Here is a 72089-nt window from a genome sequence, read left to right as displayed (position 1 = left end):
AGGAGTAACGGATTCGTGGATTTTTGGTTGTCCTTTTCCCTGGCGGTTTGTCCGCACATACTTCTGGTTTAAGTTAGTTAGCTTGTAGCCCCTGGCCTGGTTGCTTAGTCAGAGGGCCCCTTGTTATCACCCTGTCTCGGATTTCCCTTTGTCTCCCATTAAGACCTGAGGGGGCATCGGAGTTGGGCAGACATAATCCGCCCTTCAAACGCGGCTGCCATGGGCTCAAGCAACCATAGTCTCGCAGGGGATTTCTGATAACACGGGCGAGACAACGGAGTTAGGGCGCCAGGGGTTACTAGGCTTTCCTGCTCCCGTAACCAGCATTCCATTCCAGTACTCTGACCTCCGTCATAAGATCACCTCTGGTCAGACGTACTGGTATCATAACAAGAGGCGTCCAGGAGCCAGGCGGGGAGGCCAGCGGTGCGGCTGGGCTGGATTCTGGCGGCCATAGGGAAGAGAAAAACTACCTAAGAGGCACAGGGCACACAGGGTAGAATAGGAAAGGGGGAAAGAAAGCCAGGAGAAGTGAGGAATATAGAAAGGAAAAGAACAGAGGAGAGGGAGTGAAGAAGTGTAAAGGAAGTTTTAAGGAAGTAGGAGAGAGTATAAGGATAAATGTAATAAATGAGTACAGTACTTGCAGTCTCACGAGAAGAGCTGGAAGAGAGGCAGGAAGTACCCGGTCAGCAGACTATATGCATGACAGGCCAGCCCCTATACATGATCCAGCCAATCAGCCCCTCGGACCCTCTCTCTACGTTCCTCCCACCAAAAACATTAACCCCTTCCAAGCCAAGGTGATGCATAGAGCGGCGCTGCGGAAGCCCAGACGGTGCGTTTATGCTGCTATGGTCACATTATGTTCCCTACGCAGTCTTTCCAGGAAGATTATGGTAGTTAACAGAATGCACCAAATTTAGCGTGGCGTGCCATTCAGGGGGCGTGCCATGCTCTGCCAGAGGGCATGTCTAGTTCCACATGTGACGGTGTCCCGCAGTGTAATTTCCCCCTGAGCCCCCACTCTCCATGTCTCTCTGCACCTCCCATAGAAGTGTTATCAGACCCCAGAGTCCCCACTCTTAATCGCTCCCCACCCCGGTCATCCACCTCTTAAGCCTTAAGCCGGGTACACACTGGAATGACTAGCAATCAGGCTGATTTATGGGCCGATTGCCCCTGAGCCTGATTGGTGGTACACACTACACGAGTAAATGTAAGTCAGAACGCTATATAGTTCCATCTTTCATTAACAAACACCAGATCGCATGGCAAATTGACCAATAGCCCGTGCAGCATGGACGACTGGACAATGTTTCATATGACTGCGGGAGCGCACAAATCCCCCATACACACTTGGCAATATAGATGATTTGTCGCTGCGAAATGGCAAATCACCCCGATATCGCTCCATTGTGTATCTGGCTTTACCATGTTGCTGTCAGTGTGGCTGGGGCAGGTCCTGCAGCTGCTGCTCCATGGGCTCAGTGACTCCAGGCAGGAAGTCAAAGTAAACACACTTCCTGTCTAGGCCGAGAAGTGTGGCTGAGGGTGAAGGGTGGAGCTGCCTCCATCCTGGCTGAAATCTCCCAGGCTCGCAGTTCTCCCTCAAACAGGCCCTGCCCTGTTGCATCTGGACTCACGCATGTGCGGTATAGGTTACACACGGGTCAGGGGAAATCTAGGGGTGTTTTGGAGCTTAGCGGGGCAATACGAGACTCCATAGTGAACCGGGAGTCTCCTGCAGGATGCGGGAGGGTATTCATTGGCAACTATGTTATGCAGTGTTCCTTACTTTTGAAGGCATGAATCTAGTTGCTTTCCAAGGATGTCCCTCTAGAGTCATCCAATTTGGGTAAATAGGCAGGAGCCAGGTCGCCCGTGGTAACCCCTATAATGTGGAGGCTAGAGAGATGGCAGGCCCAGCCTGGGTGAAAAAAAAGTACAGTGACAGCACAACTGAAGGTATTTTTGGAGGTCACCTTGTCAGTGTGTGCACTGGGTGATGGCTCCGGTTGGACTGGTTGTAGAACAACAGGGATTGGCTGCAAGAAGAGTAAGCAGCCTCCATGGACTCTGCCACTTTATGCCTCTGCCAAAAGCATGTAAACATTTAATTAGTCAATACCATGTGGGTAGAGAACTAAAGAGCATGACCCAGCAGCCAGAATTCTGCATTAAAGTGATTGCAACAAAGACACTGGTGAGAGATTGGAGTGTGTAGAGTTTGCACTATTGGGAACCTCCTGGTATACTGGCATCACTAGGGGGGGGGGCACCTGGCTGTCCAATGGGTGGCACCACAATGCCAGCTCGTCCTCAGTGGCAGGGAGGCGGGAGCTGCACTGTGATATTAACACACTCCTGTCACTGAGGAGGAGTCGGAAGTTCAGGCAGAGCAAACCAGCATCTCCAGGAATACTGAGCACGCCCCAGAGTGAGGGAAATCGGCCTCCACATGCAGCCACACCCCTCCTGTTGAGACCACGCCCCTCCCAATGCCAGGACCAATTTACAGATGCGCAACCAGGGGTTTGTGCTGTGCACCAGGTGTCACAGACCCCAGAGACTGTACTGCCCTGGTACTGTCACATTTATTGCTATTGCCAACATTGTTATGGTCAGCACATTGTATTAGGTTGTGCACCCAGGGGAATGTAGAGTGGGGTACTCTGCATTTAGGGGTACATTTACTAAGCAGTGATAAGAGCGGAGAAGTGAGCCAGTGGAGATATTTCCCCATCAACCAATCAGCAGCTCTGTATCATTTTATAGTATGCAAATTATAGATGTTACTTCAGTGCTGATTGGTTGCCATGGGCAACTTCTCCACTGGCTCACTTCTCCGCTCTTATCACTGCTTAGTAAATGTACCCCTTAGTGGTGTGACTAGCACCACCCTGGGGAATATCTAGTGCTGTATTCATGTCCTCAACCCCCTCTCTCCACCCACCAATCCCCTCAACACCGTCACCTCATTTACCTATGACCATACAATGCCACACAGTACAGTGGCACGAATAGTGAGCTCCTTGTTTGATTCTTTATTTGATTTGCTTTTATGTCTGAATCAGGCCCTATGTGCACACCATAACCAGATTAAAGAGGTTGGGGGGCACAGGGGATACTGTACCCCGGGCCCCCCCTTGGTCAGGGGTACCTCTGGCTGGAGCACAGTGACATTATTAGCTCTCCCTCTTATGCAGCAGCAGAACACGGCAGCCAGAATGCGAGTAGGGCAGTTCAGGTTTCATGAGCTACCAAGGGAGCTTCCCGACCAGAGGAAAGATAGCCAGATAGGAGGGGGGAGAGAGATGTAAGGGACCCAGGGATCCCAGCTTCTCCTCCTCCCCATCTGGGTGTCTGGGTCCTGTGTAACCTGTTATCTAATGAGAGCATTTGTGTGTGAGAGAGAGAGACACACACACACAGAGTGTACTCCTAAGTCCTGTCCCAGTGTGTAAGTAGTACAGAGGCTGCTGCTATTCTTGCATGTGACAAGATAATTATAGATTTTATTTTTCTGGGTGTATTTTAAGGTTAAGTTGTCTTTGTTCCACTACAAGAAAACTTTATACAATACTGCAGTTGTCTCACAATTATGTGGAGCCTGTAAACAGTACCCAGGCATTATTAAACTTTTAGATTCAAGTTAATATACACCTGTGGTTTAAATTTAATATACACAATCCATACATTCCAGCATCTATTCCAAGAGGGACAAAATGCTCTCTACCTAGACTTCCCTCTTAATTTATGATTGCAATCACCTGTGGTGAAACACCTTTCTTATCAATTAATTAGTTTAAACACAGGTAACGCCAAATGTATATTAAGATTGAAGTCCAGGAAGAAATTATTATGTCCCTCCTGGAATGGGTCATATTGGGAGGTATGCACAATCTAATATACAACCCCCCTTCCCCTGCCCCCCCCCCCCCCCCCCCATTTTAAGTGCCCCAGGCCATCCAAGGCATAATCCGGCCCTGTGCACATGCCTAAATTGCCATACCCAGGGCTTGATTGAATAGCTTCCCGGAGCAATTCAATTCAGAACAATGTTATGCCGGAGTTGAGGATTTCTTCTCGCACCCCTCCTTGGGTGCCAGCAGAAATCCGACAAAACTCCTGGCCAGATGCTATTCTCTGCCCTTGGCGCACCAGAAACATCATCACTCCCGGCACTAAGTTAGAAAATTTTTGTTCTTGTGACTAAGGAGGACATTTAGTAAGCAGTGATAAGAGCGGAGAAGTGAGCCAGTGGAGAAGTGGCCCCATCAACCAATCAGCAGCCCTGTATCATTTTATAGTATGCAAATTATAGATGTTACTTCAGTGCTGATTGGTTACCATGGGCAACTAATCCACTGGCTCACTTCTCTGCTCTTATCACTGCTTAGTAAATGTTCCCCCTTAAAATCATGTTTAAGGCGCAAGAACTGGCATTTTTTCGACAGCGCTCTGAATTGAATAGCTCCAAAAGCTTCTTCCCGGCGCTGTTCATTTCACGTTGAATTGAATTAAGCCCCTTGTATCTTACACCTCTACTTACTGCTATTTGTGCTCCCCCACTCCCTGTAATCTATGCCCCAGTCAGGAGCATGAAGGGTCCACCAGGAGAATCAATGGTAGGGGCCCATTAAACAGAATAATGATGTTGCACTAATGGAGAGCACTGCAATTTGCTTTTCAATATATGATTAAATATGCTTTTTTCATGACATATTATTATACAGGAGTATGTTCATATTCTGATTTTTTATTGCTATTAATTCTTCTGTGTGTAATTTATACTTTGTATATGTTTTACTGTTTTTTTTACTGATGATTAACGTTATTGGCTGAGAGCATTAAAAAATGATATCACTACGTTGCAGTATTGAATTCATACTTTTCTGGCGACGCGCAAATCACCGGAAATGGCCCAAACCATAAATTATCTCTTACAACACCGATCATACCTCACAGTACTCATATCTAACCACTAATACTGACATATGAATAAACATTGTTTTGCATAATAGGTCAATTTTACAGTTTATTGACCCTGAAACCTTAAGTTTAATTATAGGGCATCACAGTTATCAGGGGCCTCCGTTCAGCCCCTTTCATGTTCGCCATGACCTAGGGACAAATTTACTAAGGTCGATTTTGGTCGATTTTGTTTTTCGATCGAGTTTTCACTGTATTTGCAAATTGGAGATTTACTCAAAAACCGACGGAAGATCAAACAATAGACTTTTAATTGACGTGTGTTTGACTTCTAAACAAGCTTCCTTTGGACAAAACGTCATTATTATGCCTATAAAAAGTAGGTATGAGCGGGTCCTGTTCCCTGAGAACCGAACCCACCGAACTTTACGCTCCGAGCATGGATCCGAGTCCGACTCGGGACTTCCCACCAGACTCGGAAACCAGAACGAGGCAAAACGTCATCATCCCGCTGTCGTATTCTCGCGGGATTTGGATTCCATATAAACAGACGCGCATCGCCGCCATTTTCACTCTGAACTTGAAGAGTGAGGGAGACAGACCTCTGTCTCTCTCTGTGGGTGGTGGCGTCGGGTGGGGTTAGTGTGTGCTCTGTAGGGGTGCTGCTGCAGTCACTGTGGTGTACCTGTGCTGTGTTAGGGGTGCTGTCCTGGCTGCCACTGGTGTTTCATGTGCTGTTACAGTTGGGTGCTTCAGCTGTACATGGGTGTTGCTGTCCTGGCTGTTACTGTGTTGTACAGGGTGCAGGGGCACTGTCCTCCTGTATGCTGTAAAATATAGTGGTGCTGCTTGCCCTGTATGCTAGAAAAAATTCAGGGGTGCAGTTGTTAAAAATTAAAAACACACTGCTCCTGTATGCTGTAAAATATAGGGGTGCTGCTGGCCCTGTATGTTGTAAAAATTCAGGGGTTCAGTTGTTAAAAATTAAAAGCACACTGCTCCTGTATGCTGTAAAATATTGGGGTGCTGCTGTTCAAATAACATTACACTGGCCCTGTATGCTATAAAATTTCAGGGGTGCAGTTGTTTAAATTTAAAAGCACACTGCTCTTGTATGCTGTAAAACAGGGATGGGGAACCTTCGGTCCTCCAGCTGTTGTTGAACTACACATCTTAGCATGCCCTGCAACAGTTTTAGCCTGGCCAAATAACAAAACTGTAGCAAGGCATGCTGGTATGTGTAGTTCAACAACAGCTGGAGGGCCAAAGGTTCCCCATCCCTGCATTAAAATATAGAGGTGCTGCTGTTCAAATAACATTACACTGGCCATGTATGTTGTAGAAATTCAGGGGTGCAGTTGTTAAATATTACAAGCACACTTCTCCTGTATGCTGTAAAATATAGGGGTGCTGCTGTTCAAATAACATTACACTAGCCCTGTATGTTGTAAAAATTCAGAGCTGCAGATGTTAAAAATTACAAGGACACTGCTCCTGTATGCTGTAAGAATACAGGGATCCTGTGAAAATAAAGGGGCACTGTTCTGTGTGCTGTAATAATAAAGGGGTGCTGTCCTATGAAATGGAGAACAACAATTTGGAGGAAAAAATAGTGGAAGATCAGGGACCACTTCCAGTTCCTAGTACTAGTGCTGAAGCTGCTGCTGCCACCAGTCACGAAGTGGCAAGGAAAAGCTACGGTCTTGGCCTATGTTCATGACTGATGGCTCAACTTTTCATGAGGATGGAAGCCCTCCTCACTCGCGAAAAATAAAAGAAAATAAGCTTTTTAAAGCACAGGAAAAAACAACTGTGCTTTTTGAGATATCACAAATCCCCAAGGTGAGTCCAAGTGTGTCCGCGGTTGCGACGTCTAGGCCTGAACTTCCCAAGACTGTATGGAAAGAGGAAGCTCCTACCACCATTTGCATGCCCCCTGCAATTGCTAGAAAGAGCACCACCAGTCCAGTTGCTGATATTGAGATTGAGGATGTCACTGTAGACATATACCTGGATGAGGAGGATATAGGTGTAGCTGGCGCTGAGTAGGAAGTTTACAATGAGGATTCTGATGATGATGTGTTTTGTTTGAATAAGACACCAGTGGAGACAGTTGTTGTCCATGGGATGAGAATGCCCATTGTCATGCCTGGGCAAAATACCAAAAAGCCACCTCTTCGGTGTGGAATTATTTCTCCACAAATCCGGACAACGGGTGTCAAGCCGTGTGTTGCTTTTGTCAATCCGTAATAAGCAGGGGTAAGGACGTTAACCACCTAGGAACATCCTCCCTTATACGTCACTTGCAGTGCATTTATCAGAAATCATTGTCAAGATCATAAACTTTGGGTAAAAGCATAAACAGTCCACTGACACCTAAATCCCTTCTTCCTCTTGTGCCCAAGCTCCTGCAAGCCATACCACCAACTCCCTCAACGTCAATTTCCTCCTCAGTCAGGAACGTCAGTAGTAGTGCAGGCCATGTCACTGGTATGACTGACAACTCCTCTCCTAACTGGTATTCCTCAGGAGGATTCTTGAGTGGTACGCCTATTGCTGCTGTTGTTGATGCTGGGAGTCGATCGGCATCCCAGAGGAGAAGTCGGAAGACCACTTGTACTTCTTCAACTAAGCAATTGACTGTCCAACAGTCCTTTGCGAGGAAGATGAAATATGACAGCAGTCACCCTGTTGCAAAGCGTATTACTGATGCCATAACAACTATGCTGGTGTTAGACGTGCGTCTGGTATCCGCCATTAGTGCAGTGGGATTTAGACAGTTGATGGACGTACTGTGTCCCCGGTACCAAATCCCGTCTAGATTCCACTTCACTAAGAAAGCGATTCATGGACTGTACAGGGACATTAAGAAAAGTGTCCTGAAAAATGCAGTTGTACCCACTGTCCACTTAATGACATGTGGACAAGTGGAGCAGAGCAAACTAAGGACTACATGACTGTGACAGCCCACTGGGTAGATTTATTGCCTCCCGCAGCAACAACAGCAGCAGCACCAGTAGCAGCATCTCACAAATGGCAACTCGTTTCTAGGCAGGCTATGCTTTGTATCACCGGTTTCCGTAAGAGGCACACAGCTGACAACCTCTTACGGAAATTGAGGAACATCATCGCAGAATGGCTTACCCCAAATGGACTCTCCTGGGGATTTGTGATATTGGACAACGCCACCAATATTGTGCGTGCATTACATCTGGGCAAATTCCAGCACGTCCCATGTTTTGCACATACAAATAATTTGGTGTTGCAGAATTTGTTGAAAAATGACAGGGGTGTACAGGAGATGCTGTCGGTGGCCCAAAAAATTGCGGGCCACTTTCGACATTCAGAAACTGCGTGCCGAAGACTGGAGCACCAGCAAACACTCCTAAACCTGCCCTGCCATCACCTGAAGCAAGAAGTGGTAACAAGATGGAATTCAACACTCTATATGCTTCAGTGGATGGAGGAGCAGCAAAAGGCCATTTAAGCCTATACATCCACCTACAATATAGGCAAAGAAGGGGGAATGCACCTGGCTCAAGCGCAGTGGAAAATGATTTCCGTCTTGTGCAAGGTTCTCCAACCCTTCGAGCTTGCCACACGTGAAGTCAGTTCAGACACTGCCAGCTTGAGTCAGGTCATTCCCCTCATCAGGCTTTTGCAGAAGCAGCTGGAGAAACTGAAGGAGGAGCTAAGACAGAGCAATTCCGCTAAGTATGTGGAACTTGTGGATGGAGCCCTTCATTCGCTTTGCCAGGATTCAAGGTTGGTCAATCTGTTGAAATCAGAGCACTACATTTTGGCCACCATGCTCGATCCTAGGTTTAAAGCCTACGTTGTATCTCTCTTTCTGGCAGACACAAATCTGCAGAGGTGCAAAGACCTGCTGGTAAGAAAATTGTCAACTCAAGCGAAAAGTGACTCATCAACAGCTCCTCTTTCATTTTCTCCCACAATTGGGGGGCGAGGAAAAGGATAAAATTTCCTAGCCCACCCACTGGCGGTGATGCAGGGCAGTCAGAAGCAAGTGTTAACATCTGGTCTGGACTGAAGGACCTGCCAACGATTACTGACATGTCTACTGTCACTGCATATGATGCTGTCACCATTGAAAGAATGGTGGAGGATTATGTCGGTGACAGCATCCAAGTAGGCTTGTCGGACAGTCTGTATGTTTACTGGCAGGATAAAGAGGCAATTTGGAGGCCCTTGCACAAACTGGCTTTATTTTACCTAAGTTGCCCCTCCCCTCCATTGTGTACTCCGAAAGAGTGTTTAGTGCAGCCAGTAACCTCGTCAGCAATTTGCGTAGGAGGTTACCTTCACAAAATGTGGAGAAGGTGATGTTCATCAACATTAATTATAAATTCCTCCAGGAAGACCTGTACCAGCAAGTGCCTCCAGAAAGTACACAGGGACCTGTGATGGTGGATTCCAGTGGGGACAAATTAATACTCTGTGTGGAGGAGGATGTACACACTGAAAGGGGCGAGGAATCGGAGGATGAGGACGACATCTTGCCTCTGTAGAGCCAGTTTGTGCAAGGAGAGATTGATTGCTTCTTATTTTATGAGGGCCCAAACAAACCAATCATTTCAACAAACAATATTGTGAGGTGTGAGGTATTCAGAATATACTGGAAATGAGTGGAAATTAATGTTATTGAGGTTAATAATACCGTAGTATCAAACTTACCCCCAAATTCTGTGATTTTAGGTGTTATTATGTTTTTTTCAAAAATCATCCAGATCCAAAACCCAAACCCGCAAGGGTGGTTTTGGCAAAACCAATCCAGATCCAAAACACGAGCGGGAATCCAGATCCAAAACCAAAACACAAAAAGTGCCCGCCGCACATCTGTAATAAAAAGGGACACAAGCATATGGCTGTAGTACTATGGCTTTAGAAGTCTGTGGTATGCTCTGCCCTTTCCTGAGGTATGTACATCACCAACTGACTGAGAGGACCCAGGTAACTGCAGAGTTACTGCAGAGCCTACACAGGCCTAGGTTCTTCCATGCATAGTTAAATATCATTGCATTGTCTGCTGGCAAGGTCATACAGATGCTCAAACTTAATTGTTCCAACATAATGATGCTATGGAGCGGAGCAAGATGTTATACAGTTCACCAGTCGATGATTGTATGTAGGTACCAGAGAGCAGTGCAGAATGCTGGAACAGCATACTGTATATATAGCAGGTAAACACAGGTCTCACCTAAGACTACTGTCTTCCACTGTGGTACTTCTCCCACAGTCTCAAGATGTCTTCCACAGATGCTTAGTAGCCTTTGTGGCCATCTTTGTACATGGAATGAAGCTTACTTTGAGAAGTAGCAAAATGGAGTCTGCACAGTAGCACACTCTACTTTTAATACAATAAAATGACGGTAAGTCCTGCGGCTAACTGAATCTGCCCCATAGACTTAACACAAAGTTGGACTCTTTTTGACTAACTGTAATCTCCTCATTTGTTGGTCCCAGTCTTGATTGCCTTCCATCAATATACAAAATTCCGCTTGAAGCTGTTTCAAACATTTCCCCATACTCTGTGATGCCCTGAACAGCGTGTTAGGCAGTGTATTACTTGAGTCCCACTGGCCAAAAATGACAGGTGCCATTTTATTGGAGCTCAACAGCCACCATCCCCTCATCATTTCCAAATGGGCCTGAAAAATAGATTTCATGCCAGATGAAGATGGCTACGGAAAGTTTAGGCTCGGCTGGTCCTCCTGGCTCTTTTTCAAAGACACACCAAGGTAGAAGATGCTTTTCAAGACTAATTAAGCGAAAGGCCTGACATGATAACCTATCCCTTTTGGCTGTTTATCTTAATAGTTTCTGCTACACAGTCAAAATCTTTAATTTCTCATTAAGCTCATGAACTCTTTGTGTACTGCCACGCTGCTGTGAATCCAAATCTCCCTTTGTCAATATTCCCCGCTAAATTCCGTTAATCCTTATTTGTCTATTGTCCCATACCTCATTCCCTTCAATACTGTATGCATCTACCCTTTAATCTCCCATACTTAAACTCTCCTTGGTATCTATAATGGATGTGCAGTGTCTGAGTCCAGGGGGAGCCACACTGCATCCATTTTTCAATACTTACCTCTCCAGGGTCCTGCGTTGGCAGCATCAGAATTGTACAAATCACTAGGAAAATGGCGGCTGTGACGTTTTCCCAGTGCTGTGTGCAGTGCTGGCGCAGCCGATGCGGGACTCTGGAGAGGTAAGTATTGAAGCTCCCTTTAAACTCCCTAACAATTGGTGGCATATCTATAATGGTTGCAGGGTGTGCGGTGCAAATGGGCACCCTGGTCCAAGGAGGCCCACATTGCACACCCTTCATTCATTTTTTTAATACTTAACTCTCCAGAGTGCCACGTCGCAGCATCAGCACCGCACAGATCACCAGGAAAATGGAACGGCGGCCATTTTCACCTGCATTTTGTGCATGCACGGTAGAAAATCCCCAGGAAATTGGCTACTGCACAAATTCCCTGGAGACCTGCACATGCGCAGTAGACTCTGTCACGGCGTCAGACTCTACTACCACTAAGCTATGCGCTGCTGGCTAGACAGAGGAGGCAGCCCTCACGTATACCCCCATGCTTACAGCATTCAAGGCTGCCATCAGAAATGGTGGGACCCGGGACTGACAAAATAGGAAGGCCCTCACCCCCATTGCCCCCCCCCCCCCCCTACCCCCGCAAAAAAAAAAAAAAAGTTAAATAGAAATACATTTATATTAAAAAAAAAAAAAAAAAAAAATTCTATGCAGACATGGAGCAACACCTGTTTATGCCCCGTGCACCATATTAAGTCCCGACAGTGATGCCCGTCACCATTTTATGCCCCACACAGCCCCCCTGACACCATATTATGGCCACACAATAATTATGTAAGTACCTGTTAGTTATCAGGGGTTCTGCTCATTGTCAGGGGATTCCTTACTTCCTTCGCCCATTGCTGCCGCTATCGGGAGGGCCCGGGATGCTCATGCCACTGCCTGCCCGTCTCCGTCCCCGCTGTTCTGCTACTGTCTTCCGTCCTCCTGCAGCTCTGTATTGAAAACGTCCTTCCCAAAATGGCTGCCGCCTCAGGGGAGACAGTTATTAAAGATACTAGAGGGCTCCTCTAGTACAGTATCTTGAATAACTGTCTCCTCTGTGGCGGCGGCCATTTTGGGAGGAATGTTTTCAATACAGAACTGCTGGAGGGTCGGAGGACAGCGGCAGAACAGCGGGGACGACAGTGGAACGGCGGGGAAGGCGGCAGGCGGCTGCATGCACATCCCGGGCCCTCCTCTCTCTGTCAGAGAGGCCAGGCCCGGGACAGCTGTGCCCACAGCACCCCCCTGATGGCGGCCCTGACAGCATTATTTTCCTGTTTGACAACATCCCCTTGTAAATGCCTTTGAGCATTGTCTACTGTTTTGTCATAAATGTCTCCATATAACTGATAAATGCTATGAATGCTAGAGAATATATAAAATAAAATGAATAACTATACACTATATAATTAAATAATTGGCTTCACTTAGCGGTAGATTTACTAAGGTGCATAAAATCAAATGTGGTTATGTTGCCCTTAGCAACCAATCATATACTTGCTATCATTTAATGTATGTATCCAAGAAAATGATGGAATCTAAGTGGCTGCTTCGGGTAACACCTTCACTGGTTTCATAAATCTACCTGTTAGATTTAGGAGCAATGCAGTGAAAGGGGTACAAATGGATTTATTTTGTTTCCATGTAGGTAAAATAACAGCGAACAAATCCTGGGCAGCCGTACTGTTACTCTACAATTTAGAGTTCAACATTGGCATCCCCCAACTCTAAGTTTGTGTGCGCAATTTAAATCTGCCCCGCCCCCATAGTGCAACATTATTGTTGCCAAATTGTGCTCCTTTGATTTCTTTTTTGTTTTTTCTTTTCCGCTAACACTAAGTGGCAGGTTTAAAGCACACTATTTGATACCATGCGCAGACTATAAGCTTGCATGACCTCCTAGGCCAATCAGAGCATCCCTGGGCTGCAGGTTTATGTATAGAGTTCAGTCAGCCATTGGAGAGGAGGTTATGCTAGTCTCAGATGAAATCCTAATATTTCACTGGTGTTATGCCATAATACATGGCTATAAGCCAAGCTGTTATATATTGTGATGCAAAATGTGAGAGAAACTGGCTGATACTTTAGTGATGGTCAACATGACAAATAGAAACTATCCATTCCAAAGCCTCGGTCCTATGACTGCTGACCTGTCTTCCTTGGCTTCCCCCAAGGCACTCGGATAGAAGTAATTAGTTGTTCTTCCAAAGTCTAAAATATTTGACCCAAGACAGCACCCATATCAAGGAAGAGCATAGAAGCCAGACATACTGTACGTTCCATGACTGTTGGCCAATTGTCCATGTGCCAGTGGTTGCGTCCTATAAAGCGTTGAGTATCTGTGAGAGTTTCTGAGCAAGGCTCATTTCAATCGTTTCTCACCAACAGAGTCACTGGCTGGCAACTGGGCGTTATGTAAGTAAATTGTTCCGTTGGCATGTAGTCAGAGTTGTGACCTACTCCGAGTTACACAAATTCCATTTTCAGTGGCATCTTCTGCATCAAGCATGAAGTGTTATGTAAGTGCCGTTGCCAGTGAAGACAGATTGTTTCATGGCCAGAGGTCTAGGGAGCCATGGCGTTGGATGGATACTGGTGGATATTCATATAAGAATACCCTTTGCTGGAGGGGCCTGGAATTGCGGCTTCATTACATGGGACTTGGAACCAGTCACATACTATACAAGGCATCTATGGACTCTGAACTGTCCTTTGTTCCCCATATTCAATCTGTCTCAAGATCATGTTACATACATCTAAGAAACATATCCAAAATACGACCATACCTTACACAAGACACAGCAAAAACTCTAATCCATGCTCTCATTATCTCCCGCATTGATTATTGTAATAGTCTCCTGACCGGTCTTCCCAAACATAAGCTCTCACCACTACAATCCATTTTTAATGCAGCTGCGAGGCTAATCTTCCTTGCTAGACTTTCGTCTGCAGATCCGCTCTGTCAGTCCCTCCATTGGTTACCGGTATTCTACCGTATTAAATATAAAATACTTTTACTCACATACAAGGCTATTAACCAAACTGCACCATCATACATCTCTTCACTCATCTCAAATATCTCCCTACCCGAGCTCTCCGCTCTGCACAAGATCTGCGTCTCTCATCCACACACATTACTTGTTCACACTCAAAATTACAGGACTTTATCCGGGCTTCACCCACTCTGTGGAATGCCCTCCCACCCACAATAAGACTCACCTCTAGTCTCCAAACCTTTAAATGTTCCCTGAAAACTCACCTCTTCAGACAAGCCTACCAAATTCCTGACCCACACACATAACCTTCAGTGCTTCCTATCTAATTACATCCTCTCTGTACAGTCCACATAACCTCACATATCTTGTCTTTCTTTACTCTCACACCCTCCTGACACTTGGCCAAAATAGCTGGGTGATCATATTATACAAACCATTAAGAACCTAGCAATCTGGTGGACCATTATGTAATAGATAGCATCTATCCTTGTTAGTGATGAGCGGGTTCGGTTTCCGAGAAACTGAACCCCCCCGAACTTCACCCTTTTTACACGGGTCCGAGCCATACTCGGATTCTCCCGTATGGCTCGGTTAACCCGAGCGCGCCCGAACTTCATCATCCCGCTGTCGGATTCTCGCGAGATTCGGATTCTATATAAGCAGCCGCGCGTCGCCGCCATTTTCACACGTGCATTGAGATTGATAGGGAGAGGACGTGGCTGGCGTCCTCTCCGTTTATAATTGTAGAAGAGACAGTTGATTGCTTGTTTTATTACTAATTGTGGGGAGGATTGGGGAGCAGCTGTTAGGACTCGGAGTAGAGTGCAGAGTTTTGCTGATAGTGATCACCAGTTTTTTTTTATCCGTTCTCTGCCTGAAAAAAACGCTCCATACCATATCTGTGCTCAGTGTGCTGCATGATATATCTGTGCTGAGTGCTCACACTGCTTAATTGTGGGGACTGGGGAGCAGCTATAGCAGGAGTACAGTGCACAGTTTTGCTGACAGTGACCACCAGTATACGTTTGTCTGCCTGAAAAACACTCCTGTGGTGGCTTTTTTTTTATACTAGTTTAGCAGTCTGCTGACAGTGTCCACCAGGTACATTATACTGTATATAGCAGTACGGTAGGCCACTGCTGTACCTACCTCTGTGTCGTCAGTCACTTGTCATCCATTAATAATAATAAGTATACTATCCATCCATCTACATTGTATATCTGTGGTGGCTTTTTATCTTTATACTAGTTTAGCAGTTTGCTGACAGTGTCCACCAGGTCCATTTATTATACTGTATATAGCAGTACGGTAGGCCACTGCTGTACCTACCTCTGTGTCGTCACTCGTCGTCCATAAGTATACTATCCATCCATCTACATTGTATACCTGTGGTGCCTTTTTTTCTTTATACTAGTTTAGCAGTTTGCTGACAGTGTCCACCAGGTCCATTTATTATACTGTATATAGCAGTACGGTAGGCCACTGCTGTACCTACCTCTGTGTCGTCACTCGTCGTCCATAAGTATACTATCCATCCATCTACATTGTATACCTGTGGTGCCTTTTTTTCTTTATACTAGTAGTACTAGTTTAGCAGTCTGCTGACAGTGTCCACCAGGTCCATTATACTGTATATAGCAGTACGGTAGAACACTGCTGTACCTACCTCTGTGTCGTCACTCGTCGTCCATAAGTATACTACCATCCATCTACATTGTATACCTGTGGTGGCTTTTTTTTTTATACTAGTAGTACTAGTTTAGCAGTCTGCTGACAGTGTCCACCAGGTCCATTATACTGTATATAGCAGTACGGTAGGCCACTGCTGTACCTACCTCTGTGTCGTCAGTCACTCGTCATCCATTAATAATAATAAGTATACTATCCATCCATCTACATTGTATACCTGTGGTGGCTTTTTTTCTTTATACTAGTTTAGCAGTTTGCTGACAGTGTCCACCAGGTCCATTTATTATACTGTATATAGCAGTACGGTAGGCCACTGCTGTACCTACCTCTGTGTCATCACTCGTCGTCCATAAGTATACTATCCATCCATCTACATTGTATACCTGTGGTGCCTTTTAGTTGTGCGCATTAAAATATGGAGAACAAAAATGTGGAGGTTAAAAAAATAGGGAAAGATCAAGATCCACTTCCACCTCGTGCTGAAGCTGCTGCCACTAGTCATGGCCGAGACGATGAAATGCCATCAACGTCGTCTGCCAAGGCCGATGCCCAATGTCATAGTAAAGAGCATGTAAAATCCAAAACACAAAAGATCAGTAAAATTACCCAAAAATCAAAATTAAAAGCGTCTGAGAAGCGTAAACTTGCCAATATGCCATTTACGACACGGAGTGGCAAGGAATGGCTGAGGCCCTGGCCTATGTTCATGGCTAGTGGTTCAGCTTCACATGAGGATGGAAGCACTCATCCTCTCGCTAGAAAAAAGAAAAGACTTAAGCTGGCAAAAGCACAGCAAAGAACTGTGCGTTCTTCGAAATCACAAATCCCCAAGGAGAGTCCAATTGTGTCGGTTGCGATGCCTGACCTTCCCAACACTGGACGGGAAGAGCTTGCGCCTTCCACCATTTGCACGCCCCCTGCAAGTGCTGGAAGGAGCACCCGCAGTCCAGTTCCTGATAGTCAAATTGAAGATGTCAGTGTTGAAGTACACCAGGATGAGGATATGGGTGTTGCTGGCGCTGGGGAGGAAATTGACAAGGAGGATTCTGATAGTGAGGTGGTTTGTTTAAGTCAGGCACCTGGGGAGACGCCTGTTGTCCATGGGAAGAATATGGCCATTGACATGCCTGGTCAAAATACAAAAAAAATCAGCTCTTCGGTGTGGAATTATTTCAACACAAATGCGGACAACAGGTGTCAAGCCGTGTGTTGCCTTTGTCAAGCTGTAATAAGTAGGGGTAAGGACGTTAACCACCTCGGAACATCCTCCCTTATACATCACCTGCAGCGCATTCATCATAAGTCAGTGACAAGTTCAAAAACTTTGGGCGACAGCGGAAGCAGTCCACTGACCAGTAAATCCCTTCCTCTTGTAACCAAGATCCTGCAAACCACACCACCAACTCCCTCAGTGTCAATTTCCTCCTTACCCAGGAAAGCCAATAGTCCTGCAGGCCATGTCACTGGCAAGTCTGACGAGTCCTCTCCTGCCTGGGATTCCTCCGATGCATCCTTGAGTGTAACGCCTACTGCTGCTGGCGCTGCTGTTGTTGCTGCTGGGAGTCGATCGTCATCCCAGAGGGGAAGTCGGAAGACCACTTGTACTACTTCCAGTAAGCAATTGACTGTACAACAGTCCTTTGCGAGGAAGATGAAATATCACAGCAGTCATCCTGCTGCAAAGCGGATAACTGAGGCCTTGGCAGCCTGGGCGGTGAGAAACGTGGTTCCGGTATCCATCGTTAATTCAGAGCCAACTATAGACTTGATTGAGGTACTGTGTCCCCGGTACCAAATACCATCTAGGTTCCATTTCTCTAGGCAGGCGATACCGAAAATGTACACAGACCTCAGAAAAAGACTCACCAGTGTCCTAAAAAATGCAGTTGTAACCAATGTCCACTTAACCACGGACATGTGGACAAGTGGAGCAGGGCAGACTCAGGACTATATGACTGTGACAGCCCACTGGGTAGATGTATTGCCTCCCGCTGCAAGAAAAGCAGCGGCGGCACCAGTAGCAGCATCTCGCAAACGCCAACTCGTTCCTAGGCAGGCTACGCTTTGTATCACCGCTTTCCAGAATACGCACAGAGCTGAAAACCTCTTACGGCAACTGAGGAAGATCATCGCAGAATGGCTTACCCCAATTGGACTCTCCTGGGGATTTGTGACATCGGACAACGCCAGCAATATTGTGCGTGCATTACATCTGGGCAAATTCCAGCACGTCCCATGTTTTGCACATACCTTGAATTTGGTTGTGCAGAATTATTTAAAAAACGACAGGGGCGTGCAAGAGATGCTGTCGGTGGCCCGAAGAATTGCGGGCCACTTTCGGCGTTCAGGCACCGCGTACAGAAGACTGGAGCACCACCAAAAATACCTGAACCTGCCCTGCCATCATCTGAAGCAAGAGGTGGTAACGAGGTGGAATTCAACCCTCTATATGCTTCAGAGGATGTAGGAGCAGCAAAAGGCCATTCAAGCCTATACATCTGGCCACGATATAGGCAAAGGAGGTGGAATGCACCTGTCTCAAGCGCAGTGGAGAATGATTTCAACGTTGTGCAAGGTTCTGCAACCCTTTGAACTTGCCACACTTGAAGTCAGTTCAGACACTGCCAGCCTGAGTCAGGTCATTCCCCTCATCGGGCTTTTGCAGAAGAAGCTGGAGACATTGAAGGAGGAGCTAAAACAGAGCGATTCCGCTAGGCATGTGGGACTTGTGGATGGAGCCCTTCATTCGCTTAACCAGTATTCACGGGTGGTCAATCTGTTGAAATCAGAGCACTACATTTTGGCCACCGTGCTCGATCCTAGATTTAAAACCTACGTTGTATCTCTCTTTCTGGCAGACACAAGTCTGCAGGGGTTCAAAGACCTGCTGGTGAGAAAATTGTCAAGTCAAGCGGAACGTGACCCGTCAACAGCTCCTCCTTCACATTCTCCCGCAACTGGGGGTGCGAGGAAAAGGCTAAGAATTCCGAGCCCACCCGCTGGCGGTGATGCAGGGCAGTCTGGAGCGAGTGCTGACATCTGGTCCGAAATGAAGGACCTGGCAACGATTACTGACATGTCGTCTACTGTCACTGCATATGATTCTCTCACCATTGAAAGAATGGTGGAGAATTATATGAGTGACCGCATCCAAGTAGGCACGTCAGACAGTCCCGTACGTATACTGGCAGGAAAAAGAGGCAATTTGGAGGCCCTTGCAGAAACTGGCTTTATTCTACCTAAGTTGCCCTCCCTCCAGTGTGTACTCCGAAAGAGTGTTTAGTGCAGCCGCTCACCTTGTCAGCAATCGGCGTACGAGGTTACTTCCAGAAAATGTGGAGAAGATGATGTTCATTAAAATGAATTATAATCAATTCCTCCGTGGAGACATTCACCAGCAGCAATTGCCTCTAGAAAGTACACGGGGACCTGAGATGGTGGATTCCAGTGGGGACGAATTAATAATCTGTGAGGAGGGGGATGTACACAGTGAAAGGGGTGAGGAATCGGAGGATGATGATGAGGTGGACATCTTGCCTCTGTAGAGCCAGTTTGTGCAAGGAGAGATTGATTGCTTCTTTTTTGGTGGGGGCCCAAACCAACCAGTCATTTCAGTCACAGTCGTGTGGCAGACCCTGTCACTGAAATGATGGGTTCGTTAAAGTGTGCATGTCCTGTTTATACAACATAAGGGTGGGTGGGAGGGCCCAAGGACAATTCCATCTTGCACCTCTTTTTTCTTTCATTTTTCTTTGCATCATGTGCTGTTTGGGGAGTATTTTTTTGAAGGGCCATCCTGCGTGACACTGCAGTGCCACTCCTAGATGGGCCAGATGTTTGTGTCGGCCACTTGGGTCGCTTATCTTAGTCACACAGCTACCTCATTGCGCCTCTTTTTTTCTTTGCATCATGTGCTGTTTGGGGAGTATTTTTTTGAAGGGCCATCCTGCGTGACACTGCAGTGCCACTCCTAGATGGGCCAGGTGTTTGTGTCGGCCACTTGTGTCGCTTAGCTTAGTCACACAGCGACCTTGGTGCGCCTCTTTTTTTCTTTGCATCATGTGCTGTTTGGGGAGTATTTTTTTGAAGTGCCATCCTGCGTGACACTGCAGTCCCACTCCTAGATGGGACAGGTGTTTGTGTCGGCCACTTGTGTCGCTTAGCTTAGTCACACAGCGACCTTGGTGCGCCTCTTTTTTTCTTTGCATCATGTGCTGTTTAGGGAGTATTTTTTTTAAGTGCCATCCTGTCTGACACTGCAGTGCCACTCCTATATGGGCCAGGTGTTTGTGTCGGCCACTTGGGTCGCTTAGCTTAGTCACACAGCTACCTCATTGCGCCTCTTTTTCTCTTTGCATCATGTGCTGTTTGGGGACAATTTTTTTGAAGGGCCATCCTGTCTGACACTGCAGTGCCACTCCTAGATGGGCAAGGTGTTTGTGTCGGCCACTTGGGTCGCTTAGCTTAGCCATCCAGCGACCTCGGTGCAAATTTTAGGACTAAAAATAATATTGTGAGATGTGAGGTGTTCAGAATAGACTGAAATTGAGTGGAAATTATGGTTATTGAGGTTAATAATACTTTGGGATCAAAATTACCCCCAAATTCTATGATTTAAGCTGTTTTTGAGGGTTTTTTGAAAAAAACACCCGAATCCAAAACACACCCGAATCCGACAAAAAAATTTCGGTGAGGTTTTGCCAAAACGCGTCCGAATCCAAAACACGGCCGCGGAACCGAATCCAAAACCAAAACACAAAACCCGAAAAATGTCCGGTGCACATCACTAATCCTTGTGTATCAATGCCTATTTCCCCGTAGATTGTAAGCTTGCGAGCAGGGCCTTCCTACCTCTATGTTTGTCTGTTTTTACCCAGTTTTGTTCTATTACTGTTGTTCTAATTGTAAAGCGCAACGGAATATGCTGCGCTATATAAGAAACTGTTAATAAATAAATAAATATTCAGGTCAGGTGATAAGATCTATGGAATAATTGCGTAAGGTTGTCCCACATCCCCAGTAGCTCCCACTGCGAGAAAGGAGACCCGGGTTCCACAGTAAGTATTGGATTGGGAGAAATATGGGGTGGGATGCCATGGTCACAGGGAAGGAGCAGCAACAGGTGGTGGGGGAGGGGCAGTGTTAGGATGTAGCATGGGGGCGGGGTGGAAGTGGAAGTGGTGGACACCAAATACAAGCAACTCTTCACAGACAAATAAAAAAATAGTAAATGTATGTCCCTTCTGATATGGACCGCCTGGAACATGGTCCTCAAACCTAACAGATCCCAAGGGGGCATCACATAAATTAGACCACAAATTCTACTGGGTTTTTTTTTTCTTCTTAATATTTTAGCATTTTGGAACAAATTATTTTTTTGTTAGAAACAAAAAAAGTAATTTCAAAGGTCGTCTGATTTCTGAACGGTAAGCTTCTTCTCTGTGTGCACCATAGCATTATTTCCTAATACTGTATTTCATAGAGGACATCGGCAGAAGGACAACTGTATGTTATTGAGAGGTCTCTTAAGTTCAAGAATGTGCGCTAGAGGTTTGTGATATACTTCCATTTAAAAGCCATCGTTTTGGAGCCAGATCATTAGTGGAAGCTGGAAACAAGGGCAAAGGGCACATAAGTACGCAATTGACAACAAAAGATACAGGGAACAAAATGATCCTGCTCTTGTTAACGCATGAAAAAGAACATAATTAATAAAACAATATATACTAGGGAAATCTAAAATGATAACACAAATGGTTTCAATGTTACTGATATATATATATATATGTATAAAATTATATATATATATTTATTTATTAACAGTTTCTTATATAGCGCAGCATATTCCGTTGCGCTTTACAATTAGAACAACAGTAATAGAACAAAACTGGGTAAAAACAGACAGACATAGAGGTAGGAAGGCCCTGCCCACAAGCTTACAGTCTCACACACAGTAGGCTGCCACTCTCCAGGCTTAAAAGAAAACACAGTACAATTTCCTTCACATCAATGTTTTGTGTTTGTTTCAACCCGTTCATTTTGATGACTGGTTGTAATGAACCAGAAATATTGATGTGAAGGAAATTGTACAGTGTCTTCTTTGAAGTCTGGATAGTGGGGGTCATTCCGACCCGATCGCTCGCTGCAGTTTCTCGCAGCGCAGGGATCGGGTCGGAACTGCGCATGTTCTGGCACCGCAGTGCGCCAGCGCATGCCAGCCGTCATTGCCTAGCAATCGCCTCTGAGGCAGAGGCGGTCGCTGGGCGGGAGGGGGCTGGATGGCGGCGTTAAGCCGCCGTTTATGGGACGCGGTCCGGCCAACGTAGGCGTGGCCAGAACGTTAGGGGGGGGCGGGCCGCGGCGGCTGCGTGATGTCACACGCAGCCGCTGCGGGTCTGGGATCGACGAGTAGCTCCCGGCCAGAACGCTAAAGCTGCGCTGGTTGGGAGCTACTCTTGAAGTGCAAAGGCATCGCCGCTGTGCCACGCCTTTGCACTTCTGCGAGTGGTGGGACGGCACTGACATACGGGGCGGACTAGCCCTGTGCTGGGCGTCCCCCCGCATGTCAGTGTGAATGATCGTAGCTGTGCTAAGTTTAGCACAGCTACGATCAACTCAGAATGACCCCCCCGTGTCACCCTACCGTGTATACTGTCTATTAACTTTGTAGGCATCAGGGCAGAAGCATTATAAAGACAACTTACCACTAACCACTGCGTCCCCCAGTTTTTGACAAGGAGATCTGTTCTGCAGATGTGCATAATATAAGATTTCAATATATAAAAAAAAATACTTTTTAAACTATAATATTAAATATAAAAAAAAATTATATGAACAGTTTTGAAAGGAAAAATAGTCCGTTAAGTGGTGAAAGCTTCTGCAATATTAATCACTAATCATACAATTCCCTGAAAATACATATCGGATGAAAAACATGAGAAACACGTTCGTGGTTTGTGGTTCATTTCTAAAATCTTATCAAATTACGTAGAAATCCATCCTCCGTTATTTATTAACTCATATATACAGAAAAACACGTTAATGACTTCTGCTCTTCTTATGTAACGATTGTAATAGTTTTTCCTTTTTAATTGCAATTCTATGTGAAATATATAAGTAGGATATCTGGAAGAGCACGGTCTGTCTTTTCTGAATTTTTCTTTTAATTATTTGAACAAAACGATCCAAATAATTTTCTGTTTCTGCTACAATTTAAAACGAACGACAGATGAAGAAATGTTGCGTTTGCCTTTATTTTATTTCATCTTTTCAGACTGCTGATGCCTCTTGCATTATAAAACCTTGAATTATAAGTATATCTACGTCTGACCTTGTAGTGTCAATGAAAGAAGAGAGAATGGGAGCTTGGAAATGTGCAATATGCAGGAAATTCAATCCAACTGATCTAGAATTGAGATAGCAAACGCAGAGTCTGTTATCAGAAGCGCTCAATTTGACTATGCCCCATTAATGCTGCAGACAGAAAAAGCTTCATCTCAACATAAAGAATCCTCCACTTTCCACTTTTCCATCACCTTTAAGTAACATTTTATTTTGTACTTTTCCGTTGTGCGTCTTCCTAGCACAAGAGGCACATGGCCTCGCTCTGCCGCACAGCAGTTGTCTTTCTCCCCTAATGCAAAGATCCTTTTACATGGGAAACTGACATTATAAGCAAAATGCTTTTTGATTTACCGTAAGTTATTGAAATATTGCTGTTTTGTTTTTTTAACGTGAATCCGCATCATTTTTCCTAATATGTGACATTCAGCAACGTGGTACTGCGTGGAACCTAGCAGTAAGGACGGTGGTAGGGTTCCGTTACTAACATAGCATTCAGGCATCAGGCAGGAGCAGGCATGGGATGGGAGGGGGGGGGGATCAGTATGGATGGCAGCCGGACAGGATGCCAGCGGTCAAAACACAGAAATCCTGAAATGAGAAAGACCGACAGTGGTGAGTATGTTATGCTAACCAGCCTCCCCTACCTCCTAACCCTAACCCCCCCCCCCTTCCCGCAACCTAACACCCCCCCCTTCCCGCAACCTAACCCCCTCCCCCTGCCCCGCTGCCTAAACCTAACCATACATTTTCTATTAGCTAATAGTACGGCAAATATCCCGGCTGTTGGGATCCTGGCAGATGAAATACAGAAGCCGGAATCCCGATACCATTCAGAACACAAATGCTGGAATCCCAACCAGGTCATCCTCCCGACACCGGGATCCCGAAGGTAAGTATAGCTGGGAGAGTTAGGGTTTGGCTGTGGGGGAAGGGGGGAGTTAGGTTTAGGCACCACACAAGGGGGTTAGGGTTAAGCTGCAGGGAGGGGGGTTAGGTACCCCAGAGGGGGGTTACGATTAGGCACTAAGGGAAGACGGTAAGGGTTAGGCTGCGGGAAGGGGAGGTTAGGTTTAGACACTAAGGAGGAAAGTTAGGCAGAGCCGGCCCTAACTAATATGATGCCCTAGGCAAGATTTTGGCTGGTGCCTCCTATCACCGCCACTAGTTCCACCTCTGACCCTGCCCCCCTTTCCCAGCACCATCACCCCTCACCCATAGCAGTCCTCATTTTGGTGTTCTACCTCCTATATTTTAAACGGTAACAGTGCGCACATTCGACGCGCAGACCAAAAATGATCGTTTTCTTGCTGGGAAGGGGCATGGCCACACAATAGTACCCCGATTCACATTATGCCACACAGTACTGCAAAATTATTCACATTTTATCATGCAATAGTGTCCCTTATTCACGTTACATCACACAGTAGTACCACTTTACCTTATATACATTACTTCTCATAGGAGGGGGTAATTCAGAGTTGATTGCAGCAGCATATTTGTTAGCAGTTGGACAAAACCATGTGCACTACAGGAGGGGGGGAGGGCAGATGTAACATGTGCAGAGAGAGTTAAATTTGGGTGGGTTATTTTGTTTCTGTGCAGGGTAAATCCTGGCAGCTTTCTTTTTACACTGCAGTTTAGATTTCAGTTTGAACACACCCCACCCAAATCTAACGCTCTCAGCACACGTTACATCTGCCCCACCTGCACTGCATATAGGGCCTAATTCAGACCTGATCGTAGCAGCAAATTTGTTAGCAGATGGGCAAAACCATGTGCACTGCAGGGGGGGAGGGGGGCAGATGTAACATGTGCAGAGAGAGTTATATTTGGGTGGGGTGTGTTCAAACTAAAATCTAAAGTGCAGAGTAAAAATAAAGCAGCCAGTATTTACCCTGCACAGAAACAAAATAACCCACGCAAATCTAACTCTCTCTGCACATGTTACATCTATCTCCCCCTGCAGTGCACATGGTTTTACCCATCTGCTAATAAATTTGCTGCTGCGATCTACTCTGCATTAGGCCCTTTACCTTATGTACGTTACTCCTCACAGTAGTGCCCCTTATTCACGTTACATCACACTGAATTGCCCCTTATTCACATTACACCACCCCATATTGCTCTTTAATCACATTAGACCACACAGTAGTGCCCATACTATACGTTATGCCACACAGTGGAGCACCTTATACACATAATGCCACACATTAGCAATACCTTCATACACATAATACCACACAGTAATGCCCCTTACACATATGACACACATTATTAATGTCCTTATAAACATAATGCACCTTACACATTATACCAACCTTTATTAATGCTCTTATGCACATAATAACACAAATAATGCCCCTTACACATTTGCCGCACATTATTAATACATTACTACACATGACACACATAATGCCCATTACACATATGATGCACACTACTGCAAAACCAACCCACCCGCACACAACACCCACACGGCCGCTAACACTGTGTCCTCTGCCTCTGCTTGGATACAGATGTGTCCTCATACATCTTGCCTCAATACGCCATACAGCAGGCAGCTCTGCTAACGTTGGGCGCCTTTTGTGATGAAAATGCATCTTATTTGCATTGCTATGTGGCTAGGATGCACAAGCTGATTACAATGATATGCAGCATGCCTATATTCTGCATGTGACTGCAGCTGTACCTGCATACGAAATGCTACGTTACAGTGATTTCCAGGAATACACTGTAGCATAGCATTTTGTATGCAAATACAGCCACAATCATACACTGAATATAGGCATGCCGCATATCATTTTAATCAGCAGAAGCTGCCCTAGGCTTTTACCTAGTTTCCCTATGCCTAGGACCGGCTCTGAAGTTAGGGTACATTTATCAAGTATTGTATAAAATGTTAGGTACAGTACAAGCACTATATACAAACTCCACCTTTATTTCCCTGTACTGCCCTGGGGCCTCTCCTTTAGAAAACATTATTTTTAAGGGGTTGTATCGTTAATAGAGATGAGCGGGTTCGGTTTCTCTGAATCCGAACCCGCACGAACTTCATGTTTTTTTCACGGGTCCGAGCAGACTCGGATCCTCCCGCCTTGCTCGGTTAACCCGAGCGCGCCCGAACGTCATCATGACGCTGTCGGATTCTCGCGAGACTCGGATTCTATATAAGGAGCCGCGCGTCGCCGCCATTTTCACACGTGCATTGAGATTGATAGGGAGAGGACGTGGCTGGCGTCCTCTCCATTTAGATTAGGGTTGAGAGAGAGAGAGAGAGATTGACCTGAGGCTGTGATACTGTAGAAGAGAGTGCAGAGTTTAGTGACTGACGACCACAGTGACCACCAGACAGTGCAGTTGTTTGTTTTATTTAATATATCCGTTCTCTGCCTGAAAAAAACGATACACACAGTGACTCAGTCACATACCATATCTGTGTGCACTGCTCAGCCCAGTGTGCTGCATCAATGTATATATATATCTGACTGTGCTCAGCTCACACAGCTTATAATTGTGGGGGAGACTGGGGAGCACTGCAGTGCCAGTTATAGGTTATAGCAGGAGCCAGGAGTACATAATATTATATTAAAATTAAACAGTGCACACTTTTGCTGCAGGAGTGCCACTGCCAGTGTGACTAGTGACCAGTGACCTGACCACCAGTATATATAATATTAGTAGTATACTATCTCTTTATCAACCAGTCTATATTAGCAGCAGACACAGTACAGTGCGGTAGTTCACGGCTGTGGCTACCTCTGTGTCGGCACTCGGCAGCCCGTCCATAATTGTATATACCACCTAACCGTGTTTTTTTTTTCTTTCTTTATAGTCATACTAGTTACGAGTATACTATCTCTTTATCAACCAGTCTATATTAGCAGCAGACACAGTACAGTGCGGTAGTTCACGGCTGTGGCTACCTCTGTGTCGGCACTCGGCAGCCCGTCCATAATTGTATATACCACCTAACCGTGGTTTTTTTTTCTTTCTTTATACATACATACTAGTTACGAGTATACTATCTCTTTATCAACCAGTCTATATTAGCAGCAGACACAGTACAGTGCGGTAGTTCACGGCTGTGGCTACCTCTGTGTCGGCACTCGGCAGCCCGTCCATAATTGTATATACCACCTAACCGTGGTTTTATTTTCTTTCTTTATACATACATACTAGTTACGAGTATACTATCTCTTTATCAACCAGTCTATATTAGCAGCAGACACAGTACAGTGCGGTAGTTCACGGCTGTGGCTACCTCTGTGTCGGCACTCGGCAGCCCGTCCATAATTGTATATACCACCTAACCGTGGTTTTTCTTTCTTTCTTTATACATACATACTAGTTACGAGTATACTATCTCTTTATCAACCAGTCTATATATTAGCAGCAGACACAGTACAGTGCGGTAGTTCACGGCTGTGGCTACCTCTGTGTCGGCACTCGGCAGCCCGTCCATAATTGTATATACCACCTAACCGTGGTTTTTTTTTCTTTCTTTATACATACATACTAGTTACGAGTATACTATCTCTTTATCAACCAGTCTATATATTAGCAGCAGACACAGTACAGTGCGGTAGTTCACGGCTGTGGCTACCTCTGTGTCGGCACTCGGCAGCCCGTCCATAATTGTATATACCACCTAACCGTGGTTTTTTTTTCTTTCTTTATACATACATACTAGTTACGAGTATACTATCTCTTTATCAACCAGTCTATATTAGCAGCAGACACAGTACAGTGCGGTAGTTCAAGGCTGTGGCTACCTCTGTGTCGGCACTCGGCAGCCCGTCCATAATTGTATATACCACCTAACCGTGGTTTTTTTTTCTTTCTTTATACATACATACTAGTTACGAGTATACTATCTCTTTATCAACCAGTCTATATATTAGCAGCAGACACAGTACAGTGCGGTAGTTCACGGCTGTGGCTACCTCTGTGTCGGCACTCGGCAGCCCGTCCATAATTGTATATACCACCTAACCGTGGTTTTTTTTTCTTTCTTTATAGTCATACTAGTTACGAGTATACTATCTCTTTATCAACCAGTCTATATTAGCAGCAGACACAGTACAGTGCGGTAGTTCACGGCTGTGGCTACCTCTGTGTCGGCACTCGGCAGCCCGTCCATAATTGTATATACCACCTAACCGTGGTTTTTTTTTCTTTCTTTATACATACATACGTACTAGTTACGAGTATACTATCTCTTTATCAACCAGTCTATATTAGCAGCAGACACAGTACAGTGCGGTAGTTCACGGCTGTGGCTACCTCTGTGTCGGCACTCGGCAGCCCGTCCATAATTGTATATACCACCTAACCGTGGTTTTTTTTTCTTTCTTTATACATACATACTAGTTACGAGTATACTATCTCTTTATCAACCAGTCTATATATTAGCAGCAGACACAGTACAGTGCGGTAGTTCACGGCTGTGGCTACCTCTGTGTCGGCACTCGGCAGCCCGTCCATAATTGTATATACCACCTAACCGTGGTTTTTTTTTCTTTCTTTATACATACATACTAGTTACGAGTATACTATCTCTTTATCAACCAGTCTATATATTAGCAGCAGACACAGTACAGTGCGGTAGTTCACGGCTGTGGCTACCTCTGTGTCGGCACTCGGCAGCCCGTCCATAATTGTATATACCACCTAACCGTGTTTTTTTTTTCTTTCTTTATACATACATACTAGTTACGAGTATACTATCTCTTTATCAACCAGTCTATATTAGCAGCAGACACAGTACAGTGCGGTAGTTCACGGCTGTGGCTACCTCTGTGTCGGCACTCGGCAGCCCGTCCATAATTGTATATACCACCTAACCGTGTTTTTTTTTTCTTTCTTTATACATACATACTAGTTACGAGTATACTATCTCTTTATCAACCAGTCTATATATTAGCAGCAGACACAGTACAGTGCGGTAGTTCACGGCTGTGGCTACCTCTGTGTCGGCACTCGGCAGCCCGTCCATAATTGTATATACCACCTAACCGTGGTTTTTCTTTCTTTCTTTATACATACATACTAGTTACGAGTATACTATCTCTTTATCAACCAGTCTATATATTAGCAGCAGACACAGTACAGTGCGGTAGTTCACGGCTGTGGCTACCTCTGTGTCGGCACTCGGCAGCCCGTCCATAATTGTATATACCACCTAACCGTGGTTTTTCTTTCTTTCTTTATACATACATACTAGTTACGAGTATACTATCTCTTTATCAACCAGTCTATATTAGCAGCAGACACAGTACAGTACGGTAGTTCACGGCTGTGGCTACCTCTGTGTCTGCACTCGGCAGGCAGTCCATAATTGTATACTAGTGTCCATCTCCATTGTTTACCTGAGGTGCCTTTTAGTTGTGCCTATTAAAATATGGAGAACAAAAATGTTGAGGTTCCAAAATTAGGGAAAGATCAAGATCCACTTCCACCTCGTGCTGAAGCTGCTGCCACTAGTCATGGCCGAGACGATGAAATGCCAGCAACGTCGTCTGCCAAGGCCGATGCCCAATGTCATAGTACAGAGCATGTCAAATCCAAAACACCAAATATCAGAAAAAAAAGGACTCCAAAACCTAAAATAAAATTGTCGGAGGAGAAGCGTAAACTTGCCAATATGCCATTTACGACACGGAGTGGCAAGGAACGGCTGAGGCCCTGGCCTATGTTCATGGCTAGTGGTTCAGCTTCACATGAGGATGGAAGCACTCAGCCTCTCGCTAGAAAAATGAAAAGACTCAAGCTGGCAAAAGCAGCACAGCAAAGAACTGTGCATTCTTCGAAATCCCAAATCCACAAGGAGAGTCCAATTGTGTCGGTTGCGATGCCTGACCTTCTCAACACTGGACGTGAAGAGCATGCGCCTTCCACCATTTGCACGCCCCCTGCAAGTGCTGGAAGGAGCACCCGCAGTCCAGTTCCTGATAGTCAGATTGAAGATGTCAGTGTTGAAGTACACCAGGATGAGGAGGATATGGGTGTTGCTGGCGCTGGGGAGGAAATTGACCAGGAGGATTCTGATGGTGAGGTGGTTTGTTTAAGTCAGGCACCCGAGGAGACACCTGTTGTCCGTGGGAGGAATATGGCCGTTGACATGCCAGGTGAAAATACCAAAAAAATCAGCTCTTCGGTGTGGAGGTATTTCACCAGAAATGCGGACAACAGGTGTCAAGCCGTGTGTTCCCTTTGTCAAGCTGTAATAAGTAGGGGTAAGGACGTTAACCACCTCGGAACATCCTCCCTTATACGTCACCTGCAGCGCATTCATAATAAGTCAGTGACAAGTTCAAAAACTTTGGGTGACAGCGGAAGCAGTCCACTGACCAGTAAATCCCTTCCTCTTGTAACCAAGCTCACGCAAACCACCCCACCAACTCCCTCAGTGTCAATTTCCTCCTTCCCCAGGAATGCCAATAGTCCTGCAGGCCATGTCACTGGCAATTCTGACGAGTCCTCTCCTGCCTGGGATTCCTCCGATGCATCCTTGCGTGTAACGCCTACTGCTGCTGGCGCTGCTGTTGTTGCCGCTGGGAGTCGATGGTCATCCCAGAGGGGAAGTCGTAAGCCCACTTGTACTACTTCCAGTAAGCAATTGACTGTTCAACAGTCCTTTGCGAGGAAGATGAAATATCACAGCAGTCATCCTACTGCAAAGTGGATAACTGAGGCCTTGACAACTATGTTGGTGTTAGACGTGCGTCCGGTATCCGCCGTTAGTTCACAGGGAACTAGACAATTTATTGAGGCAGTGTGCCCCCGTTACCAAATACCATCTAGGTTCCACTTCTCTAGGCAGGCGATACCGAGAATGTACACGGACGTCAGAAAAAGACTCACCAGTGTCCTAAAAAATGCAGTTGTACCCAATGTCCACTTAACCACGGACATGTGGACAAGTGGAGCAGGGCAGGGTCAGGACTATATGACTGTGACAGCCCACTGGGTAGATGTATGGACTCCCGCCGCAAGAACAGCAGCGGCGGCACCAGTAGCAGCATCTCGCAAACGCCAACTCTTTCCTAGGCAGGCTACGCTTTGTATCACCGCTTTCCAGAATACGCACACAGCTGAAAACCTCTTACGGCAACTGAGGAAGATCATCGCGGAATGGCTTACCCCAATTGGACTCTCCTGTGGATTTGTGGCATCGGACAACGCCAGCAATATTGTGTGTGCATTAAATATGGGCAAATTCCAGCACGTCCCATGTTTTGCACATACCTTGAATTTGGTGGTGCAGAATTTTTTAAAAAACGACAGGGGCGTGCAAGAGATGCTGTCGGTGGCCAGAAGAATTGCGGGACACTTTCGGCGTACAGGCACCACGTACAGAAGACTGGAGCACCACCAAAAACTACTGAACCTGCCCTGCCATCATCTGAAGCAAGAAGTGGTAACGAGGTGGAATTCAACCCTCTATATGCTTCAGAGGTTGGAGGAGCAGCAAAAGGCCATTCAAGCCTATACAATTGAGCACGATATAGTAGGTGGAATGCACCTGTCTCAAGCGCAGTGGAGAATGATTTCAACGTTGTGCAAGGTTCTGATGCCCTTTGAACTTGCCACACGTGAAGTCAGTTCAGACACTGCCAGCCTGAGTCAGGTCATTCCCCTCATCAGGCTTTTGCAGAAGAAGCTGGAGACATTGAAGGAGGAGCTAACACGGAGCGATTCCGCTAGGCATGTGGGACTTGTGGATGGAGCCCTTAATTCGCTTAACAAGGATTCACGGGTGGTCAATCTGTTGAAATCAGAGCACTACATTTTGGCCACCGTGCTCGATCCTAGATTTAAAGCCTACCTTGGATCTCTCTTTCCGGCAGACACAAGTCTGCTGGGGTTGAAAGACCTGCTGGTGACAAAATTGTCAAGTCAAGCGGAACGCGACCTGTCAACATCTCCTCCTTCACATTCTCCCGCAACTGGGGGTGCGAGGAAAAGGCTCAGAATTCCGAGCCCACCCGCTGGCGGTGATGCAGGGCAGTCTGGAGCGACTGCTGATGCTGACATCTGGTCCGGACTGAAGGACCTGACAACGATTACGGACATGTCGTCTACTGTCACTGCATATGATTCTCTCAACATTGATAGAATGGTGGAGGATTATATGAGTGACCGCATCCAAGTAGGCACGTCACACAGTCCGTACTTATACTGGCAGGAAAAAGAGGCAATTTGGAGGCCCTTGCACAAACTGGCTTTATTCTACCTAAGTTGCCCTCCCACAAGTGTGTACTCCGAAAGAGTGTTTAGTGCCGCCGCTCACCTTGTCAGCAATCGGCGTACGAGGTTACATCCAGAAAATGTGGAGAAGATGATGTTCATTAAAATGAATTATAATCAATTCCTCCGCGGAGACATTGACCAGCAGCAATTGCCTCCACAAAGTACACAGGGAGCTGAGATGGTGGATTCCAGTGGGGACGAATTGATAATCTGTGAGGAGGGGGATGTACACGGTGATATATCGGAGGGTGATGATGAGGTGGACATCTTGCCTCTGTAGAGCCAGTTTGTGCAAGGAGAGATTAATTGCTTCTTTTTTGGGGGGGTCCAAACCAACCCGTCATATCAGTCACAGTCGTGTGGCAGACCCTGTCACTGAAATGATGGGTTGGTTAAAGTGTGCATGTCCTGTTTTGTTTATACAACATAAGGGTGGGTGGGAGGGCCCAAGGACAATTCCATCTTGCACCTCTTTTTTCTTTTCTTTTTCTTTGCATCATGTGCTGATTGGGGAGGGTTTTTTGGAAGGGACATCCTGCGTGACACTGCAGTGCCACTCCTAAATGGGCCAGGTGTTTGTGTCGGCCACTAGGGTCGCTAATCTTACTCACACAGTCAGCTACCTCATTGCGCCTCTTTTTTTCTTTGCGTCATGTGCTGTTTGGGGAGGGTTTTTTGGAAGGGACATCCTGCGTGACACTGCAGTGCCACTCCTAGATGGGCCCGGTGTTTGTGTCGGCCACTAGGGTCGCTAATCTTACTCACACAGCTACCTCATTGCGCCTCTTTTTTTCTTTGCGTCATGTGCTGTTTGGGGAGGGTTTTTTGGAAGGGACATCCTGCGTGACACTGCAGTGCCACTCCTAGATGGGCCCGGTGTTTGTGTCGGCCACTAGGGTCGCTAATCTTACTCACACAGCTACCTCATTGCGCCTCTTTTTTTCTTTGCGTCATGTGCTGTTTGGGGAGGGTTTTTTGGAAGGGCCATCCTGCGTGACACTGCAGTGCCACTCCTAGATGGGCCCGGTGTTTGTGTCGGCCACTAGGGTCGCTAATCTTACTCACACAGCTACCTCATTGCGCCTCTTTTTTTCTTTGCGTCATGTGCTGTTTGGGGAGGGTTTTTTGGAAGGGACATCCTGCGTGACACTGCAGTGCCACTCCTAGATGGGCCCGGTGTTTGTGTCGGCCACTAGGGTCGCTTATCTTACTCACACAGCGACCTCGGTGCAAATTTTAGGACTAAAAATAATATTGTGAGGTGTGAGGTATTCAGAATAGACTGAAAATGAGTGTAAATTATGGTTTTTGAGGTTAATAATACTTTGGGATCAAAATGACCCCCAAATTCTATGATTTAAGCTGTTTTTTAGTGTTTTTTGAAAAAAACACCCGAATCCAAAACACACCCGAATCCGACAAAAAAAATTCGGTGAGGTTTTGCCAAAACGCATTCGAACCCAAAACACGGCCGCGGAACCGAACCCAAAACCAAAACACAAAACCCGAAAAATTTCAGGCGCTCATCTCTAATCGTTAATACCCCTTTCACACGGCAAAAATAACACAGTATCGACCCGGCATATTGCCGAGTCGACACAGGTCAGCGTGTGGTTTGAAAGCGCCATAGCTGAAATCCCAGGTCGCTTGACCCGGCAATTCAAAAGCAGTATTATTCCCGAGTTGAATACCGAGTCAATGGCATCGTAAGCGGGCTCCTGGGTCGATGCGACCTTGGACCCGTTCACTACAAGTGGGAGAGGCTGCGCCGCCTCCGCCCCCGCTGCCAGCTCTGCCCCCCACTGCTTTGGCAACCTGCCCGGCATATTGCCGTGTCGGGGAAGCCAGCAACAGCGTCCAATGCCGGATCCCACCTTTTTCCAATTCCTGGGTGGGATCCGGCATTGGCGATGTGAAAGGGGTATTATTAAACTGCCATCCTGTCTTCCACTGCTGTGCGCCAATGTTTCTTAGATGTGCTCTAGTCCAGTGGTTCTCAAACTCGGTCCTCAGGACCCACACGGTTCACGTTTTCCATGTCAACCAGCAGCTGCACCGTGTATCACCAACTGCCACATTTTGAAAATCTATAGGTGACCTGCAAAACATGAACCGTGTGGGGTCCTGAGGACCGAGTTTGAGAACCTGTGCTCTAGTCTTTTAAACTGCCGGGTGTTTGTGCCGCTGCTCTGTTGCTTAGTTTAGCCAGCCAGTCTTTGGGCAATTTGTGAACAAGATTCAGTGGGGTGGTCAAAACTGACTGTAAATGACTGGAAGTTAATGTTATTGATGTTAATAACAATGTAGTGGCAAAAACAGGCCCAAATCATACTTGCCTACCATTTTCTCCCTCATGGAGAGGGTCAGGTAGCCAAGTATGGCCCAAATTACATAATTTTAGCAATTAAAAAAAAAAAAAAAGATCCAAAATCAAAACACAAGAGGTTGGTTTTGCAAAACAAAAACCAAATTGTGAAGGCGAATCCAGATCCAAAATCAAAACATGGGGGTCAGCGCACATCTCTAGTTACATGCTGTGTTAGACAAATGACGGGAGCTGATTGGTTGGTACCAGGGCCGGATTAAGCCTTGGGGGGGGGGGGCGCAGGGAATTTAACACAGTGGGGCCCTTCCCTACTCCTTCGGACTTTCCCCTCGTCATTCAGCAAGCCCGCAATTGCAAACAAAATAAATTATATTGGGGGGAGGGGGGTACGTAACAGCCAATTTAATCAATTTAAATGTATACTGTCTGTTATCTAACTGCACTACATTAAATAAATTAACAGGAAACATAATCCATGAAATAAATAAAAAGCAGAAAAGGATGTGAAAGCTGGGGGCCTCAGGCAAGCAGGGGAGGAGCACATAATTGTGAAGAAGCATTATATATATATATATATATATATATATATATATATATATATATATATATAATTCGTTATACAGCAGAGGTGAGTGACCAGTCAGGGTCCCGGGCAGCCAGTGCTTGCTCCTTCCTCACACAAGTACAGACCAGTCACCAGACTGGCCCCCTCGCTGCTCACTGCAATCCTCACATAGGCTATAGAGTGCAGGGTGAGAAGATATAGAGCCGCCGCTATCCAGTGCCGCCTGCGTCCACCCCACCCGCAACAATCACTTTAACTTTTTTACCTCCCCTCCTCCCGTCTTCACTCAGTACCTCTTCAGTACCGCTGCCTCGGTGGATCTCCTCCTCCCGGCTCCCACGCGGCACACACACAATCCCCCTGATTTGGCGGCTGCACAATCCAGGGGCAGTGACGATGCCACAGGTACCAACAAAGGGGGGAGGGGCCGCACAGTCTCCTCTAGCACTGCGGGACCCATCGGGGGACGCCTGTAAAAATAAGAAATAAACTCAATTTGGGAGCCATATGTGTGCTTTGGCCGGGGGCCCCCCTTGTAGGGGGGCCCGGGGGAATGAACCCCCGTGCCGCCCCCCCTTAATCCAGCTCTGGTTGGTACAGTAGTTTATTTCTCTCAACTTTATCAGTCCCCAAGGCATAGTACATATGCCCCATAGACACTTAATCGCTATTTTTGCCCAACTTCCTTTTTTTTTTATTCTTCCTTTGTGAGTGCAGGTAACACAGAGGATACAGAGACATCTATTAGTGTTCCCCTACCCATAATGCCTCGTTATGTGTCCTTTGTGTATGTGTGTATGAATAGATTGCTGGTCTCCATTAATGTGCCTTTGTTGCTAAAGACTTGACTGCCAATGTGATGCTATGTCTAGTTCATTTGCAAAGTTTCTTTGGTATTATGCGCTATGCGATTTTCTAGATGCGCAGCCATCACACAAATATATTTACCGTGCTGGAACAACTATTGAAAGGTTTGTACATTTTATAACATAATGAAAATCCAAGAGGCAAAACGGGGCAGAGTATTATGCCGATTATAATGAAAGCACTATAATATGACTTTTTTCAGTGTATTATTTAATCCGCCTATTGTGACACAAATATCAGTTCACTCGATGTTGTAATAAAAAAGAATCAAGTGACAATATGCAGATGTGTCCTCATACGCCTGTATTCAAATAGCTCCGTTTGGCGCACCACTGTAACCTGCCCCATGAGTCACACCGAACACTTTGGGGTACATTTACTAAGCAGTGATAAGAGGGGAGAAGTGAGCCAGTGGAGAAATTTCCCCATCAACCAATCAGCAGCTCTGTATCATTTTATAGTATGCAAATTATAGATGATACTTCAGTGCTGATTGGTTGCCATGGGCAACTTCTCCACTGGCTCACTTCTCTGCTCTTATCACTACTTAGTAAATGTCCCCCTAAATCACAAAATATTTGTCTTACTTGTATCACTAATAAGACCATATTACAGCGCACGGGTAAACTGCACACTGACGCTGTGTGCCATTCAGATGGTAAAAAGGCGAAAGACGGAAGACCGATACAAGTGACCGCTCGTGCTGGCACCACGTATCAGTGTGCTTAATCTGCAACTTAATGCCATCGCAACAAACACATTAACCCTAAGTGCCTAGGACCTGTGGTAGTGCCTCCCATTACCAGTCCAGGGGGCTGCCCGCACTGCAGCTCACATCACCAGGGCCGACCCAGAGTAAATCTAATGAGAGAAAAAAACGCACATGCACACAAATCTCTATAGCTCACAGGGTCAGCTGCAGGACAACAGCTTCTAGGGCTGCACAGTCTGCAGCCAATAAAAGCACACTGAGCGGGATGCATCAAGAATCACATTTTGCATGCCATGCATCCCTCCACTCAGGGCAGGACTGCCCATCTGGCACTTCTAGCAAAGAAGGTCCGATGGGCTGGTGGGCCGTTCTGGTCACACAGAGATCCGGGAAGGCCGCGTGCAGCACGTGCACATATGACAATGCCGAAAACGAGCCCCAGTCTGTTGCTGCCATCACTCATCACCAAGGCTGGATTAAGCCTTGGTGGTGTCTGGGGCACTTAAGACAGGGGGGCCCCTGTGGGAGGGGGAGTGTATATTAGATTGTGCATACCTCCCAACATGACCCATTCCAGGAGGGACAAAATGCTCTCTACCTGGACTTCCAGGCAGCAGCAGCCTCTGTACTGCTTACACACTGGGACAGGACTCAGGTGCACTGTTCGTGTGTGTCTCTCCCTAGACTCTCATTAGATAACAGATTACACAGGACTCAGTCACCCAGGTGGGGAAGAACAGAAGCTGGGATCCCTGTGTCACTTACATCCCTCTCCACCCTCCTATCTCTCTACTGGTCAGAAAGTTCCATCAGTAGCTCATGAAACCTGATACTCCTGTGTCTCTGTCTGCACTGCATACTGTCCTGCTCACATTCTGGCTGCCTGGTTCTGCTGCTGCATAATAGGGAATGCTAGTGATGTCAGTGTGATCTGCCCGGGGGGCCCCGTGACCAAGGGGGGCCCGGGGTACAGTATGCCCTGCATCCCCCTTTTAATCTGGCTATGCTCATCACAAGCATAACGGTAAGAGCTGTCCTTTGCGATAGAAGGACTTCCAGGTTAAAGACTCGGGAGTCCTTCTGTGCATGCGTTGAATGGCGCATGGGCTGTGGGGAGTGCTGGGAGAGATCCATATGGATCCCTCTCTGGGGGAATTGCGAAGAGAACCCCATAGGTTTTTAACACGCCGAGTCTAAGTTCTGGAATGCGATGCATTCCGAAACTTGCTGCATATGAGAAAATCAGGCAAACCTTCGGAAACTGAATTTTTTGAGGTTTGCCGGCCTGTTATGTGCAGCAGTTTAGCACAGTGTGGGCTTCCTACTGGAAGCTTTTACTTACACTCTGGACTGGCAGTCCCACAGGGGGAGGAGTTTCCTCCCGCAGAGCTTCCAATAGGAAGCCACTGCACAGATAACTCCTGCTCGCAGGACCAGTCTACACAGCGATATTGTTTCCTGCTTCCTGCTGTGCCTGCCCAGCACCAAGGAGAGGATTTAGCGATCAGGCTCACGAGGGAGCCAATGCCTAGGACACTAGAGGTAACTGTGTATGTGGCTACATAGCGAATAAATTTAGGAAAAAAGTAGGTAAGTCCAGAAATCGCTCCCCCATGGCAGAGTGTCTAAGATGGACAAGGCATCTTGCACAATAGGGATAAGTGTGACTAGATTGCTTAGAAGTTAACCGGCCCTGCACGTCGCTATCGCCGGTGCTAGTTTGGCCTGCATGCTGGCTCAATCTAGCACATCGCTCATTTCACCGCTGGGTGAAGTGAGCGCCCCCCCGTCACTCCTTCTTGCTCAGCACCCATTGTGCTGTGCTGAGCGGGGGAAGAGATGTGTGCTGAGTGGTCTGTGTTAAGATCGCTCAGCACACATCTCTCCCGTCAGTAATGGCCTTAAGATTGTGCATACCTCCCAACATGTCCCATTCCAGGAAGGACAACATGCTCTTTACATGAACTTCCTTCTTAATATATGATTGTAGACACCTGTGTTAAACTATTTAATTGATAAGAAAGGTGTTTCATCACAGGTGATTGCAATCATAAATTAAGAAGGATGTCCAGGTAGAGAGCATTTTGTTCCACCTGGAATGGGTCATGTTGGGATGTATGGATTGTGCATATTAAATTTAGCTCAATGGTGTATAAATTAAGTAATTTAATACTGCCTGGGTACTGTTTATAGCTCCGCCTAATTGAAAGACAACTATTTTATAAAATGTTCTTGTAGCGGAACAAAGACAATTTAAACAACCTTAAAATACACATAGAAAAATAAAAGCTATAATTTATCTTGTCACATGCAAAAATAGCAGCAGCCTCTGTACTACTTAGACACTGGGACAGGACTCAGGAGGACTGTGTCTCTATCTTTCTCTCTAGACCAGGAGTGGGGAACCTTTTTTTCTACCAAGGGCCATTTGGATATTTATGAAATCCTTCGGGGGCCATATAAAAATGATCAACTTAAAAATGATCTTGCCCCCCAGTAGTTATGCCCCCAGTCAGTAGGTATGCCCCTAGTAGTGCCCCAAGTCAGTAGTTATGCTCCCAGTCACTTGTTATGCCCCATTAGATATGCCCCCAGTCACTTGTTATGCCCCATTAGATATGCCCCAGTCACTTATTATGCCCCATTAGATATGCCCCAGTCACTTGTTATGCCCCATTAGATATGCCCCCAGTCACTTGTTATGCCGCATTAGATATGCCCCCTAGTAGCGCCACTTACACACACACATTAAAAGAAAAAAAAAACACAATACTCACCAGCCCCGTTCCTGCTTACGGACTGCTGCCCTCCGCATGGCCGCCCGCTCTTCCATAGCGCCGCACATGTACATTGCCTGAGCCGGAAGCCGGAACTCAGGAATGAGCTCCTGCCTCCGGCTGCTGCTAAGGAGAACGAGCCAGGCACCCGCTGGTAACAAAATCTCATCGGGCACCCAGCATCTCCCTCGGTTAGGTGAGCATGGCTGGGCCATATCAAGTGGCTTTGTGGGCCTTATATGGCCCGTGGGCCTGAGATTCCCCACCCCTGCTCTAGACCCTCATTAGATAACAAGTTACACAGGGCTCCCACACAGGTGTGTAGAGAGCTGTAAGTGACACAGGGATCCCACCCTGTGTCACTTACAGCTCTCTCCACCCTCCTATCTCTCCTCTGGTTGTGAAGCTGCGTTGATAGTCTGCACTGCATTCTGTCCTGCTCGCATTCTGGCTGTCTGGTTCTGCTGCTGCATAAGAGGGAAAGCTGGTGATGTCAGTGTGCTCTGGCCTGGGGACCCCCTGACAGAGGGGGGCCCGGGGTACAGTATGCCCTACATCCCCCACTTACTCTGGCTATGCATCTAATATTGTGATGTATATTTTATACTAGGTGATTCATCACGCCCTATGGGCACTCTTCACACCATCGAAAGGGGCTACGCCCTGTTAACCCTTCACGCCTTTGAACAGACGCAGGCCGGTAGATAACAGATTCAGAAATGCAGGGCAGTATAGAGGGCATACAGAAATGGTGTCCGGTTGAGAAAAGACAGAGAGGCGTGGGGGGGGGGGAGAAAGGGAATGTACAGAAACGCTGTGCGATCGGTAAAGGATAGGGAGAGGCAGGGTGGTAGGGAGAGGATAAAGAGAGGCAAGGCGTTAGAGAGAACATACCGTTGATACACACAGTGGGCACAGGTAACAAATCCGCTTATACACACAATACCCACAGGTAGCAGAGATGCTTATACACACAGTGCCCACAGGTAGCAGAGCCGCTTATACACACAGTGCCCACAGGTAGCAGAGCCGCTTATACACACAATGGGCACAGGTAGCAGTCCAGCTTATACACACAGCGCCCACAGGTAGCAGAGCTGCTTATACACACAGTGCCCACAGGTAGTAGCACAGCTTATTATACACACAATACCCAAAGGTAGCAGCGCAGCTTATACACACAGTGCCCACAAGTAGCAGTGGTGCCTATACACACAGTGGACCCAGGTAGCAGCGCCACTTCTACACACAGTACCCATAGGAAACAGAGGCACTTATACACACAGTGGCCACAGGTAGCTGAACCGCTTATACACAGAGAGGCCACAGATAGCAGTGCCACCTATACACACAATGGGCACAGGTAGCAGCACCACTTATACACACAATGCCCACTGGTAGCAGCACCGCTTATACACACAATGGCCACTGGTATCAGTGTCGCTTATACACACAATGTCCACAGGTAGCAGTGGCGCTTATACACACAATGGCCACAAGTAGCAGAGCCGCTTATACACAGAAGCTGCATTTATACACACAGTGGCCACAGGTAGCAGTGCCACTTATACATAATGCCCACAGGTAGCAGTGTCACTTATACACATAATGGCCACAGTATTAGTGTTTCTTATTAACCCAATGTCCATTGGTAGCACCTATACTCACAGAAGTTCAGTGTGTATGGGGGGTTTGGAAAGGGGGTGGATGAATTGAGGTGGAGGTGCCTCTCCCTGCCGCTGATCACCCCCTGATTCAGGGAATCACTGGTACCGGCTGTGGATACTGTCCATGGTGCTACGTGTGGTGGAGGGGTGGGTGCGGTAGTGTTGCGGGTGGGGAAGGGGTGGGTGCCGGGGCACAGATGGCGGAGGGGGTGCAGAGGTGCTGTGGGTGGAGGAGGGTTAGGTGCGGAGGGGGTGTGGATGGGGGAGGGGGTCTAGAGGTGCTGCGGGTGGGGAAGGGGCGGGTGCGGGGTAGTGCGGATGGGGTCTGTAGATGCTGCAGGTGGGAGAGAGGTGGGTGTGGGGGGCCATGGATAAAGGAGGGGGTCTGGAGGTGTTGTGCATGGGGGAGAGGCGATGTTGGGGGGGTGCGTTTGGGAGAGGGGGGTGCGGGGGGAGGTTGGGTGATGGGTTCCAGAAGTGCTGCAGGTGGGGGAGGTGTGGGTGCGGGATGGCGCGGATGGGGTATGTAGATGCTGCGGGTGGGGGAGGGGTGGCTGCGGGGGAGCCGTGGATGGGGGAGGGGTCCAGAGGTGCTGTGGGTGGTGGTCCAGAGGTGCAGCAAGAGGGGGAGGTGCAGGTGTGGGAGGTCCGCAGATGGGGGAGGGTGTCTGTAAATGATGCTGATGGGGGTGGGGGCCGGAGGTGCTGTGGTTGGGGGAGTGACAGGTGCGGAGGTGTCGCGGGTGGGGTTGGGTGTCCGGATGCACTGCGTCCAGGGGAGGGGCAGGTGCGGGGATGCCGCGGATGGGGGAGGCGGTCCGTGGGCGCTGTGGGTGGGTGCGGAGTGGGGTTACTGCGGTTGGGGAGGTTCGGGAGTGGTGGTGCAGTGGGTGGGAGAGGGGCAGGTGCGGTGATGCCGTGGGAGGAGGAGGGATGGTTGCGGGTGGCTGCGGGGTGCCGCAGTAGGGTGGTGTGGGGCGGCTGGGGGTGTGCCGCTGGTGGAGAGGCGGGGGTGGAGGTGTTTGGATGGGGTCTGTAGATGCTGGTGAGGGAGGGGTGGGTGCTGGGTCCCCGTGAATGAAGGAGGGGGTCTGGAGGTGCTGTGCATAGGGGGAGGGGCGATGTAGGGGAGTGCGTTTGGAGGAGAGGGGGTTGCAGGGGGGGTGAGGTTGGGTGATGGGTTCCAGAAGTGCTGCAGATGGGGAGGAATGGGTGCGGGATGGCACGGATGGGGTATGTACATGCTTCGGGTGTGGGAGGGGTGGCTGCGGGGGAGTCGTGGATGGGGGGAGGGGGTCCGGAGGTGATGTGTGTGGTGATCCAGAGATGCTGCGGGTGGGGGAGGGGCAGGTGTGGAAGGTCCGCGGATGGGGGAGGGTGTCTGTAGATGATGCGGGTGGGGGAGGGGGCCGGAGGTTCTGTGGTTGGGGAGGGCAGGGTGTGGTAGTGCGGCGGATGGGGGAGGGGGTCCGTGGATGCTGTGGGTGGGTGAGGCGCGGGTGTGGGGTTACCGCAGTTGGGGAGGGCCAGGTGTGGTGGTGCGGTGGGTGGGGGAGGGGCAGGTGTGGGGGTGCCGCGAGTGGGAGAGGTGGCCAGAGGTGTTGTGGTTGGGGGAGTGGAGGGTGCGGGGATGCAGCAGATGGGGGAGGCTGTCTGCGGGCGCTGTGGGAGGGTGAGGGGCGGGTGTGGGGTTACCGCGCTTGGGGAGGGCAGGGTGTGGTGACACAGTGGATGGGGGAGGGGCAGGTGCGTGGGTGCCGCGAGTGGGGGAGGGGCAGGGTGCCACGGGTGGGGAAGGGGTGGGTGTGGGGGTGCCACGGGTGGGGGTGGGGTACCGCAGTTGGGGGGGTGGGTGTTGGGGGTGCCACGGGTGGGGGGCGGCTGTGGGGGATGCCACCGATGAGGGGGTCCGTGGGCGCTGTGGGTGGCTGAGGCACGGGTGCGCGGTTACCGGTTAGTGAGGGCCGGGTGTGGGGGTGCCCCCAGTGGGGGAGGGGTGCAGGCAGGGGTGCCGTGGGTGGTGTCGTAGGTGAGGGGCGGGGTTTTTCCAGTTGGGGGTCGGGGTGCCGCGGGTAGGGGGGCACGGGTGTGGGGGTGCTGCCGATGGGGTAGGGTGGTGGTGCTGTGGTTGGGGTGTGCGGGAGTGGGGGTGCCGCGGGTGGGGGAGGGGCGGCTGCGCATGTCACAGATGGAGGAGGGTGTCCGTGGGCACTGTGGGTGGGTGGGGTGCAGAGTTACAGCGGTTTGGGAGAGCCGGGTGTGGGGTTGCCCTGGGTGGGGGTGAGGGGATGCCGTGGGTGGGGGTGCTGCAGGTGGGGGAGGGTGCACTTGCGCTCGTGCCGCGGTTGGGGGGGAGGGGGGTGGCTTCAGGGGTGCCATGGGTGGGGGGGGGGCTGGTGCGGGGGTGCCGCGGGGGGGGGGGGGTCGTGGGTGGGGGAGGGGCAGGTGCTGATGCGGGGGTGCTGCAGGTGGGTGAGGCTGTCAGTGCCCGTCCCTGGCACATTGCCATTCCCCTCCATGCTGGCCAGTCACCGGCTCTAGTGTCACCAGGGTGCGGGGACTGTGTGGGGAGGAGGGACAGAGTGGACTGGGCAGAGACGGCGAGGGGACTGGGCGGGGATGGAGGAGGGAGGGGACTTCTTGCCCTGCATTCAGCCACCCAGATCTGTGACTGTATGACTCCGCCCGGCGTTATACACACAATTATTCTGGGCTAATATAGAGGAGATTGTACACATTGGTCACAAAATGTCATTGTAAACACAATTTGCAGTTTTTCCTTCAGGTAGTAGCTTGTGGCTACTAGAAAAACCACAAATTGGTTGGATATCTGTGCGCTGTCTACAGCTGCTAATACGGGTATTCCTAACGAGGTTTCTCCACCCTCAAATTACATAGACATTGACAAACATTTAGGATACCACTGATTAAGCGCTGTGCGAAGATCAGGAATCAAATCACATTCATATAATCTCTTTTTCTTCAGTCCATTAGACCGGAAAAGAAAAGAGAAACATAGAACATAGTGCAGTATCTCTGGTTAAAAATTTAATGACATACAATACACATGAACATAAAATATCCTGGATAGCGATACTATGAGTAAAATGACAGCTTGCGCTGTATAGGCATTCAAAGTAGTGGAAAATCCGACACGGATACAGGTAGTGGGTAATTACCAGAACAAGGTGGAAACTAGCATGTATAGTTCCTTAGGTGTGCTGACATCAAGGCTCGTCCAGCTGCAGCAGGAGTTGTCTTTCTGGTGTCAGTTCAGCCCTCTTGGTCTGGCATCGATGATACCACGTCCCTCTCCGGTTGGTGAAGTCCACTGGGGCACCCACGCGTTCCGACCCTGCCTGGGTCTTTCTCAAGGTTTTGCTCCGTTTGTGAATACTAACTCGTGAGCAAGCCACGTAAAGCTGCCCATGGGAGAATCAGCTGGTCCTGAGATCTACGCCTGCAGCCTTGAGGGTTTGCCCCTGCAACTTGTTTATCGTCATAGCGGAGCACACACTTACAGGAGACTGCAGGTGCTTGATTTGAAAAGGTAAATTGTTGGGGATAAGGGACATACATGGTATATACACACAGTCTCACCTGCACCACATCCCATTCAATCTCTGCCTCAGTTAGGTTCCTCTGCAGAGCATTCACTTTAAGTCGGGTTCCATTGCATAGCTTGGTTGGCGTCAAATTCTGCAGAAGCATGATCCAAACACCAACTTTCTATATTTATATACATATAGGGGCTTATTTATCAACAAGTGCCACATCTCGTTGTGAATGATAAAACGTGTTGCATATGATAAATGTTTCTCCAGCCAATCAGTTGTAGCTGTCATGTATCCAGCTCCTAACCATCATGTGTTTGAAAAATGATACCTGGGAGCTGATTGGCTGGAGCACTGTTTAGCAGTACAGATGGTGTAATGGTTAGCATTACTGCCTCACAGCACTGAGGTCATGGGTTCAATTCCCACCATGGCCCTAACTGTGTGGAGTTTGTATAGTCTCCCCATACTTGCGTGGGTTTCCTCCGGGTACTCCGGTTTCCTTCCACAATCCAAAATATACTGGTAGGTTAATTGGCTCCCAACAATATTAACACAGGTGGTCATTCCGAGTTGTTCGCTCGGTAATTTTCTTCGCATCGCAGCGATTTTCCGCTAACTGCGCATGCGCAATGTTCGCACTGCGACTGCGCCAATTAAATTTGCTATGAAGATTGGTATTTTACTCACGGCATTACGAGGTTTTTTCTTCGTACTGGAGATCGGAGTGTGATTGACAGGAAGTGGGTGTTTCTGGGCGGAAACTGGCCGTTTTATGGGAGTGTGTGAAAAAACGCTACCGTTTCTGGTAAAAACGCGGGAGTGGCTGGAGAAACGGAGGAGTGTCTGGGCGAACGCTGGGTGTGTTTGTGACGTCAAACCAGGAACGACAAGCACTGAACTGATCGCACTGGAAGAGTAAGTCTCGAGCTACTCAGAAACTGCACAGAGAAGTCTTTTCGCAATATTGCGAATCTTTCGTTCGCAATTTTGATAAGCTAAGATTCACTCCCAGTAGGCGGCGGCTTAGCGTGTGCAATGCTGCTAAAAGCAGCTTGCGAGCGAACAACTCGGAATGAGGGCCACTATTCTGAATGTGTGTGCGTGTACATGTGGTAGGGAATATAGAAGTAAGCTCCACTGGGGCAGGGACTGATGTGAATGGGCAAATATTCTCTGTTAAGCGCTGCGGAATATGTGTGCGCTATATAAATAACTGGTAATAAATAATCATACACAACAAGTTTTATAATGTACAGCGAGTTTTACCACCGTTGATAAATTGGCCCCATAGTCTTTTTTTGCAGACGCCAAGTGTCTGATGTCACATAGAGATCATCAGGGGTTAAAGTGGGGGGGAAACAAGGTTCCACCACTTGTAATGGTAGGGAAAACTAGTTCCACCACCTCCATTTCTCTGCACAGTAATTACAACAGAAAAACCTGCTCCATCACCTACATCAATAGAGGATTCAGGCGGCGCTAGTGTTACCGATGAGCTGCAGCCACCTCCCCATTCCTCAGGTCCTGGTGGTCCTCCTCCATTTACAGCCTATCCTTCCTGGTACTCATATATGCTGTGGACAGCATTCACGCCCTCCTCAGGGCCCATTGGCTTCCTTTTCTGTCACGGAGTATGTGATGTCATGCTGTCCCCGCTGCTGAAGTGAAGAGGAGCCATGAAGAGGAGAAGGCTCTGTGCATCTTGAAAACAAGATGAGAGGGTGCTGGAGGGGCAAGAGAGGTGGGGAAGCTGCTGGCGGATTACAGTGCATTGACCTGCATGAGGGACACAGGCGGAGAACTGTTAGAGTGACAGAGGCAGAGGTTTGTATAAGGGGTACTACTGTGGTCATTATGCGTAAGGGCCACTACTATTGTGTGTAAGGGGCACTAGTACTGTAGGCCTCCTGTATATAAGCGGCACTACTACTGTGGGCATTTTGTGTATAAGCAATACTTCTGGTGGAATTATGTGTATAAGTGGCACTACTGTGGCCATTATGTGTAAAGGGCACTACAAATGTGGGCATTACAACTGTGGACATTATGTGTAAGGGTCACTAATACTGTGGGAATTGTGTGTAAGGGGCACTACTGTGGGTACTGTATATAAGGGGCACTACTGTGTGGCAAAACATGTATCGAGGGTACCATTGTGTAGCGCAATGTGAATAAAGGGCACTACTGAGTGATGTAACCTGAATAAGGGGCATTACTATGTGGTGTAATATGAATCAGGGGCACTACATACAGTGCAATGTGAAAAAGCTTTTGCTACTGTGTTGTGCAATTTTAATTGTGGGTACTATTATTTGACCACGCTGCTTCTTTGTGAGATCAATGTCCCTTTATAAAGTATGGGAAGTAGGGCACTAATTTATAGTTTGCAGGGGGTGTCGAAAACACTAGCACTTGCCCTGGCTCTGCTTAATGTGAAGGGGGGGGGGGGAGGATTGGTTGCAGGGTAAATGAGTTCCACCGCCTATCCAGGACCACTTTAAGCCCTGGAGATCATACATACCACAGTTTCTATCTAGGGGGGTAATTCAGACCTGATCACTAGGGTGCGTTATTTGCATCCCCGCGATCAGGTAGTTGCCGCCTCCAGAGGGAGGGTATTTGCTGTGTGCAGGTGTGCAATGGCATTTGTTGGAGAGCAGCACCAACATGACTTTGTGCAGTCTCTGCTCAGCCCAGGACTTACTCTGCTGCTGCGATGATCGGGGCCGGAGCTGACGTCAGAAACCCTCCCTCCAAACTAGAGATGAGCGCCGGAAATTTTTCGGGTTTTGTGTTTTGGTTTTGGGTTCGGTTCCGCGGCCGTGTTTTGGGTTCGACCGCGTTTTGGCAAAACCTCACCGAATTTTTTTTGTCGGATTCGGGTGTGTTTTGGATTCGGGTGTTTTTTAAAAAAAACACTAAAAAACAGCTTAAATCATAGAATTTGGGGGTCATTTTGATCCCAAAGTATTATTAACCTCAAAAACCATAATTTACACTCATTTTCAGTCTATTCTGATTACCTCACACCTCACAATATTATTTTTAGTCCTAAAATTTGCACCTAGGTCGCTGGATGACTAAGCTAAGCGACCCTAGTGGCCGACACAAACACCGGGCCCATCTAGGAGTGTCACTGCAGTGTCACGCAGGATGTCCCTTCCAAAAAACCCTCCCCAAACAGCACATGACGCAAAGAAAAAAAGAGGCGCAATGAGGTAGCTGTGTGAGTAAGATAAGCGACCCTAGTGGCCGACACAAACACCGGGCCCATCTAGGAGTGTCACTGCAGTGTCACGCAGGATGTCCCTTCCAAAAAACCCTCCCCAAACAGCACATGACGCAAAGAAAAAAAGAGGCGCAATGAGGTAGCTGTGTGAGTAAGATAAGCGACCCTAGTGGCCGACACAAACACCGGGCCCATCTAGGAGTGTCACTGCAGTGTCACGCAGGATGTCCCTTCCAAAAAACCCTCCCCAAACAGCACATGACGCAAAGAAAAAAAGAGGCGCAATGAGGTAGCTGTGTGAGTAAGATAAGCGACCCTAGTGGCCGACACAAACACCGGGCCCATCTAGGAGTGGCACTGCAGTGTCACGCAGGATGGCCCTTCCAAAAAACCCTCCCCAAACAGCACATGACGCAAAGAAAAATTAAAGAAAAAAGAGGTGCAAGATGGAATTGTCCTTGGGCCCTCCCACCCACCCTTATGTTGTATAAACAGGACATGCACACTTTAACCAACCCATCATTTCAGTGACAGGGTCTGCCACACGACTGTGACTGATATGACGGGTTGGTTTGGACCCCCCCAAAAAAGAAGCAATTAATCTCTCCTTGCACAAACTGGCTCTACAGAGGCAAGATGTCCACCTCATCATCATCCTCCGATATATCACCGTGTACATCCCCCTCCTCACAGATTATCAATTCGTCCCCACTGGAATCCACCATCTCAGCTCCCTGTGTACTTTGTGGAGGCAATTGCTGCTGGTCAATGTCTCCGCGGAGGAATTGATTATAATTCATTTTAATGAACATCATCTTCTCCACATTTTCTGGATGTAACCTCGTACGCCGATTGCTGACAAGGTGAGCGGCGGCACTAAACACTCTTTCGGAGTACACACTTGTGGGAGGGCAACTTAGGTAGAATAAAGCCAGTTTGTGCAAGGGCCTCCAAATTGAGTCTTTTTCCTGCCAGTATAAGTACGGACTGTGTGACGTGCCTACTTGGATGCGGTCACTCATATAATCCTCCACCATTCTTTCAATGTTGAGAGAATCATATGCAGTGACAGTAGACGACATGTCCGTAATCGTTGTCAGGTCCTTCAGTCCGGACCAGATGTCAGCATCAGCAGTCGCTCCAGACTGCCCTGCATCACCGCCAGCGGGTGGGCTCGGAATTCTGAGCCTTTTCCTCGCACCCCCAGTTGCGGGAGAATGTGAAGGAGGAGATGTTGACAGGTCGCGTTCCGCTTGACTTGACAATTTTCTCACCAGCAGGTCTTTCAACCCCAGAAAGAGAGATCCAAGGTAGGCTTTAAATCTAGGATCGAGCACGGTGGCCAAAATGTAGTGCTCTGATTTCAACAGATTGACCACCCGTGAATCCTTGTTAAGCGAATTAAGGGCTCCATCCACAAGCGGAATCGCTCCGTGTTAGCTCCTCCTTCAATGTCTCCAGCTTCTTCTGCAAAAGCCTGATGAGGGGAATGACCTGACTCAGGCTGGCAGTGTCTGAACTGACTTCACGTGTGGCAAGTTCAAAGGGCATCAGAACCTTGCACAACGTTGAAATCATTCTCCACTGCGCTTGAGACAGGTGCATTCCACCTCCTATATTGTGCTCAATTGTATAGGCTTGAATGGCCTTTTGCTGCTCCTCCAACCTCTGAAGCATATAGAGGGTTGAATTCCACCTCGTTACCACTTCTTGCTTCAGATGATGGCAGGGCAGGTTCAGTAGTTTTTGGTGGTGCTCCAGTCTTCTGTACATGGTGCCTGTACGCCGAAAGTGTCCCGCAATTCTTCTGGCCACCGACAGCATCTCTTGCACGCCCCTGTCGTTTTTTAAAAAATTCTTCACCACCAAATTCAAGGTATGTGCAAAACATGGGACGTGCTGGAATTTGCCCATATTTAATGCACACACAATATTGCTGGCGTTATCCGATGCCACAAATCCACAGGAGAGTCCTATTGGGGTAAGCCATTCCGCGATGATCTTCCTCAGTTGCCGTAAGAGGTTTTCAGCTGTGTGCGTATTCTGGAAACCGGTGATACAAAGCGTAGCCTGCCTAGGAAAGAGTTGGCGTTTGCGAGATGCTGCTACTGGTGCCGCCGCTGCTGTTCTTGCGGCGGGAGTCCATACATCTACCCAGTGGGCTGTCACAGTCATATAGTCCTGACCCTGCCCTGCTCCACTTGTCCACATGTCCGTGGTTAAGTGGACATTGGGTACAACTGCATTTTTTAGGACACTGGTGAGTCTTTTTCTGACATCCGTGTACATTCTCGGTATCGCCTGCCTAGAGAAGTGGAACCTAGATGGTATTTGGTAACGGGGGCACACTGCCTCAATAAATTGTCTAGTTCCCTGTGAACTAACGGCGGATACCGGACGCACGTCTAACACCAACATAGTTGTCAAGGCCTCAGTTATCCGCTTTGCAGCAGGATGACTGCTGTGATATTTCATCTTCCTCGCAAAGGACTGTTGAACAGTCAATTGCTTACTGGAAGTAGTACAAGTGGGCTTACGACTTCCCCTCTGGGATGACCATCGACTCCCAGCAGCAACAACAGCAGCGCCAGCAGCAGTAGGCGTTACACGCAAGGATGCATCGGAGGAATCCCAGGCAGGAGAGGACTCGTCAGAATTGCCAGTGACATGGCCTGCAGGACTATTGGCATTCCTGGGGAAGGAGGAAATTGACACTGAGGGAGTTGGTGGGGTGGTTTGCGTGAGCTTGGTTACAAGAGGAAGGGATTTACTGGTCAGTGGACTGCTTCCGCTGTCGCCCAAAGTTTTTGAACTTGTCACTGACTTATTATGAATGCGCTGCAGGTGACGTATAAGGGAGGATGTTCCGAGGTGGTTAACGTCCTTACCCCTACTTATTACAGCTTGACAAAGGCAACACACGGCTTGACACCTGTTGTCCGCATTTCTGTTGAAATACTTCAACACCGAAGAGCTGATTTTTTTGGTATTTTCACCAGGCATGTCAGTGGCCATATTCCTCCCACGGACAACAGGTGTCTCCCCGGGTGCCTGACTTAAACAAACCACCTCACCATCAGAATCCTCCTGGTCAATTTCCTCCCCAGCGCCAGCAACACCCATATCCTCCTCATCCTGGTGTACTTCAACACTGACATCTTCAATCTGACTATCAGGAACTGGACTGCGGGTGCTCCTTCCAGCACTTGCAGGGGGCGTGCAAATGGTGGAAGGCGCATGCTCTTCACGTCCAGTGTTGGGAAGGTCAGGCATCGCAACCGACACAATTGGACTCTCCTTGTGGATTTGGGATTTCGAAGAACGCACAGTTCTTTGCGGTGCTTTTGCCAGCTTGAGTCTTTTCAGTTTTCTAGCGAGAGGCTGAGTGCTTCCATCCTCATGTGAAGCTGAACCACTAGCCATGAACATAGGCCAGGGCCTCAGCCGTTCCTTGCCACTCCGTGTGGTAAATGGCATATTGGCAAGTTTACGCTTCTCCTCCGACAATTTTATTTTAGGTTTTGGAGTCCTTTTTTTACTGATATTTGGTGTTTTGGATTTGACATGCTCTGTACTATGACATTGGGCATCGGCCATGGCAGACGACGTTGCTGGCATTTCATCGTCTCGGCCATGACTAGTGGCAGCAGCTTCAGCACGAGGTGGAAGTGGATCTTGATCTTTCCCTAATTTTGGAACCTCAACATTTTTGTTCTCCATATTTTAATAGGCACAACTAAAAGGCACCTCAGGTAAACAATGGAGATCGATGGATACTAGTATACAATTATGGATGGACTGCCGAGTGCCGACACAGAGGTAGCTACAGCCGTGGACTACCGTACTGTACTGTGTCTGCTGCTAATATAGACTGGTTGATAATGAGATGTAGTATGTATAAAGAAGAAAGAAAAAAAAAACACGGGTAGGTGGTATACAATTATGGATGGACTGCCGAGTGCCGACACAGAGGTAGCTACAGCCGTGGACTACCGTACTGTACTGTGTCTGCTGCTAATATAGACTGGTTGATAATGAGATGTAGTATGTATAAAGAAGAAAGAAAAAAAAACCACGGGTAGGTGGTATACAATTATGGATGGACTGCCGAGTGCCGACACAGAGGTAGCTACAGCCGTGGACTACCGTACTGTACTGTGTCTGCTGCTAATATAGACTGGATGATAATGAGATGTAGTATGTATAAAGAAGAAAGAAAAATAAAAACCACGGGTAGGTGGTATACAATTATGGATGGACTGCCGAGTGCCGACACAGAGGTAGCTACAGCCGTGAACTACCGTACTGTGTCTGCTGCTAATATAGACTGGTTGATAATGAGATGTAGTATGTATAAAGAAGAAAGAAAAAAAAACCACGGGTAGGTGGTATACAATTATGGATGGACTGCCGAGTGCCGACACAGAGGTAGCTACAGCCGTGGACTACCGTACTGTACTGTGTCTGCTGCTAATATAGACTGGTTGATAATGAGATGTAGTATGTATAAAGAAGAAAGAAAAAAAAACCACGGGTAGGTGGTATACAATTATGGATGGACTGCCGAGTGCCGACACAGAGATAGCTACAGCCGTGGACTACCGTACTGTACTGTGTCTGCTGCTAATATAGACTGGATGATAATGAGATGTAGTATGTATAAAGAAGAAAGAAAGAAAAACCACGGGTAGGTGGTATACAATTATGGATGGACTGCCGAGTGCCGACACAGAGGTAGCTACAGCCGTGAACTACCGTACTGTGTCTGCTGCTAATATAGACTGGTTGATAATGAGATGTAGTATGTATAAAGAAGAAAGAAAAAAAAAACCACGGGTAGGTGGTATACAATTATGGATGGACTGCCGAGTGCCGACACAGAGGTAGCTACAGCCGTGGACTACCGTACTGTACTGTGTCTGCTGCTAATATAGACTGGATGATAATGAGATGTAGTATGTATAAAGAAGAAAGAAAAATAAAAACCACGGGTAGGTGGTATACAATTATGGATGGACTGCCGAGTGCCGACACAGAGGTAGCTACAGCCGTGAACTACCGTACTGTGTCTGCTGCTAATATAGACTGGTTGATAATGAGATGTAGTATGTATAAAGAAGAAAGAAAAAAAAAACCACGGGTAGGTGGTATACAATTATGGATGGACTGCCGAGTGCCGACACAGAGGTAGCTACAGCCGTGGACTACCGTACTGTACTGTGTCTGCTGCTAATATAGACTGGATGATAATGAGATGTAGTATGTATAAAGAAGAAAGAAAAAAAAACCCACGGGTAGGTGGTATACAATTATGGATGGACTGCCGAGTGCCGACACAGAGGTAGCTACAGCCGTGGACTACCGTACTGTACTGTGTCTGCTGCTAATATAGACTGGATGATAATGAGATGTAGTATGTATAAAGAAGAAAGAAAAAAAAAACCACGGGTAGGTGGTATACAATTATGGATGGACTGCCGAGTGCCGACACAGAGGTAGCTACAGCCGTGAACTACCGTACTGTGTCTGCTGCTAGTATAGACTGGATGATAAATAATGATATAAAAAATATATATATATCACTACTGCAGCCGGACAGGTATATATTATATAATGACGGACCTGCTGGACACTGTCTGTCAGCAGAATGAGTTTTTTAATTTTTATAGAATAAAAAAACACCACACAAGTCACACGACGAGTGTACTTTTTCAGGCAGACATTCAATCACAATATACTATACTGGTGGTCAGTGTGGTCAGGTCACTGGTCACAGTGGTCAGTGGTCAGTCACACTGGCAGTGGCACTCTGGCAGCAAAAGTGTGCACTGTTTAATATGTACTCCTGGCTCCTGCTATAACCTATAACTGCTCCCCAGTCTCCCCCACAATTAAGCTGTGTGAGCACAGTCAGATATTATACATAGATGATGCAGCACACTGGGCTGAGCACAGATATGGTATGTGAGTGTGACTGAGTCACTGTGTATCGTTTTTTTCAGGCAGAGAACAAGAACAGAACGGATTATTAAATAATAATAAATTATAAAACTGCACTGGTGGTCAGGTCACTGGTCATCAGTCACTAGTATAACTCCTCCTAAGCTCCAGTAAGTAAATGAAGTGTCTCACTCTCACTCTCCTATCTATTTTAATTTCTAAACGGAGAGGACGCCAGCCACGTCCTCTCCCTATCAATCTCAATGCACGTGTGAAAATGGCCGCGACGCGCGGCTCCTTATATAGAATCCGAGTCTCGCGATAGATTCCGAGCCTCGCGAGAATCCGACAGCGTGATGATGACGTTCGGGCGCGCTCGGGTTAACCGAGCAAGGCGGGAAGATCCGAGTCGCTCGGACCCGTGTAAAAAAACATGAAGTTCGGGCGGGTTCGGATTCAGAGAAACCGAACCCGCTCATCTCTACTCCAAACGCCTGGTCCCTCCTGCGTTTTCCTGGACACTCGTACAAAACGGTCATTTGCCACCCTCATACGGCCTCTTCCTGTCAGTCACCTTGTGATCGCCTGTGTGATCGCTTTTTTTGTACCATCCCGTCGCTATGCACCGATGCCCGGTGCCGTCGTCCGACACGCCGGAGCATTGCGGTGCATACGCATGCGCAGCAGAGACCTGATCGCCCACTGTGCGAAAACGCACAGCAGCAATCAGGTCTGAATTACCCCTTAGGTCACTTAGCTCTACAATTGTGAAAACGCCATCCAAATTCATCCAGCAGTTTTTGCGTGATGCCGAAACTTACAGATAGACAAACAAGAAAAAATCGCTATGTACAGGCACAACCCCTACAGTTTTATTATATGTACAGTATATATATATATATATATATATATATATATTGGTAGATGCTCAATTAGCTTAGTGATATCATTCAGGTGCTCAAAAGGGAGAGGTATTTCTAAGCAAGAAAAAAAGGCATTTGTTTCCCCCAGCACCCTGAATGATAACCGTAACCAGATATAAATTCCACATAATAATAGAATTCAGAGATCTTCGTTACACATATTTGAACAAATGTGTGAATAAGCCCCAAAGCCGCATCAAGGCGTCTCTGTATATTTGGGGTCCCTAGTGCTATATCTAGGTGCAGGGTGTGGCACCGCAAAACACCAGCATAAGCCAGAAAGCCCAGCGTAGCATACCAGTGAAAAAACTATAGTGTTAATAAATTAGTATTTAGGAAGCCGAAGCTATAGAGAAAGTGACACAAAAATGAAATGCAATTAAAATATATATATTGTGGCAGGAGAGGTACTTTGCCACCTGTAAGCTACACACAGGGTCCTGGGGGTGGATGGGAAGTGTGGATACTGTTGCCATATAGACCATTACATAACAATATAATTTAGTAGGTACCAAAGTTAGAACAAATTATGTAAATTAAATAATATGATTTATTACCCAATGTGATTTTAACCAGTTAAGAGTGTGTGTATATATATATTATTGTAAGGTATAACTTAAATAGGTTTGAATGTATTAGTCTTATGTTTTGAGAATTTAGTAGCATGTATTTCTGTGTGTTTTACTGCAAGATTATGGGTCATTATGTAAGAAACAGGTTTTCCCTGTGTAAGCCATATAGCCAGAATACACAATACATTAAGCATTACACAAATTCATCCCTTCCATGCCATTATTCATATCTGAATTAATGAAAGGATTAACGTCTGATCTGCGCTATACCAAGTACAATTAAATCAAAGTTTACATGATATGTAGATATATGTATAATGTATACTTTATTCACACACTGCAAATAAATAATCATAACTTGGTGGATAAAGTCAATAGGTCACCTAGCTCAGGTCTCATAATATGCAAACAGTTACTGGTATGAACAGGGTACATTGGAATTCACAATCAAAGATCTTCATACCTTTAGAAAGTCTATCAACTAGCTGGCCTATTGTCCAGTTATACTGCTGGCCAGAGGCAATGATAATATAGGATCAAACGCACTATAAACAGGTCCCCATCATTTATGCTAACACCCTAGGGCCTAGGCGAAATAGATCGTTTACACATCCATACAAAGGTAGATCTCTGATGGATAAAGAAATACCACATTTTATGATCCCAAATTCCCTACATGCTCACCACCGTGGGACGGAGTTCTGCAGAGAACGTTTTATTACACTTTGGAATCTGTCAAAACCTATAATTATGTACTTCATTGGAAACTGTGGGAATATACTAGTTTTGAATTGGTAGAATATAGGATAAAAGGGGCAGTCTGATAGCTAGAGAGTTAGAAGGAGAGGAGGAAGGAACAAAGTCCAGAGGGAGTCAGGATCCTAAGACGGTAGCTATGAATTATGCCCTCACATATTCTTGCAAGTGTATAGTATGTGTATTAATTGTTTAAATTTGTATAACTGTTTGTGTTTTATGTATGTACCATGGTTAAGGAAGTACAGATAAATTATAAGATTTATTATCATTGTGTTATCTTATCTTGTAATTTGTATCACCTATAATAAATGTACTAGACAAAATAGAGCTGGTATTCCAAGTCTTGAACTCATTTTCGGAATCACTAAAGTTATACATGAAATCTGCATATATTATATAAGGCTCTGCAAGTTGGGACAATTGACTTGTAGTCAAAGTATAGTACTTATATGTTCAATGAGCCAGGATTATATATCTCTGTAAAGTATATTTAGGCTTTGCCTGGAAATATTTCCTGGACAGTAGAGATATAGCTCCTTTAATCTGAGCCAATCACAGGTATTAAATAGGAACGTCCACGCATAACATATTGTGTGATTGGACCAGTACTAAACATCACCCCTTTTGTTATGAGCCCACCTATTTGTAAGCCTATTATAATATATTTGCAGATATAAAATACATAAACCATTATATCAATATATGATATAATAAATATATGTTATATAAGATTCCATAAATCAACATTGGCGACCACGGAAGGGACTTGGAATTATTCAGTATCAATTTTGACTAAATACAATATTTAGGGGCAGCGCAAGGGCTATAAGCCCGCTGGGCAAAATACAAGATCACAGTGGAATAAGTTGCAAATGACTAGAGAATTTTATTTTCTAAAAAAGGCCTAAAGTAAGAAATTAAAAAACACGGGTGTTAGAGTTTAACTTATCAGGCTAGCGAACAGATAAGGGAGGATACCACGTGCAAAATATAGGAAATATTGTTCCCAAATACTAAAAGTTTGTAATTCTCAGTGATAGAATACATATAACGAAAGGGAATAAATCTGTAAAATGGCTACAATGTCAAATATAGACAGCATTGTAGTGAAATACATCACAAAGCAAAAGTGTACAGACTTTGCTTGTGATGCCAAATTAAAAGAAAACCCATGGAGCTATGTCCAGGGTTTGTTTGATGATGAAATTAAATCATCAAAGAAAAGGAAACAGAAAGGAATAGCCATTGCAGGCTTGTATGCAGCCTGTTTGGCTATGGATGCTAAATTAAGCAGTTTAGCTAAAACCCTACAAAAATGTAGAGAAGAATCTAATTTAAAAGAAACAGAAAGCAAGGAAAAAATAGATCAGCTAAATATCCAAATTAAAACTTTAACAACACTTAATGACATGGGTAAAATCTCCCAGGATGAAGTGTTACAGAAACATAAAAATGCTCAGAGGGAATCCACAGAATGTAGGAGAGCTCTAACAGAGGTTACAACAGAGAGAGATGAGATAATAAGTGCATATAAAGTTATGCAGGGACAGCTCACAGAATGTATGAAAGGGAAAGCAATTGACCATACCCCTTGTGTGGACAGGGAGATGCAGCTTATGCAAGAGATATCTGTTCTGAAAGGACATATTGCTGCAAACATTAGGATAGGAACTGCAGCCACTGCCCCATATCCTATCTATGCATATGAAAGAGAACAATGGGACACAAATCATGAGGACAGAGAGGACTGCTGGGGAGAGGGGAATTCTACTGAATCTACCCTCAGGGTACCCATAGCAATGGGAGAGTTTGCAGAATCAGCAGCGAATAGGGAGTGCTCTATATTAATAGGCACAGATAGTAGTGATGAAGAAGTACAGACAGAAATTGAGGCACACAGGGCTCATAAACAGCCAGCATTCCTCACTGAGAGTAGGAACACCCTATTGGGATTCAATAGTGAAGGAGAGGCCATTCACTCAAGGGCCCCTAGTGCCAATCATCCCCCACAACCCATAAAAACACTTATGGGAGTGGCAGATATGATTGGAAAAATGAGTTCAGGAGAACACATCACCTCCCATGCAGCTAATGTTCAGCAGAGGTGTGAACTTCTAGGAATTAGAAATCTCACTGATCAGGTTAAGGTACTGCAATTAACAATTCCATTAGCTGCTTGGAGTGCTTTGACAGATTTGATTAAAGAAGGTAAAGGTACATATGAAGAAACTGTAGAGGAGCTACAAAAGATAATTAACCCTTCAGTAGCAGGCACAATGGTTGCATATGAAATCAAACAGCAAAGTGAGGAGAACCCATTAATATATGCAAATAGATTGTGGGCAGCATACAGTGCAGGAAACAGCAAAAATGACAACAGTCAGAAAAACAGCAAAGATTTCAAAAACTTGTTGGTGCATAACTCGCACCCCACAATTAAAGCTAAGTGTGAACACTTGATAGATACCGTAAAGCATAGCTATGATAAAATAATGGGATTAATGCAGCGGTCCTTTCAAGCAGTACAGGCCAGTAAGCAACGTAAGATGGCAGAAAGGAATGAGAAATGTGTTATAAAGAGGGTTGCAGCATTACAGTCAGAAGGTAAACCAATGGTGGTTGAAGGGCCCCACATTCCAGGGGAGGTAAACACACCATTTAACCCACAATGGAACACAGGGTCACAAAGGAGAGGGGGACTTTTTAAAGAGAGATCCATTTTTAGAGGTGGAGGTAGAGGATACCAAGGACATTCAAATGATGGAGCTTGGAATAGACACATGGGTTACTCACAACATTTTGGGAACAGAGGAAAGGACACAGAGTTTAAACACCAGGGTCCCACTTACACAGAGCTAAGACACCAGCTACAGGCCATAAAAGAGAAGTATGAGAATTTAGAAAAAGCAAACAAAGTGCAGCAATCTGACACACAAAAGGAGAAAAATTGACAGTCAGTGGCCCCAAGGATAGTTGCACCAATCACTTTAGATAGGTGCGGGCGCCCTCAAGTCTCGGTTCTGGTCAGGGGCCACCAGCACACAATGTTACTAGACACCGGAGCAGCCATATCAATCCTACATGATGATCAGCCACATCACTCTCCTCTGTCAGCAGGAAAAACAATACATCTCCAAAGCTTTGCAGGGAATAAGGTAGATACAGTGCTGTCAAACCCTCTCCAAATACAAATAGGAGATGTATCTGCAATTCACACATTTGCATTAGCCTCACTGCCAAGTGAAACTAATTTATTAGGGTCTGACTTTATGATCCCTAATGGGTGTATATTGGATCTGACTAACCTTTTACTTCTGCAGAGTTCTCCTAATGTAACACCTGAGGTTGTAATTATACCAGATTCCCATGTAATTGCTGCTGTAAAACCCAATAATGCGAAATATGATGTGCTTAAGGCTAATGTTGATCATCCTTACAAAGAGTTGGTATTACCATTACTTGAACAGTTTCAGGATGCTTTTGCTAAACACAAACATGACTGTGGGAAGGTAAACAAGGTGATTGAAGTCAGTGGTCTTGACCCTCCCCCACAGAAGCAGTACAATTTCCCACAGGAGGCCATAAGCTTCATTCAAGAAACAATTGACTCTCTGTTAGAGCAGCGTGTAATCAGACCATGTGTATCCACTAACAATGCGCCAATATGGCCAGTACGGAAACCGGATGGTTCCTGGCGGCTCACAATTGACTACCGCAAACTTAATGGCCTTACGCTTAGCTGCGCACCCACTGTTGCGTCAATGCCAGACATTCTAAAAATGTTAAGCCCAGAGCATAAATGGTTCAGTTTTAGATATTTCAAATGGGTTTTGGTCTCTGCCTCTATCTGAAGAGTGTCAATACAAATTTGCCTTCACATTTCTGGGAAAGCAATACACGTTTACATGTCTTCCACAGGGCTTCCATAATTCTCCATCATTTTTCCATACTACGATGAGAGAAATTTTAACTGATTTTTCTTCCCACAAGAATTTATTGCAGTATGTAGATGATCTCTTACTAGCAACAGAGACAAAGGAAGAGCATCTTCAGCTACTGGGAGAACTCCTTGGCATCCTCAAAGACGCAGGTTTGAAGTGTAACCCATCTAAAGCTCAGATTTTACGGGAATCTGTTTCCTTCCTGGGGATCAGTGTTACGGCTGATGGGAGAACAATATCGGCAGATAAGGTAAAAACCATCCTTCGTTTACCCCTTCCTGTCAGCATACCTACACTGAGATCCTTCCTGGGGTTGGTAAATTACTCTAGGTCCTTCATTTCTGATTTTTCACAAATATCTGCACCTCTCTATTCTCTCCTCAAAAAGGATATAAAATGGGAATGGACCCCCAGTCACACAAAGGCAGTAGAAACATTAAAAGAAGCACTAGCTAGTGCCCCTGCCCTTGCAAATCCAGACCCACAGTTACCCTTTCACTTAGAGACAGCAGCAACAGAAACAGCCATGTCTGCAGTCCTGTCACAGGAAATACATGCACAGCAAAGGCCCATAGCTTATGCATCAAAGTTACTGACACCAGTGGAATTAAAATACTCCGTGTGTGAAAAACACCTTCTTGCCACATTTTGGGCAGTAAAACAGTTCACATACATGATAGGTCTGAACCCTATCATCTTACATTCCACGCACACACCAACAAGGTTCCTCCTCACAGACAGAATCAAAGATGGGAATGTCTCTAATGCCAGGTTAGCACATTGGGCCCTTTTGTTGCAGGATCGAGATATAACAGTGAAGGCAACTAACAGTCCATCCACCTGTGCATATGGACTAATATACCAGGGACTGACACACACATGTGACTTACTCCCAGCTGACCATTCAAAACATTTGTTTAGAGCAATGCCACAGGAGGCTACAGCCCCTGAACAAACCACCCAGATCTTTACAGATGGTTCATGTTTTTATGTACATGGGTCACCCCATGCAGGTTTTGGTCTGTACATAATGCATCCCCAAACCACACCACAATCTGTTTTTCGATCTTGTGATGTAAAGTCTGCACAGTACGCTGAGCTGGCAGCAGTAGCACATGCCCTTGAATTATTCCAAGACCACAAACATGAAATCGCATTGTACTCGGACTCAGCATGGGTGTGTAATGCCCTTACTGAATTTTTGCCCTTTTGGCAAACTCATCAGTATACCTCATCTGATGGAAGCCCTCTTAAATATGCAGACCTTCTCCAGTACATAGTTTCCCTGGCACAGAGTCTAACACATGTCCCCTGGGTCTGTAAAGTCAAAGGGCATTCAACTACATCACCACACCATGAACAGAATGAAATGTCTGACCTTTTAGCCAAACAAGGGGCACAAGAGGGGGAGCTGTGGCAGATACCGAAAGCAAGCCCAGAGCCAAAAGTGTGCCCTCTTGTATGTGCAGTGGCAAAAAGGCCAGAGATGATAAATGCACCAGACATTTCAGAGATCCAAATGCAGGACCCTGAAATTAAAGAAATCATACAAAAGTTGAGGAATGAGGAGTTGGACTTAACAGAGGGAAATACATTGGCAAAACACACACCAAATCTAACACTAACAGAGGACAAGGAAATGCTTATCCACAATGGGGAAGATACAACATGGGTAGTCCCAAAAGAGTACAGGAATGAAATGATATATCTTGTACACGACCTCCCCACAGGTGGACACCAGGGTGTAGAAAAGACACAGCAGAGACTAAAAACAATAGGTTGGTGGCCAGATATGGTAAAAGATGTACAGCAATACTGTGACAACTGTGTGGTATGTGCCCAAGTTAACCCAGCACCTAGAAAGATAAATGCTCCACTGAGAATCCAGAGAAGGGAAGGTCCCTGGAATGCCTTACAAATTGATTACATGGGCCCTCTGCCTGCCACAGCTAAAAATAACAAATACGTGTTGGTTGTGACTGACCTATTTTCAAAATGGGTAGAAATTTTTCCCTCTAAAAGTAACACAGCCCTGAGCACAGCAAAAATTCTGGTTGATCAGATATTCACACGGTGGGGCCTTCCAACATCGGTTGAATCAGACCAAGGTTCACATTTCACAGGTAATGTGATGCAAACATGCCTGGAAATGCTGGGAATAAAACAAAGCTTCCATGTCCCTTTTCATCCTGAATCTTCTGGACAGGTGGAACGTGCCAACAGACAGATCAAAACTATGTTGAGAAAGTTTGTTGGCATAAATGGTAAGAACTGGGATAATTTGCTACCCCTAGTGGCAATGGCAATAAGGGCCACACCTTCATCAGCGACCCGATTGACCCCCTTTGAATTAATGACAGGCAGGCAAATGAGATTGCCAGAGCACCTTTGGATAGATCTACACACCCCTACTATTGATAGACTATCAATGGATCAGTACCTTACAAAACTGCAAAAAGCACTCACAGAGGTTCATCTGTTTGCAGCACAGCAGTTAGGGAAAGCACAGAGAAAAGCAAAGGCTTATTTTGACAAAGGTGTAAGAGAAAATTGTTGGGAAGTTGGAGAAAGGGTCATGTTTCTAGAACTCCGACCCACAGACCATGGTCTGGGCAAGAAATGGAGAGGACCATTTTCAATAGTGGACAGACTGAGTCCCTCAGTATACAAATTAAGAATCAACGATGCAAAGAAAGTGCAGGACAAATGGGTACATGCCAATCAGATTAAACGGTACAAAGGAGAAGGGTCAACTGAGTAGCGCATCTCTCTTTCTTTCTTATAATTTTATTTTGTTTTGTTTTGGTTTTACAGAAAAATGAGAATCCCGACTTTGGTCCTGTCCTTCGTGGTGAGCCTCCAGATCCAGTGTACCAGTGAGGTCAACATTTCAATTAGAGTGGAAGCCAATCCGATTCACTGTAAAGAGGGAGAATCCATCCTCCTTCCAGTGTCAGTACAAGGCACAACAGGGAAACAGGTATCCTGGTGGGGCCCAGCAGACAAAGAAATTAAAGCCTGGGATAATGGAAACGCAGGAAACTCACCACATTACATGGGTAGAATACATGTTTTTCCAAATGGATCACTATTGCTTAGCCATGCAAACCCTACAGACACAGGAACCTGGATATATGGTTTTATCATCCCCATTCCCATGTATGGGAATCCACCCACAGTAAAGAGGACTTATGTTCCTGGGAGCATCACACTGAATGTGTCCCAGAAAAGAGACCCTACTCCCCCAAGTACCACAACAAAGGCTAAATCACTGCCATCTACTAAAACAGCTGAGTGCCCACCAACAAGTGAAGGACCCACAAGTGGCCTTACTGCCACCTCCATTCCTGGTTCCTTGATAAACAATGTACAATATATACATGTACCAGTAGTCCTAAATCTATCAAAATGGAATATGGCAGAATTTGGTTATTGTGTAAATAGTAATGTTTCTTTATTCTATGCTTCATTACTAGTAGATATTGTTGCTTCTCACCAGAGCAGAACTCAAGACCCATACACAGGACAGGCAACCCCTAACCAAAAAGGTATTTTTAGATCCAGGAAATTACAAAGCTTAGATGGGATCATTGGATCCATCCCTGGACTGTTTGGTTCCGGGATGTCAATTTGGAATAGGGCGGATTTGGAAGTCATCCGCAGACACATAGGCAATTTTGAGCAGAAAGAGGGGCAATATGTTTTGAAGCCTGTCCTGCAGGGCATTGAGGGTCTGGCCAGTGAAGAAAAATTTACTGTTTATAACATGCATGATATAGCAAGATTGTTTTCAGAGACCCAAGCCAAGATAAACGAAATCATTGAACTGAACAATAGAGAAGCCAGACAAAATCAGGTGGGGAAAGAAATAATATGCACTGCATATGGTAATTATGTCCTCAACGCAATCACACATGTAATTAGAGACCTACAATCTGGTAGAATACCTGACATTTTAAGAGATAATGACCTGACCAATTGGTATTGCTCGCAATCTGACATTGGGCATGGGGAAAATACCCCAAGAGATGGTTGCAGACCTCTGCCCATCTCCACAATTAGGAATTTAGGCACTGTGACCCCCCACCCAAATAGAGGTTCACCCCGTTGTTACAACAAGCAGCAACCTTGTGCAGTCAGCGATATCCTATATGTCTCCTTTACCATTTCTCTACCTGTGTTCGACCCAAGCAAGTCTTTATTTGACAAACTGTCTACAGTTCACTCCATTGGATATTTGGAAAAGGACATTTACAAAGAGCGGCTGGACCTACCAGAACTACTGGTCCGAGTCGACGACATCTGGAAAGTTCCACATACTGCTTGCTGTGCAGTCAAGGGAAACCAATACTTGTGTCGCTGCAATGTTTTCGAAATTGAGACGCCAATCTGCGGCCTAGAATCAAGTAAACCAAGTACCCTAATCACAGATATAAATGAACTTGCCACCATTCCCAGCAAAGATATGGATATGGGAGGACCTGAACACAGTGCAAAGCCAAATACATCAACCAGCTATACAGCCAGAGACATTGCTTGTCCAGTGCAGCTAACAAAATGGAGAACTCCAGCGGTGAAGGTTACATACAACATGAATGGACAGTACTGCATAGTCACAAATCACGGAGAGTTCTTGTATGGGGAAAAGTCATGTCCAGTGCCAAACCCAAATTTCTGCTTTAGCCCACATGAGTATACCACCATTGGTCAGACGGTTATCACCCCAATCCCCGTTTATGAAGAGGACATAAATATAGATAGTGAACCAGAAATCTCAAACCTTGGAGAATATATACCTGTGTTCAACATACACATAGATAGTTTAACCTTAGATTTACAGAAACTCCTGGATAGGAAAGACACACACATAGTTCAAATTAATAACATGGTTGAGAAGGCAGATGCCACACTAAATAAATTACTGCATGATGGAGATTTTGAAATAACCATGACAAACACCTGGCTGGAGATTGGTTTAAAGGGCTTGCTGATCGGTCAAACAATCTTGCTAATCATTTTAATTTCACTGATATTGTGGCTTAAGCGCCTTATAAGGCAGGAACGCAGTAAGCTAGAAAAACTGGTAGATGCAAGATATAAGCAATTATTATGTTAATGTATGTGTGGCCATCATCATCAATTCTCACGGCCACAAGGGGGCGACTGTTGCCATATAGACCATTACATAACAATATAATTTAGTAGGTACCAAAGTTAGAACAAATTATGTAAATTAAATAATATGATTTATTACCCAATGTGATTTTAACCAGTTAAGAGTGTGTGTATATATATATTATTGTAAGGTATAACTTAAATAGGTTTGAATGTATTAGTCTTATGTTTTGAGAATTTAGTAGCATGTATTTCTGTGTGTTTTACTGCAAGATTATGGGTCATTATGTAAGAAACAGGTTTTCCCTGTGTAAGCCATATAGCCAGAATACACAATACATTAAGCATTACACAAATTCATCCCTTCCATGCCATTATTCATATCTGAATTAATGAAAGGATTAACGTCTGATCTGCGCTATACCAAGTACAATTAAATCAAAGTTTACATGATATGTAGATATATGTATAATGTATACTTTATTCACACACTGCAAATAAATAATCATAACTTGGTGGATAAAGTCAATAGGTCACCTAGCTCAGGTCTCATAATATGCAAACAGTTACTGGTATGAACAGGGTACATTGGAATTCACAATCAAAGATCTTCATACCTTTAGAAAGTCTATCAACTAGCTGGCCTATTGTCCAGTTATACTGCTGGCCAGAGGCAATGATAATATAGGATCAAACGCACTATAAACAGGTCCCCATCATTTATGCTAACACCCTAGGGCCTAGGCGAAATAGATCGTTTACACATCCATACAAAGGTAGATCTCTGATGGATAAAGAAATACCACATTTTATGATCCCAAATTCCCTACATGCTCACCACCGTGGGACGGAGTTCTGCAGAGAACGTTTTATTACACTTTGGAATCTGTCAAAACCTATAATTATGTACTTCATTGGAAACTGTGGGAATATACTAGTTTTGAATTGGTAGAATATAGGATAAAAGGGGCAGTCTGATAGCTAGAGAGTTAGAAGGAGAGGAGGAAGGAACAAAGTCCAGAGGGAGTCAGGATCCTAAGACGGTAGCTATGAATTATGCCCTCACATATTCTTGCAAGTGTATAGTATGTGTATTAATTGTTTAAATTTGTATAACTGTTTGTGTTTTATGTATGTACCATGGTTAAGGAAGTACAGATAAATTATAAGATTTATTATCATTGTGTTATCTTATCTTGTAATTTGTATCACCTATAATAAATGTACTAGACAAAATAGAGCTGGTATTCCAAGTCTTGAACTCATTTTCGGAATCACTAAAGTTATACATGAAATCTGCATATATTATATAAGGCTCTGCAAGTTGGGACAATTGACTTGTAGTCAAAGTATAGTACTTATATGTTCAATGAGCCAGGATTATATATCTCTGTAAAGTATATTTAGGCTTTGCCTGGAAATATTTCCTGGACAGTAGAGATATAGCTCCTTTAATCTGAGCCAATCACAGGTATTAAATAGGAACGTCCACGCATAACATATTGTGTGATTGGACCAGTACTAAACATCACCCCTTTTGTTATGAGCCCACCTATTTGTAAGCCTATTATAATATATTTGCAGATATAAAATACATAAACCATTATATCAATATATGATATAATAAATATATGTTATATAAGATTCCATAAATCTACAATAGGCACGTGGAGGCCACACACACTACTGAGCCTCATTTTGACTTGTTTTAAGGACATTACATCAAAGTTGGATCAGCATGTAGTGTGTTTTTCCACTTTAATTTTGAGGGTGACTCCAAATCCAGACCTCCATGGGTTAATAAATTAGATTTCCATTGATAATTTTTGTGTGATTTTGTTGTCAGCACATTCAACTATGTAAAGAACAAAGTATTTAATAAGAATATTTCATTCATTCAGATCTAGGATGTGTTATTTTAGTGTTCCCTTTATTTTTTTGAGCAGTATATATATATATATATATATATATATATACAGTGTGTATGTATGTATGTATGTATATATATATATATCACTTTCTTTTCCATGGGTTAGCACAAAGCATTACACACAAACTTATAATTACGATGTAGCCAGAGAAGAAGATGCCACTTAAGAACAGGAGACTACAAGCTGCACTGACAATATAAATGAAATGTCCGCCCTCATTTCTCTGGGCTGCTATCTGTATCTGCAGCACAATATTCTCTCCTCTAAATCTGCCGTTTTGTCACAGTCATCAGAAATTACATTTGGAAAGAGGAGATAACTACAGAACTACTCCAGGCAGTCCCAAAGTACCAATAAATTGCCTTTAAAAAACATGGGTTGCCTAAGACTGACACAAAGATAAATTGAATGAAAACCGAGGGTTTCTTAGATGAAGCTTCGGCATCAGATAAGGAACCCAAATTAGCTCATAATGGAGAGATCCATTCTCACTGGACATTTTGTTTGGTATAGAAAATTAATTTACCTTGTTCGGTTATGGGAACCTCATCAGTTATGTTGTGGCATGGAGATGTACTTATCGGACCTTGTGTGCTGCCGCTGAATTTAGTGTGCGTCTACCTGAGGATCTGATAAGAATTTAAACAAACCTTGTGCAGTCTTTGGATGTTAACATGGGATTTATTCCAATATTGTCTGGTATTATTAATGTGACTTATTTAATAACATTTGTTGCTGAGAAATTAGATGACGCTGTAGGTGTAGATGGAGTTTTTAGCTGGTTGTTTTCTTAAACGTACGCGTTGATGGAAAATAAAAAGGCAACATGATCTGATAAGACCTAGACAAGTGATGGGCACAGATTTATGAAGTGTAAAAGCGCTGATCGCAGCACAGAACACTCTCTGCAGGTGATACGCACATCGATATAATACCCCAGGGAGCAGGCACTTATAATGATGGAATGGCATTATTGGAACGAGATAAAAAGATGGAATGGGTGCATTATTATTACTATTGCTTATACAGCACCACCAAATGACACGCCACTGTAGAGAGAATATGGGGCATGTTTATTAATTATCGGGAATTGGTCTCTGATAATTTCTTATCGCCAATCTTGGCAATAAGAAATTAAGGATCGCCTAGGAGTATTAATAGTCACTAAATACAATAATACTGTATGGTACCTTGACAAAGACTAAGGGGTCTATGGGGGTTATTCAGACTAGAACACGGCCGCATCCAAGTGGTCTACGCACGCGCACCGGCAGTTGTGCGTGTGCATGACCTTACACATTGTGGCCGCATCCAGGAAGGACGCGTCCGCAGTGTGATTGACAGAAGCAGCTGTCTGGAGAGGGGGCGTCATTGTGGTGTTGGGAGGGGGGGGGGGGGGTCTTCCAGAAGAAAAGATGAAGAACAGCCAGCCAACAACAGATTTCAAACCACCTTGCCATCTCTCTAGGAATTTCCAGGGAGGGTCTTGAATTTTGGGTAGTTATCCCAGACGGATCCGGCCCTAACAAATTTGATGTCCTAGGCAAGATTTTTGTTTGTGCCCCCTAGCCAATAATCCCACCACCTTCATTGCGGGCGGGTCCGGTGCAATGCACCAGCTGCACCACCGCTAGTTCTACCTCTGGCCTAGTACCCTATTTCATAACTCCATACAACCCCCCACACCCCTTTTCCCATACATACACACCTTACGCCCATGATCTCCCACTGTCCACATACACCCCCTACCTTCACAAACCCATTCTCTATCTCCATAACCCTATACTCCCCACACCCTACTCCCCCTGTCCCCCCCACATACACCTCATTTCCCTCTACCCCTCACACACCTTAGTCACTTTGTTTCCTCACATATACCCCATAACCCTCTACCCCCACCTCACACACCATAATCCTCCCACATATAACCCTCTGCCCCCACACGCACCCTAGTCCTCCTGTTCCCTCACAAATACCCCATCCCAGATCCCTGGAGTGTAGACTATCCTTACCAGGGACGTGGTTGGACTGGGGATCTGATGGGGTGAACTGCGTCATAACGGCCCCACCCTAATGCTGAAAATTGCACAGTACAACAGGAGGTTGGCCACGATTTGAGACCTCCCCCCCCCCCTCCCGCCCCTGAATTGAATCTCCTTACTACCTGATCTCCTGGAGGCCACCAGAGACGCGCCATCAACTATGATTATCATTTAAAAGAATACGCGAGGAATTAAACTCTGTTGCGCAGGAGAGGAGCAGCTAAGAAATATTGCCAGAGTGTAATATAGTCCCAGTTTGGAATCAATTTGGGATTCCAAGTGGAGCCAAGTCCCGGCTCTGGTCTGTTGTCAGTTTGAAACTTGGATTTAAAAACTGAACTCGGTTTTGGATTGCATGTAAACAGCAAGTCAATTACCTTGAGAAAGACCCGAGTGCGGGTTGAAACGCGTTGGTAGAGGGCGGCTACGGTGGCACGGTGTTTGTTTCTAACAACCAGGATAGGTGAGGAGTCCAGAGAGCGATCCGGAACGCGAACTGGGAGGACACCTTTCTCCACACCATCTAGAGTATACACACCTATATACTCGTGATTTCTGGTAATTGATTCAATCCTATTGTCACCTATGTCACCTGATGAGCTTGGGATAAGGAGCAGAGGATACAGTTTTTTAATTGTTCGATTTATACATTTCATTTGGTAATTGTGCATACTGTACATTTGGATTCCAGGAGGGAATCAGTCCAGCAGTTGTTTTAAATTTTTAAAAATAAAAAAAACGTATTATGCTATGCGTTTCTTTTATACTTTTTTTTTATGTGAATTGATGCTGGATCCAGGTCGGTTTATGTGTCCATGAACATCACAAAGGACGTTGTTACATGTTGAACGTACATCTGAGTCTGGTAATTGAGCCAATTTTATATCAGTGGGCCACTGCGTATAGAGTCATTTGGGGAAGAAGTCTGAAATTCTGAGAAACACTGTGTTCAGGGTCTGTGGAGGCAACATTTGGTTTGATTGAAAGGGATACTGTTATACGTCTGATTGAATTTACAGATCTGGTAATTGGATTAGTGTCTCTGTCCCGTACACCACCTATAAGTGTCATTCAGGGAGGAGATTGCATAGAGCATATATATCATTGATTATCTGTACGTACTATGCTATATGGTTTTTCTTTCCTCTCCATATGAACTCGGGGATTATTCGAGTTGAATTTGGCAGAAGATAGTTTGGAGACAGGACCTCGGAGGAACTATACATCGCCTTGATACTAATTAATTAAGGGAAGTTCCCCATCATACATTTGTCTTTTAGAGTTAGTGCCTATACATCTATTGCTCAACACACACACAAATCTAAACAGCAAGTCAGCCCACTAAAAAATCAGATTAGAGATGGGACTCCAGATGGTATTAATATACCTTTGGATTTTATGAAAGCACCACCTTTGAAAAAGACCTCCTGGTCGAAACGCGTCGGTTTGGTGCTTTACAGAACTTTCCAGGGACTGTCATTTGAGAACATCCGCCTCGCACACCTCTGGGTAAGACTCTCTTTTCCCTGGACTATTAACAGCAGCACCAGTGGTGTATGTAGAGACGAGAACATAACATCAGTGTTTCCATGGCAATGAACTGGATATCTGTTTTCTAATGAAAATAAATGTATATGTTGGAATAAAAAAAGTTTTTATCTACCCTGAATATTGAATACTGTGGGATAAGGACCAGGGTTGGCGTCAAAGAAACCCTGTTGTGTGGGCTTTGAAGACAAATGAAGAAACTTTCATGTGAGCACCCGATTTTGAAAATATACCTTTATAAACATTTTCCTTCTTTCTTTTATGTAAGAAAAGTGAGAAGCCATTTTTTGGGCAGAATCACGTATGGTGACCCTATAAATCAAAAATCACCACCCCATAAAGAATATCTTTATGGTTGTAGGGACTGACGAATGTATTTAACAAACCAGTAGTAGGTGTTACACTATGTTTGATTTTTATCTTTTTCATTTGCATTCTGACCTTTGTGTGATGGCTGCCTGAGGAAATATTTCACGGCTACATATAACGCCACCATTTGAACTCGTCTGAATAGGGGAGTATTAGAGCTTATTAATTTCATTGTACCCTGCATTGTGTATCCATCTGTGGAGCGCAGAAATATTATTTTCTCACTGTATGATTGTCATTTGCTCTCCATACAGTGGAACATGGTTTTGCCAAGGTGCAAATTTGCTTCTTTTTGTTCTGTTTTTGTGTACATTGGGGGTCATTCGGAGTTGTTCGCTCGTTATTTTTTTCTCGCAACGGAGTGAATAGTCGCTAATGCGCATGCGCAATGTCCGCAGTGCGACTGCGCCAAGTAAATTTGCTATGCAGTTAGGTATTTTACTCACGGCATTACAAGGTTTTTTCTTCGTTCTGGTGATCGTAATGTGATTGACAGGAAGTGGGTGTTTCTGGGCGGAAACTGGCCGTTTTATGGGTGTGTGCGAAAAAACGCTACCGTTTCTGGGAAAAACGCGGGAGTGGCTGGGGAAACGGGGGAGTGTCTGGGCGAACGCTGGGTGTGTTTGTGACGTCAAACCAGGAACGAAACTGACTGAACTGATCGCAGATGCCGAGTAAGTCTGGAGCTACTCAGAAACTGCTAAGAAGTGTCTATTCGCAATTCTGCTAATCTTTCGTTCGCAATTTTGATAAGCTAAGATTCACTCCCAGTAGGCGGCGGCTTAGCGTGTGCAAAGCTGCTAAAAGCAGCTAGCGAGCGAACAACTCGGAATGAGGGCCATTGCCCGTTATATTTTCAAGTGCAATTACATTGTATAGTTTCTCTGTATTCATTTGAGTTAATCCTACGCATGCACC

This window comes from Pseudophryne corroboree, chromosome 7, assembly GCF_028390025.1.
Source record: "Pseudophryne corroboree isolate aPseCor3 chromosome 7, aPseCor3.hap2, whole genome shotgun sequence".
NCBI classification, from domain to species: domain Eukaryota; kingdom Metazoa; phylum Chordata; class Amphibia; order Anura; family Myobatrachidae; genus Pseudophryne; species Pseudophryne corroboree.
This window is presented reverse-complemented; position numbering follows the sequence as displayed.